Consider the following 72,089-nt stretch of genomic DNA (forward strand, 5'->3'; position numbering starts at 1 on the left):
GTGCTTTACCACTTGGCTACTTCTCGCCCCACAAACTTTAATACTGTATACAATGTAGGTGTTTTATTTCCACAGGGTCAACTGTTACCTGGCCGTGAATGCGCAGGCTCCGTTTGGTGGATTCAAGATGTCGGGACTCGGACGAGAGCTGTAAGCTGATCAATGTTATGTTTTATCTGTCTAACCACTTCTTCACGTGCTTACAAAACTATGATTACACATGTTTTGCTGTCATGTCACTTACTTGATTTTAACTGGCTGATATTACTCAAAACTGAATGTTATCCTTTGATAAATTGCAGAAAATTACATCTGTACGTAAAATGGGACATTGTTGGGTAAAAATTAAACAACATTGGAAACTGATTTATATGTATTTTGAACTAAATAAATTGTGTTGTTTGTAGCCTACTATGCTACACCTTTGGGACAAACTAGTTGAGAAATAATAATAAGCCTAGTAAACATGGAACAACCATCAGGTTTTATTATTTAAAACCAGTAGTACTTGACCAAAAAAGAAAAGAAAAATGTAATCATCGTTTTGTTCAACATTGTCCTACAGTATAACATTTGTATAACATTTACATTTTAATTATATTTGTATAACATTTATATTATAACATTTGTATAACATTTACATTGTTCTACACATTCTAGAACAGTGTACTAAAAACAAATCTTTAAAATAAATGGGTGGGAGATGAGACAATCTTTTAAAATTCAAAATGTGAACTGTTGTTAAAACCTGCTTAAAGGTAGGGTCAACTCAAACAAGAGCCTTATGTGTTGGAAAGCTGCATACCCGGACCACCAACACATACTGACACTTTAGCAAATGAAAAACGCGTAATTTTAAAGATAATAAAAAAAACATGATTATTCCTGCTAACTGGGGGCAGCCATTTTGTTTCGTTTTTGTGACGTCCGGTGGGATAGCTTGGGGTGAAGTGACGTCAGCTCCTGACCATCTCCTGTATGAATAGTGTAAACAAAAGCAGTAATTTTCGACAAGGCGCTTCTCTTTGATCAACCTAACTTGTAAAACAGCATAAATGACGGAATAATATAATAAACTATTTAACTAAATATATTTCAAGTTGCATTAACGAAACAAAATGGGGTTATAGTATTTTTCTCTGTTAAATAATCCAAAGGAAAAATGTACACTATTAGGCCTATTGATATGCTACGTTGGAGCAAAAACGACAACCCACGATACCCAAGTGATAATTTTCTTTTCTTTGGGACTACGTAATTGGGCAGTTCTGTGGTTTTAGATGGAAAAGTCTACTTAATAGTTTTACAGAACTATTTACAGTAATAAACCATGTCCATTACAATTTTAGGGGTGACAGGTAATATTCCACAATACCGGTATGTATTTTTGTGTCTAGACGACGTCAATTAATTGGCTCGTCTGGTTACCAATCAAATACACACCTGCCAATCAGGAATCACATGTAGAAGCAACTAACAGCATGGACCAATTAACTAAGAAAACATTCCGTGTATCATTTCAGTACGTAGGTTAATGCATTGGCAAAACATTGTTAATTGTTTCGACTTGTTGTGTAGCCACTTTGACAATGGTATTTTATTTTGTACTGAAAAATAATATATATAGTGCTGGATATACTTATTGCTGGCTTACTGGGATGTGTATTATTACAGAACTTTGCAATGTATGACTATTTATCATCCCGCAAAAACCAGGTAGATTGTGTTTCTCTAGTTCTAAGGCTCATTCCTGATGTTACGCGTTAAGTATTACGTAACCACCAGCTCGCCAGAGGGCGTACTCACTGAGATGGTACAAAATGGCTGCGCCCGTTATATATAATAGCCGTCACATTTAACCGTTTTATTAATTAACTGTACGATTATACGTGTTGATATTAAGCAATAATGTGCATTATATATTGTTGAATATGCATACAAGGCCAAATGCCTTAATTGTCCTCTCCTTTAATCATTCTAGAATGCTTTATATTAATTATTAATATAACCTTATTTATAATAAGTGTTATGAAATTGAGAATTTTTAAATGATGTCATCATATTGAACAGAATTTTTGCAAATAAATTTGTTAACTAACCTACATGAATATTTGTTTCAGTGGTGAATACGGACTCCAACAGTATCTGGAAGTCAAGAATGTGAGTTGATGGCAACAGCTGTACATGTAGTTACAACAAATAGCTTAATGGTAGTGTTCATTACCCAATGGTAAAGTGTACACTTGATGTGCAATTGATCTAGGATTGATCCCTGTCGGTGGGCCCATTGGGCTATTTATTGTTCTAGCCAGTGCACCACGGCTGGTATATCAAAGACTGTGGTATGTACTATCCTGTCTGTGGGATAGTGCATATGAAAGATCCCTTGCTACTAATGAAAAAAATGTAGCGCGTTTTCTCTCTAAGACTATATGTAAACAAATTACCAAATGTTTGACATCCCATAGCCAATGATTAATAAATCAGTGTGCTCTAGTGGTGTTGTTAAACAAAACAAACTTTACCTCATGTAACTCGTTGATAAAAGATTTTGGTTTGCAATATAGTAAATCGTACAATAGCTTTTCCAAATAGCCACTGATCATTAGACTCTTGATTAAACAATGTGCTGGGGTGTCATTATACGCTTTATTTTTCTCATAACAACTCTTGATTAAACAATGTGCTGGGGCGTCATTAAAATATGTTTTTCTTTTATTTCAGGTGGTGATCAAGGTGCCCCAGAAAAACTCGTAAAGTGTCGTTGTCTTGAGAGAAATATATTTCTTTTTAGTGGCTTACCCAAAAAATCAGCATTATATTCGTATTGATTTTATCCCCTCCTGTAAAATCATTATCTTGATGGATTGTTAAAAAAAAGCCATGTTTTTTTTTTCCATTGCTTATCAATGAAACAGACATTATATTTCACGATTTTTAGTCACTCTTGTATAATCAGGATCTTTTTATAATATATATATTTTTGACTGGTTTCAAACAAGGGGTGAAATTTACAAAACAAGGCATCTTTTCCTTTATGTGTATTTTGTATTAGTTTCACACAGGAAATTATGTAATTACAAATCAGGGTAAAGGTAAAAGAGAATTATTTATTTATGTATATTTTAAACTCATTGTAATTATATGGATTGTGTTTTAACCATGGATTAAGGAACATTGTTTTGCACATAAATGTAAATTTACGACTTATATGCACATAGTGAATGTCTCCAAGAAAACAATGACAAACACCAAGTATTAAAGGCATATTGTCACAGACCACTGACCTATTTAATGGTCTAACAAAGTATTACCTGAACAAAAATAATTTGATTTGTCCCTAAATGTACTTTATTCAACCATCTTCATAACCACCATACTGCCTTTATTAATGACATTTTGTAAAAATAATTGAATTATGGCAATGGTTCATAATTCAAAAACTAAAATTGCCCAGAGGGATGACATGCATTTCACTCCATCATGGTTCAGTTAAGGTGATGTGATAGCTAGATTTGGTTTCTAACAATTAATGTTAACAATTAATTTAGAGAAATAAGGTCCTTAAATCCGTGACAGTATGCCTTTAATATAAAAAATGTCAATCACAGAGGATTGATGTTTTCTAGGCAAATAAACATAATTCCCAAAACAAATTAGAACAGATATTTTACAGAAGAGCCCGAGGTCCTACTCACTTCAATACTGTAGTTAGAGTTATGCACTTCACTGAGTTAACATATAACTTAAATGTTTACACACGATTAATTATAACGACCAAAAAAAATAAAAAAAAAATTAGATGTGTTTTGGCAAGGAGTTTGAAACATGCATAAATCACTTTCCTTTGTTTCTGCACTGACATAATTTTTTGTGTGAAATAGTTACCAAATAGTTGGAAACACGACTGCTAACCATATAAGTGTAAAATTACAATGTTTAATGACTTTGGCTCCTAGGTCCTTGCTTATAAAACTTTAAAATGTTCTGACTGTGTAGTGGTTAAGCCATCAAACTCAAAGCTGGTAGATACTGGGTAAGCATCCCGGTATTATGCAGCAGACGCGGATCCAGGGGGGGGGGGGTCGAGGGGGTCTGGAAACCCCCCCCCCCCCCCCCCGCTCGTGACCAACAGGCAGGATTTTGATAATGGGAATATACTTCAAATCCATCTAAAGCTATCTTCAAATATGAAAATTTCCTATTGAGGGGGGGGGCCTCCAAAGGCTCAAGACTGGCCCCCCCCCTGCTACAATTCCTGGATCCGCCCCTGTGCAGGTGCCACCCAGACCAAGTTTAACAATTTCTCTCACACTAACTACTTAACCTACTTAAAGTGAGAGCGTTACAATCGTAGATTTACGTCCAGCTAATTTACTTTTACGTTTACGACCGTCTTTGAGAATAAGGTGCTTTAAATGTAAATCTATGGCATACGTAAGTGTAAGTGCTAGTCGTAGATGTAACTTTACACCTTTTCGTGAATATGGGTCCAGACTCAATCTCTAATGACGTCACATGCATACAATTTGTACATGGCGTTGTCAGGACATTATTAGTGTCTCAGATCCTATTAGAGTCTCAAGTCTAGACTCTTAAAAAGGTTTCATAAGCACCAGGCCAGGGGCTTAATTCACAAAGTTCTCTTTAACATCACACCGTCTTTGTAAGTATTTCTGCATTGCACTACAAGACTGCGAAACCCCAGGGCCTACTTTCACAAAACATCGTAAGCCTATATTTGCACGTAAACGTAAATCTGCGACAAAACCACAATTCTTATTACTATTATAGTTCAACAAATATAGTTAGAAGAACACATATTTCATTTTCTTTTGTCTTGAAATTACTCCAGCTTTCGTAATGATGTAATTTTCTGCGTGAAATAGATGCCAAACACGTGTAAACGCACGACCGGTATAACTGCTAGTAGCAGACGTAAACTTACGATGTTTATGAAATGGAGCCCCAGAGGTCTGTTCTAATATACTGTACGACAAAAGAAATGCAAATGTTTATTCAGTTTAAATCCCATTGTTTTTGGTGTCTTAATAAAACTAATCAATGTCTGGTCAACATTGTAGACCCATTTTGAAAGTCTATTTACAAAATTAATTTTATCAAGAGAAATAAAATTTTGCGATTTTTGTTTGTTGGTTTAGCATGTGTAGTTTAAACGGTTGTGGGTATTTGATGAACAATACACGTGTCATTCACCAGTCATCTTATATTGATTTGCTATTGCTGCTTTCACATTCTGTTTTTTTTTGGTTTATTTGGTGTTTGTTTGTTTTGTTTGTTTGTTGTTGCTTTTTTAAACTGTCCATTTTCATCTTGATTACACGATAGAAGATGTGAATCATTTTTGATTGGCTGATTAGAAATTTGGACAGACTGTGTGTGGGTGTGTGGGGGGAGAGATAACAGCATACTGCATGATGTCATGTTAAATATTACTTAAACCGCATTAATATACGGTGCATTATTGTCTGTTTGTTTAGGGTTGTTTTGTTTGTTTTTGTTTGTTTTTGTGCTTTTTAAAATTGTTCTAAGATTTTCTGCGATCATCAGTGCAATGTAATAATAATAATAATAATAGTAATAATAATAATAAAACTACTACTACTACTACTACTACTACTACTACTACTACTACTACTAGTTTTGATGGAAAATGTGGATCTTTTCCCGTGTTATTTTATATGAAATCGGAAGGACATTGTGCATGCCTGAATTTTTGATTTTGTAACTGAAGAAAGAAAAGGAGACACAACATACACTATTAGTTAGGTGACATTGATAAACAAGCGGACTTGTACAAATGCAAAATTATTTTTATTTTCCAAAAACAGGGGTTATAAGACCTCTGGCGGACCTGTTTAAATCTGCACCTCTTGTACTTTCAAGTGTGCTTTAGTGATACTGTATTTACTGCATTCCATATCGGAAGAGTGCTATGGGTTTTAAAAAAAAATTAACAAGAAGGTTGAATCTTTAATTGTGAAGTCATAACTAGTAACAGATTTATGTTTTAACTTTTTTATTAATTAACCTCCTTCCAAATGGAGGGCGAGACGTAGCCCAATGGTAAAGCGCTCGCTCGATGCGCAGTCGGTCTGAGATCGATTCCCCATCGGTGGGCCCATTGGGCTATTTCTCGTTCTAGCCAGTGTACCACGACTGGTATATCAAAGGCTGTGGTATGTTCTATTCTATCGTAAGCCTATATTTGCACGTAAACGTAAATCTGCGACAAAACCACAATTCTTATTACTATTATAGTTCAACAAATATAGTTAGAAGAACACATATTTCATTTTCTTTTGTCTTGAAATTACTCCAGCTTTCGTAATGATGTAATTTTCTGCGTGAAATCGATGCCAAACACGTGTAAACACACGACCGGTATAACTGCTAGTAGCAGACGTAAACTTACGATGTTTATGAAATGGAGCCCCAAAGGTCTGTTCTAATATACTGTACGACAAAAGAAATGCAAATGTTTATTCAGTTTAAATCCCATTGTTTTTGGTGTCTTAATAAAACTAATCAATGTCTGGTCAACATTGTAGACCCATTTTGAAAGTCTATTTACAAAATTAATTTTATCAAGAGAAATAAAATTTTGCGATTTTTGTTTGTTGGTTTAGCATGTGTAGTTTAAACGGTTGTGGGTATTTGATGAACAATACACGTGTCATTCACCAGTCATCTTATATTGATTTGCTATTGCTGCTTTCACATTCTGTTTTTTTTTGGTTTATTTGGTGTTTGTTTGTTTTGTTTGTTTGTTGTTGCTTTTTTAAACTGTCCATTTTCATCTTGATTACACGATAGAAGATGTGAATCATTTTTGATTGGCTGATTAGAAATTTGGACAGACTGTGTGTGGGTGTGTGGGGGGAGAGATAACAGCATACTGCATGATGTCATGTTAAATATTACTTAAACCGCATTAATATACGGTGCATTATTGTCTGTTTGTTTAGGGTTGTTTTGTTTTGTTTTTGTTTGTTTTTGTGCTTTTTAAAATTGTTCTAAGATTTTCTGCGATCATCAGTGCAATGTAATAATAATAATAATAATAATAATAATAAAACTACTACTACTACTACTACTACTACTACTACTACTACTAATAGTTTTGATGGAAAATGTGGATCTTTTCCTGTGTTATTTTATATGAAATTGGAAGGACATTGTGCATGCCTGAATTTTTGATTTTGTAACTGAAGAAAGAAAAGGAGACACAACATACACTATTAGTTAGGTGACATTGATAAACAAGCGGACTTGTACAAATGCAAAATTATTTTTATTTTCCAAAAACAGGGGTTATAAGACCTCTGGCGGACCTGTTTAAATCTGCACCTCTTGTACTTTCAAGTGTGCTTTAGTGATACTGTATTTACTGCATTCCATATCGGAAGAGTGCTATGGGTTTTAAAAAAAAATTAACAAGAAGGTTGAATCTTTAATTGTGAAGTCATAACTAGTAACAGATTTATGTTTTAACTTTTTTATTAATTAACCTCCTTCCAAATGGAGGGCGAGACGTAGCCCAATGGTAAAGCGCTCGCTCAATGCGCAGTCGGTCTGAGATCGATTCCCCATCGGTGGGCCCATTGGGCTATTTCTCGTTCTAGCCAGTGTACCACGATTGGTACATCAAAGGCTGTGGTATGTTCTATTCTGTCTGTGGAATGGTGCATATAAAATATTCCTTGCTGCTAATCGAAAAGAGTAGCCCATGAAGTGGCGACAGCTGGTTTCCTACCTTAATATCTGTGTGGTCCTTAACCATATGTCCGACGCCATATAACCGTAAATAAAATGTGCCGAGTGCGTCGTTAAATAAACCATTTCCTTCCTTCCAAATGCCACACATATATACAAAGTGCCAAAAACATTTAATTGTTGTTAATGTTAACATGTCAAAGTCTTTGAACATTGTGTTCTTAAAGAATGTAATATAAAAATGTAGAGCCGAATTTACGCCTGTTTGACATACATGCGTGTAACTACATACATTTAAAATGCTTTTAAAAACATCCGCATTTAAGAAAAACAGGTTTCGTAAATTCGACCCACGGTCTTTCAGATTATAACAGCTTTTATTATAAACTTTGTTAATTCAAACCTCTGTTGCCATCCAGTTGAATTCCTCTTCAAATTAGTATAAACATATTTTGGAATATTCAAGCTTCCAAAACTCAAAAGCCTGCATTTCCCATGTTTTTCTCTTTTTTTTTTTTTTTTTTTTTTTCAATGATGAAATAAATGATAAAATCATATAGATTGTTGGTGTTATCTAACTGGGGGCGGGACGTAGCCCAGTGGTAAAGCGCTCGCTTGATGCGCGGTCGATTTGGGATCGATCCCCGTCGGTGGGCCCCTCGGGCTATTTTTCGTTCCAGCCAGTGCACCACGAATAGTATATCAAAGGCTGTGGTATGTACTACCCTGTCTGTGGGATGGTGCATATAAAAGATCCCTTGCTGCTAATCGAAAAGAGTAGCCCATGAAGTGGCGACAGCGGGTTTCCTCTCTTAATATCTGTCTGACGCCATATAACCGTAAATAAAATGTGTTGCGTGCATCGCTAAATAAAATATGACCGGCGTCGTGGCAGGCCATCGGTCTACAGGCTGGTAGGTACTGGGTTCGGATCCCAGTCGAGGCATGGGATTTTTAATCCAGATACCGACTCCAAACCCTGAGTGAGTGCTCCGCAAGGCTCAATGGGTAGGTGTAAACCACTTCCAGCGACCAGTGTTCCATAACTGATTCAACAAAGACCATGGTTTGTGCTATCCTGCCTGTGGGAAGCGCAAATAAAAGATCCCTTGCTGCCTGTCGTAAAAAGAGTAGCCTATGTGGCGACAGCGGGTTTTCTCTAAAAAACAGTGTCAGAATGACCATATGTTTGACGTCCAATAGCCGATGATAAGATAAAAAAAAGCAATGTGCTCTAGCGGCGTCGTTAAATAAAACAAACTTTTTTTTTTAAAATAAAATATTTCCTTCCTTATCTAACTGAATATTGATAATTAAAGATGAATAAAAGTCTTCATCATTTGTTTTCACCTTTATGTTGCATGTTTGTCAGGAATACATAAAAATTACGTTTTATTTGGAAGGGGGGGGGGGGGGGGGGGCACTGGGGGTAAAGATGTAAGTGGACAGACACATTTTAATTTATTATTTTTTTCAGTTACCATACATTTCGTCCACCTACTAAATACATATAGCTACGTTCACTTTGTTCACGGACTAAATAAATGTACGTACATTGCGTCCACTGTCTAAAAAAATGTATGTACACTTCGTTGACCGATTAAATAAATGTACATACACTTCCTCTATCAATTAAATAAATGTACGTACACTTCCTCTATCAATTAAATAAATGTACATACACTTCCTCTATCAATTAAATAAATGTACGTACACTTCCTCTATCAATTAAATAAATGTACATACACTTCCTCTATCAATTAAATAAATGTACGTACACTTCCTCCATCGATTAAATAAATGCACATACACTTTCTCTATCAATTAAATAAATGTACGTACACTTCCTCCATCGATTAAATAAATGAACGTACACTTCGTTCACTGTCTAAATAAATATACGTACACTTCCTCCATCGATTACATAAATGTACATACACTTCCTCCATCGATTAAATAAATGAACGTACACTTCGTTCACTGTCTAAATAAATATACGTACACTTCCTCCATCGATTAAATAAATGTACATACACTTCCTCCATCGATTAAATAAATGTACGTACACTTCCTCTATCGATTAAATAAATATACGTACACTTCCTCCATCGATTAAATAAATATACGTACACTTTCTCCATCGATTAAATAAATGTACGTACACTTCCTCTATCGATTAAATAAATGTACATACACTTTCTCCATCGATTAAATAAATGAACGTACACTTCGTTCACTGTGTAAATAAATATACGTACACTTCCTCCATCGATTAAATAAATGTATGTACACTTCGTAATAAATCAATACGCTCTAGTGGTGTCGTTAAACAAAACAAAATTAATGTTGGTTGTTTAACCATTATATGGCGGTCTCTGCTTCACATATTTATTCCGAGAAAAGGGCCCCAATGGCATGAGGCGGAATGCCAAGAGAACTTTGGGGGAGGTTTGGAGGGGGGTGAAAATTAATATATAATAAAATTATAACTGTTGCAAAATTTACGGGGGGGGGGGGGGATTGGGGCACCCCTCTAGATCCGCCTCTGGTTCTCTTATTTATAGAGTGGTAGCTTTTTGAGTGATTCCTACCCGTTTTGTAACAAGCACTGTATTTGTCATCTTCATAAATCAAGGCTAATATTCGTTCCTCGTATTCAGGAATACGAGGAACGAATATTAGCCTTGATTTATGAAGATGTGTATTTGTTCGACTTAAAAAAACCTAAAGTTTGTTTTATTTAACGACGCCTCTAGAGCACATTGATTTTAATCTTATCATCGGCTATTGGACGTCAAACATATGGTAATTCTGACATATTTCTTTAGACAAAACCCGCTGCCGCCACATAGGCTACTCTTTCCGATAGGCAGCAAAGGTCTTTTATGTGCACTTTTTTTCAAACAGGACAGCACATACCACGGCCTTTGATGAACCAATTGTGGACCACTGGTTGGAACGGGAAATAGCCCAAACTGCAAATGGGTCTACTGAGAAGGATCGATCCGATGACCGACCGCTTCACAGGCGGACACGCTACCGCTTGAGCTACATCCCGCTCTCTTGTTCGACTACGTTTCATCCATAACCAAAAGTCATTCTTCGACTGTTCGTCCACTAGAAGCCCCCCCCCCCCCCCCCGCCCAAAATGAATTACCGTATATTTCGCTTTGTACATACAAGTTGTTTATATATGAAGGGAGGGGGGGGGGGGGGGGGTGGAGAGAGTGAGTGAGATGCCAGTGTATTGTGTACTTGTATGCATCACATCATAATTGTACGAGACAGGGTGGTAGTGGGGCGGGCAGCTGCCCCTCTAGTCCTGGAACGAAACGTCAAATTCGGGCAAAAGTGATATAATCGGGCAAAATGTGCCAAACTGGGACCTTTTTACCATGTATTTCCATCATTCTACCCTCAAAATCAGTTGCAGTCTATGGAAAAATGTGTAGTGATTCGTTTGCAACACTATATAGTAGTAATGTTAATGTTAATATGAATAAATGTTGTTATACAGATTCGGGCATTTTCGTTTAATTCAGGCAAAAGGCAGATTGCCCCCTACAAAATATGCCTCACATATTCACTTCCAGATAATAATAAATGACCGTCCAAGACGATTGGTCGTATTTTTTTTGTACCACAGTTTTTCATTGGTGGGGTCATGTTATTTATATAGTGGTAAAATTATGTCTATTTAGTAAAGTTAAAAGTTTTGTCTATTTGTAAGACAATCTGTATTTATTCGCCTAATGATGAACTCCAGACAAGCAAAAATCATTCTTGGACGATCCATATGTATATTTCGTTCAGTAATTTAACGTACAGTTCGTCCATGGACGAAATAAATGTATTTGGTAGAAGGGGGTGGGGGTAGAGTTGGAGTGGGGCCATGTAATTGTGAATATATTATTATACACATTTGGTTAACCACTATATATGTGCGTACTTGTAAGCTGGTTCAGTTGTTTGCACAATGATGTTTAATTGAATTCTATATCAGCTTTTTTATTTCTAAGTTACATAGTAGAAATGTTAGTAAATTAAAATCCGTATGTATCTCGGACTACGTCAGTGTAGAACATATTTTGGACTACGTCACGGTAGAATCTAACTGTATCGCTGACTACCTCACAGTAAGATCAGTCTGTATTGTTGACTACGTCACAGTAGAATCAAATTGTATCGCTGACTACGTCACAGTAGAACCAGACTATCGCCGACTACGTCACCGTAGAATCAGACTGTATAACTGACTACATTGTAATAGGATCGGACTATCAATGACGTCACAGTCGAATCAGACTGAATCACCGATTACATCACATGAGTTCACAGATGTATGGCCGCTGGACGTCACAGTTTTCATCTGCTAGTTTGAATGACTCGGTCGGCAACAATACCGTGCAGTTTCCGCTTCCGTCCGGTTTTCCGGAAGCCCAGGCGGAATGGTCCACCGGTGTATCGTTACCGTCCAGCCAAGAAAAATCGGAACCGGAAATAGCGTAAGCTCCGACGTAAAATCCATTATCGTCACGAATCCTCAGATCTGAAAATGACAAGATACACGCTGGTTATTTTGTCATCCCTATCACAACTCAAATTATTATTTTTTCTTTTAAAAATTATGTTTATTGACATCAAAAACAAATGTGGTAATGTGAGGGTCAACAAACTACCAGCACCACTTAAAGGTGCTACGTCAAAGTTACAATAATGGCGGTTCCCGCCAAAAATATTTATTCATTTTTTGCTTTGAAACAACGTTTATACCTTTAGCTATATACTTATAAAAAATTACAACCAAATAATTCCATTTAATAGTAGATTGTTTTTTGGAGGGGGTGGAGGGATGGGTTAATAGTGTAGTGTGCCATACGCATTAACTCGTGACGTCAGTGTTTTATGCGTACACATTAAATTTACCTAATATATAAACTACTGAAGTTTTAACTTTGAGACAGCACCTTTAAAGGAAGTATTAAAAATTAGAATATCTGCTCAGAAACCGGCCGATATAGAGTTATCGACAGATAATAAATAAAATATTTCAATAAACTTGAGACAACAGGCGCATGTGCAGGGGGGGGAGGGTTTTGGGTATTAACCGCCTCCCCCACCTCATCCCTACCGCTCAAGCAAATTTTCTTCTATTTTTTCAATACATTTTTCATTTTTCAGGAGAGCATGACTCGACCCGCCCATTAACTTTGTTCTCAGTCTAGAACCCCCCTTCCCCCTACAAAAACTCCTTCACAATATTAGTTCACCTCGACTGTGTGCTATTTTGCGGGCGAGGAGTTCGCGTTTCTCCTCGGTGTTGGCCATAACCAATCGTCCACCTTCCTGCTGACACACGAGACTTGCACTGGACCAGTTCAGTTCCCAGTAGTAGTGAAAGCGGATCACGAAATCGGGAATGCTCGTCTTCCTGTACCCTGCTGGGTAAGTGGACTTTTCTGAAACTATTACAGTATGTATTTTATTTCATTTTAACTTATTTTTGTGCTTATATCCAATTAAGGTTCAAGCACGTTGTCCTGGACACACACCTCAGCTATCTGGGAAATGTACGTTACCTTGATACACATTAAAATGTACGGTTACCTTGATACACATTAAAATGTACGGTTACCTTGATACACATTAAAATGTGCGTTACTTTCATATATATTAAAATGTACATTACCTTGGAACACATTAAAATGTACGTTACCTAGGGGTACACATTAAAATGTACGTTACCTAGGGGTACACATTAAAATGTACGTTACCCTGATACACATTAAAATGTACGTTACCCTGATACACATTAAAATGTACGTTACCTTGAAACACATTAAAGTGTACGTTACCTTGGGTACACATTAAAATGTACGTTACCCTGATACATATTAAAATGTACGTTACCTTGAAACACATTAAAATGTATGTTACCTTGGAATACATTAAAGGTCAAAAAGTCTGCCTGATGCAAGGTTATACTGACGTCGTAAGGGCGGAGCAACTCTGGGTACAGCATGCACATTCTGACGATCTCACCGTAAGAAAAAGTGGTACAGGTCGGATCTTCCGTACACCAAACACCACAATCTGCTGTGCAAGAAGCTGTTATTGATTGCGCCGGAAGCATCCGCTTGTCCATTTCCGTCATACGCACCATCCACCATTCTCTTCCGGCGCTGGCCCGAGCGGGTGTTCTTAAGCTGACGATCAGACACATAAAGACGTGAATGGGTTGAAAACCGCGCATAGTGTTGTTCTGGAGACTTAGAAACCTGAAAGGAAAAATAGCTTATTAAAGGACGTTTTCCATGTGCGCGGTGTTTGGTGAGGCGCGGAACGTGCAAGCCGTGATTTCATTTGCGCGGCGCGGATTTGGGTGCCCGCGCTAGGTCAAAAACAGACATTATGCGTATTTGCTAAATAGAGAATAATACATGAGTTGCTGTTAGATACCATTTATCTCATAGCGAGTTGTTTTAAAATGTATCTAACGAGCGAAAGCAAGTTTGATACGTTTTTAAACAACGAGTTTTGAGATAAATGGTATCTAACGGACACGAATGAATTATTCTATTTCTTACATATCCTCAAAAACCAGATTTTAAAGGTCCACAATCATGGCACATTATTAATAAATAGCATATAAAAATATATATAAAGATTAAATTATTAAACATAAAAAACAAAAATACCACCCCAATTATTAATAAAGCGACTTTTTGTAAAACGTTCGGGAAAAAACACTGATCCAGTCGATTTGACCCGCATCTGACCTGCATCCGGTGAATTCCACTCATTCATTAGTAGGTTAGCATGGCGACAGCATGTAATGATTCTTCGGAAAATAGCTCATTCTTATCGGACGTTAGTTTGGACATTTCGGACTTCGCATTTGTCTATTTATTCTAATGCTCTCTCGATTGGTGAGGAAGAAGGAACAAAATCCGTTAGGGGTACATCCCTATCAGTTTGAACCGACGATGATCTGGCGAGCCAAATGCGGTCAGCCTGTTTGCAGTCCGGAGCCCGAACGTCGCCCGGAGACAAAAACAAAGCCCGAACATATATATACTCTTCAAAAGAAGAAACGCAAAACCACATTGTCGTAACATTTGGAGAATTGATTTAATTATTGAATGGTGAGTCCGATAATTACCAAATGTTGCAGGATTGTTCACAATTCACTCTAGTCCATTGTGAGTAAGTGATAGGACACACCACCAAGGTCAAGATCATCTGGAGTCAATACCGGGTGTGGCCTCCGCGTGTGTTGACAACTGCCTGGCACCGCCTGCCCATTGAAGCAACCAGAGTACGGATGACGTCCCGGGGGATGGTGGCCCACTCGGCCTGCAAGGCTGCTGCCAGCTCGGGCAGGGTCTGGGGCTGTGGTTGTCGCTGTCAGAGGCGTCGGTCCAACTCGTCCCATAGATGCTCAATTGGGATCAAATCCGGTGATATCGATGGCCAAAGAAGGACATTAATGTTGTTGTTCTGTAGGAAAGCCGTTGTGAGACGTGCTGTGTGAGGCCTGGCGTTGTCATGTTGGAACACTGCGTTGGCGTTGGCCATAACTGGAACGATGTGTGGCCGGAGGATCTGGTCAATGTAGCCCTGTGCATTCAGGTTGCCCTGCACGTGGACCAGGTCAGTTCTGCCAGTGTGTGAGATGGCTGCCCACACCATGACACTACCCCCGCCGAATCTGTCCACTTCCTGCACGCAGTTTGCCGCATAACGTTCACCACGACGCCTATACACGCGACATCTTCCATCATGACGTCGGAACAGAAATCGGGACTCGTCACTGAACCACACCTGTCTCCATCGCAGTTGAGGCCATTGTCGATGAATCTGGCACCACTGCAGTCGGAGTCGACGGTGTTGTGGTGTTAAGATGACACCTCGAACTGGACGTCTGGCACGAATTCCTACCTCACGTAGGCGGTTCCGTACGGTCTGGTCGGATATCCTGCGCAAACCTGGTATTGCTGCGGCTGTGGATTTGGCAGTAGTCAATCGTTCCCGAAGGTGGCGTACCCGGATGTAGCGGTCCTGCCCGGGGGTAGTGACCCGTGGTCGACCGGATCTAGGGAGGTCACGTGTTGATATCCATGTTGCTGGTAACGGTCCCACAGTCTGGAGATGGTGCTTGGGGACACATGGAATGCCCTGGCAACGGCCGTTCTGGATTCGCCTGCGTCTAGTCGGCCGATGGCATTGTTTCTCTGCGATTCACTGAGACGTGGCATGTCCTGGATTGTCAACTGTCGGCCAGATACAGAGGCCAGGCAAGCGAACACCCTGCACTTTTATACTGTCGGTGTTCATGTTGCACGTGCAGACAACGCACGTGCAGTGGTGACATGGTTTGCACGTGGCTGCGTTTTTGCGAATATTCACATTTTGGAACTTTATTGTACAGTAGCTGCGTTTTATCGAATGTAACCGTGGGAATGTGTTTGGGACATGCAATGACCTTATATTCACAAAGCATGAACCGGTAGGAAACATAAAATCGGAGTTATAAACCCATTTGTACCCTTTTGCGTTTCTTTTTTTGAAGAGTATATGTTAAAAAAGATAAATGTAGGAAAAATATTGCATTAACATTCGGTAGACCTATTTGTTTTTGTCTTCGGGCGATGTTCGGGATTTCATTATGTACAGCCCGAACTTGAAAAATGCGATTTTTTTTCTAAAACATATTTTTTTCTACATTTATGTTTTTTAACATATATAAATGCATCGTATTGAGGTGTATCTTTGTGCCAAATGTGAACAATGTACACCTCGGCATTAACATTCGGGCTTTGTTTTTGTCTCTGGGCGACGTTCGGGCTCCGGGCTGCAAATAGGCTGAACAGAGGGGATACCATCTTCATAAATCAAGGCTAATATTCGTTCCTCGTATTCAGCCTTGATACATGTAGTCAAGATTACTGATATCCACTACTAGCGCCCTCTATTGGAAGAAAATTTGTAACACCGATTATGTCCCTTACACGATGACATCGCTGACCAATCACAGCATCGGTAACATGTGACAATCTTGAAAGCAATATCAAAAATTAACCGCCGAAACCTTATTTTTAACATATCGTGACAAACACGACACGTTTCCACGGACACTGACGCTGCCATCTTTGTTTACAATAACAAGGGAATCTATAAGGAGCGTTGCGATTCGTTGCAATTAGATCTCATCGCATCCAATGAAATTTAAGCATTTTGTGGCACGATTTCTTGACAACATGTATCAAGGCTGAATACGAGGAACGAATATTAGCCTTGATTTATGAAGATGAGGGGATACAGGCTCGGAACAGACAAGTTCTTTAACAAACGTTTTGGTGCCATTCCCATCGACCATCTTAGATAATTGTCGTAATCCCCAGGTGTGAAGTGATCACTGCAAATCGTATCCCATCTTGACGGTCCTTTCCAATACGCACGTGTTCGGAAAAATATGCAAACTTCTTTTTCCATTAATTGCAGCTTTTGTACATCTATACACCGAATAATGGTTCACCATGTTTCACATTTGAAAGATATCTTTAAAATAATATTCCACACATACAATTCATTTCAATAGAATAACATTTTCGTGTTTTAAAAATACACGTGTTCCACTTCCATGTGAAATGTCTGAAAGGCTGCGAATCACGCTTTCATGTTATGCCGGTTAGCGCGTCACGGGGTCATGTGAATTAACTCTTGGAGTTCAGAGGCTTTTTGGCAAGCGATGGGAAATACGCGACTTTTTATTGCGAATATATTAAAAACGGGTAGATTTTTAAAATATTGTAAAAGGTATACGTAGATACCAAACAATAGTGAATTACGTTTTTGATAAATGTAGACCTATTTAAAGAAAATTTTAACATATTTTTAGACTAAAAGTTATTTACAACCGTTGGACTTGTACCTGACTTACGCGTCACAGACACATGCTTGTCAAGTTAACTTTATGTCACAATCTAATTGATTTCCATCGCGCTGTTTTTTTTATTGGAGTATGGTATGACATTGGTGACCTGGTCATCACCTAGGAGCAGCCAATCGTATGTCTTGAAATTGTTAACACACGTACATGTGTTAACAAGTATGTGTAATCATAAACAACACATGGTGTTCTTACCAACGGGTATGTAAGAAACAGAATGAGCACATCGGGAACCAGTCAAATAGTTTGCAAACGTTAGCGTCGCTTGCTGTCACTGAACGCAGGGCAGGATTTGTAATCTGTAACTTATCATGGTAACCGCAGACGCATGTAGAGGGTGCGTGGGTTCGGTGTCACACCCCACTGCTCAAGCAAATTTTCTTATTGTTTTCAAATATATTTTCCTGTGGATAATGATTTGACCTCCCCCTTTAAACTTCGCTCACCAGTCTAGACCCTCCCTGCACACGCACGCACCTGAACCGTGACACTTAAGTGTGGTGTAGGGAAAAAAAGTTAAAAGTTTGTTTTCTCCACAAACAGGATAGCACATACCACGGCCTTTGATATACCAGTCGTGGTGCATTGGCTAGAACAGAAAATAGCCCAATGAGCCCACCGACGGGGATTGATCCTAGAACAACCACGCATTAGGTGAGCGCTTTGCCACTAGTCTACGTCCCGCCCTCGGACGAAACAAGAAACCCTCTAACAGAGTATACCCCGGTAAACAGCAAGAGGTATTTTATGCTCATGAAAAAGGGCATACTGTAAAGGATATACCAAATTGAAACATTGGTTAAAAACAGGAAATATTCAAGTAGGTCTTGGTAAAAACAGGAGCTATTCACTTTAGCCTCGGTGTTGTAGGCCTAATGAATTATCACTGGATTAAAGGGAATGTTTTATTTAACGACACACTCAATTTTATCTACGGTTATATGGCGTCGGACATATGGTTAATGACCACACACAGATATTGATAGAGAAAACCCGCTGTCGCTACTTCATTGGCTACTCTTTCCGATTAGCAGCAAGGGGTCTTTTATATGCACCGTCCCACAGACAGGATAGCACATACCACGGCCTTCGATATACCAGTCGTGATGCACTGGCTGGAACGAGAAATAGCCCAATGGGCCCACCGACGGGGATCGATCCCAGACCGACCGCGCATCAAGCGAACGCTTTACCACTGGACTGCGTCCCGCTCCCTCATTGGATTAAAGTCTGGTAGGTAATGGGTTCGTGCATCGCCTTAAACAATGTTTTTTTTAGTCCAGAACTGGCTTCATCAAAGAGGGAATGCAAAGCTAGGCTAAACATGAAGGTATAACGTAAAAGGCCACTTACACCGAGTTTCTTCTACTTCACAGGTGCCATTCTTCACGTTTATGACCCCCATTGGGAAATGATTACCTGGCACGTTCAGCATTTACCCCGTGTACCGGGTGATACATAGTACGAGCATCGGGGGCGAAGGTCTTCCGAGGATTAACACATTTTGTTTATAATGCAACATTAAAGTAAAAACTTTGTTTTGTTTAACGATACCACTAGAGCACACTGATTAATTAATCATTGGCTATTGGATGTCAAAACATTTGGTAATTCTGACACGTACTCATAAGAGGAAACCCGCTACATTTTCTTATTGCAGCATGGGAAAGCACATACCACGGTCTTCAACCAGAAAAAAAAAACCAAAATGAGTTCAATGGATCCACCGAGGTGGTTCGATTCTGCGACGCAAGCGTCTTAAGCGAGCACTCAACCGACTGAGGTAAATCCCGCCCTATACAACATTAAGCTATTCATATTGGTGTTCAGAGAAATGTTAGAGAAATCTCCGAAAGGTTCATATTCTACCTCCACTCCGCACCCCAGGTCCAGGCCACGCCCTTGAACATCAAGTTAAAAGCAATGCATCTGGCAAACCCACCCCACCCATGTTCGTTACACCATATTTCTGGCGAAGAGTATGCATACGTTCTTAAATAATAATATGAGGGAAAGAATTTAGCTCAGTCGGTTGAACGCTCGACTGAGGTGCTTGCGTCGCAGGATCAAACCACCTCGGTGGATCTACACTGCTTGTTTTTTTTTTCGTTCCAACCAGTGCACCACAATTAGTGAAAGTCCGTAGTATGTGCTTTCCTATCTGCGGGAAAGTGCATATAAAAAATATCTTGCCGCTAATGGAAAAATGTAGCGGGTTTCCTCTGATGACTTTCTAATGAACATATCATGAATTAGTAGATAGTCTTTCTTTAGAAATAGAGGCAGAGCGTAGCGCAGTGGTAAATGTGTGGGATAGATCCCCGTCGGTGGACCCATTGCGCTATTTCTCGTTCCAGCCAGTGCACCACGACTGGTGTACCAGAGGCCCTAGTATGTACTATCCTGTCTGTGGGATGGTGCATATAACAGATTCCTTGCCACCAATGGAAAAAAAAGGTAGCGGGTTTAAGACTGGATGTAAAAATTACCAAATGTTTGACACCCAATAGCCGATGATTAATTAATCAATGTGCTTTAGTGGTGTGGTTAAACAAAACAAACTTTAACTTTAAATAATAATAATAATAATAATAATAATATAATGCAGGTACAAGTAGTAATAAACAGTACTTACTTTCTCAGTTTGCATTCATTTAAATCCTCAACTTGTAGGCCTACCTGGTGTGCACAAGACGCAGCTAAAAGCTCTCTACGAACGTCCAACAGACTATATCGTAAACCAAGACAAACAATATTGGTCGAAATGTCCACTGAGCTAAAACTAGGTAAACAACATTTAACGGCTTAATAGTATTATCTGTATTTATCTTGACGTTCAATAACGCGATCATAATTTGTCAAAATCAAGAACTATTGTAAGTGATCACTTTAGCTAATGGGAGCACCCTGCAACTGTTTGTGTTCTAATTTCGAACCGGCGAGGTAGTAAATTATAATCTATAGACTCTAGAGCGGCCATGTCATCATTCGTGACTTTATAATACTTACATTAAAAAACAAAAAACAAGCCAAAACAATGCGAGGTAAAAACAAGACCTAAGCGACAATCGTCGTTAGATTGCTGTGTAAACTATACGGTATAACCAATATTCTAATTCAACACATTTGTAAGAAGAAATCTGATTGGATCTCTACTAAAAATTTCTGGTGGTAAAATCACCGTTATACCGGTCGCAAATTCTGACAGAAATACGTCTTAGTTTAAGCAAAGAACAGGGTTGTTTTGTAATGACGTCATGAAAACAATTTCTGTAGCGTTCATATTACGTTTTTATGTCAGAAATTAACATATTATTCTTTATTAGTCGTTATCTACTCACGAGAGCTGATTAAATATGTCAAATTACACATCTATGTTAGAACCGCTAACTTTTCCACCACCCACCGTCTGTTAATGGCCTGCCTAATGACGTCACCAGCTGGTGACGTTTATATCTTATTCTTACTAAAAATGTGACAATTTCCTATTTAAAATCAACCAACAAACAGTTTAATTAGCATAGGGATAACCCTACTGTGTTTTCCGATTTGCGGACGTATATCGGTGGTTTTACTGTCGCAAATTTATTTTTATTGGCGACGCGTTAGCGGACCCAATAAAACGGTAAATTTGTGACTAAATTTGCGACAGTATAAACTTAATAATCTGATGTCAAAATTAACCTGACAAATATACACCTGGACACTGATTAAGCACCACTTAGTTTTGACTCAGCCCGAATAGTTCTGTCTCTGTAAAGCTATTTCATATTTTATATTTATTGTTTAATGATTTGTCTATTTTATATTTATATCTATATTTTATGGCTTTTACAGAAAATCGTGCGCATATTTTCCGCGCAGCCTCCATTTTTAGTCTAGTTTTGACCTAGCCCGAGTACTCTGACAGTAAGAGAGCTAGACGGACATTTGGACAGTTATTACGCTGTCCAAATGTCCTTCTAGAGTCCGCCGACTGATTTGTAAATTGCACACAAAAATAGTATTTCCAAAACACTTTTACTTTTCTTCTTACGTCACGATGCGCGGTCGGTGTGAGATCGATCCCCTTCGGTGGGCCCATTGGGCTATTTCTCGTTCCAGCCAGTGCACCACGACTGGTATATCAAATGCCGTGGTATGTACTACCCTGTCTGTGGGACGGTGCATATAAAAGATCCCTTGCTGCTAATCGAAAAGAGTAGTCCATAAAGTGGCGACAGCGGGTTTCCTCTCTCAATATCTGTGTGGTCCTTAGCCATATGTCTGACGCCATATAACCGTAAATAAAATGTGTTGAGTGCGTCGTTAAATAAAATATTTCTTTCATTTTTTTTCTTACGTCAAACGAATGATGGGACGGACTATAGCTCTCTTACTGTCAAAGTAGCCTAATCGGGTTAGTTTTGACCGTGTGGCTTAGACTTCGTTCATTTCATTTCTACTTAAGTTCGTGCTTATATCCAATTAAGGTTCAAACATACTGTCCTGGGCACACAGCTCAGCTATCTGGGCTGTCTATCCAGGACAGTGGGTTAGTTGTTAGTTGGTTAGTGAGAAAGAAGAGGGTGTAGTGGCCTTACACCTACCCACTGAGCCCTCAAGAACTCGCTCTGGGTTGGAGCCGTACCTGTACCTACCAGCCTTTAGTCCGATGACTTAACCACGACGCCACCGAGGCCGGCTTAGACTTCGAAAGTAATAATTATTGTGAACAATTCGTTGATACAAAGCAATGGAATTAATCACCTGGGCCCCGTTCCACGAAGCGATCTTAGCAGTAAGATCACCTTAGTGCATAAGGTAGCTATACACTTAAGGTGATCTTAGGGCTAAGATCGCTTTATGGAACGACGCCCTGTTCACACATAACATACTGAAAAACGATTGACAGCAATTAAGACTATCGTTGCATAAATATTTAATGTATTCTAGAGAAAACGACAGAAACCGTAAATGTGCCTGAAAATGTATGATGATTTAACTATTGAAATGGAATCACACTGGTGTGCTTCTCAAAAGTAGGGGCGGGACGTAACTCAGTGGTACAACGGTCGTCTGATGCGCAATCAATGGGCCCATTGGGCTATTTCTCATTCCAGCCAGTGCTCTACAACGGGTGTAACAAAGGTTGTGGTATTTACTATTCTGTCTGTGGGATTGTGCATATAAAAGATCCCTTGCTGCAAATCGAAAAGAGTAGCACATGAAGTGGCGACAGCGGGTTTCCTCTCTCAATATCTATGTGGTCCTTAACCATATGTCCGACGCCATGATTAGTGCATACATATAATAATAATAGTAATACATGAATAAACATTAATAAACAGTAATAAACATTTATTACATGTATACATAAGGTACGATGTCCACTGGTCTTACTGTCAGTACGTTGGGGAATTTTATGTCACGAGCCCGTAGTGACCCGTTGGGTATCATGCCCCGCCACCTCCTTCCGGTTGGAGTGCCTAATCGACGGTCGAGTGCTGAGTGTCGATACTCCGTCGGTTGAGTTTGTATGCTGTTAAGGTGGGCCATCCATATGGGGGGGGGGGGGGGGGGGGGGGGGGGGGGGGGGGGGGGGGGGGGGGGGGGGTGTACGAGTGCGATTGAGGGCTAGAAGGTCACCATGTTCTAGTCGTGAGTTCATAATCGGTAAGCGAGTTCAAAGTAGGGCTACTCACGAGCTGAGAACCGGCCACCGGACCCACCGCCCGACTCCAGAACCCCCACACGTCTGCCCACCACCGATTAGCTACAGTTTTGGTTTAGTGGACTGCACAAATTGGTAAATTGCTTGAAATAAGTTGTGTTTAAGTTTTTTCTCTGGGTTAAGTAATAGTTTAGGAGTAATGGAAGTGGCAAGGTTGTCTTTCAGGAGTACGTTTAGCATTATTTTTCTCTGGTTATTGTGCAGCGTGCAATCGATGAGGTAGTGTTTCATATCCTCTGGGGTACCGCACTTACAGTTAATTGAATTATTCTTCTTATGGAGTAGCCAGTTATCGAGTAGATATGATTATCCTATTCTTAGTTTGATAATTGTTTTGTCTATCACTGAGTGGTTTGATATTATAGTGCCACGTGTTTGAAGTTTGGTCCCAGCTCTCCTGCCATTTGTTGATGTTGTGCTTCTTGGCTTTAGACATAATCTCTGTTATGCCTAGTGGTACATCCTTTATCATCTTGTCTTTGGTGATGGAGAGGGCCGTCTTGGCTCCATAGTCGGCGATTTCATTGCCAATGATTCCCACATGTGCTGGGAACCATTCAGATGTCACCCTAAGGTTGAGTTGTTGGACAGCCTCAAGTTCAATATGGATGGCAGCTATAATATCTGGTCTAGTTGACCACGACAAAGGCCGTGGTATGTGCTATTCTGTCTGGGATAGCGCATATAAAAAATCCATTGCTACCAATGACAAAATGTAGCAGGTTTCCTCTGTATAACTGTCAAAATAACAATATGTTTGACATCCAATAGCCGATGATTAATAAATCAATGTGCTATAGTGGTGTCGTTAAAAAAACAAAACAAACTATGACCCCTTTGGATCCCTAGTCAATGCAGTTTCATTTTGACTAGAATATGTTGTATATTTATTATTTTTAACGCATCTATAGATTCTACACCATGTAAGTAAGCTGTGCATTGTTTATATTACACAGCGTAAGTTTGTTTTGTCTAACACAACCACCAGAGCACATTGATTTGTTAATCACTGACTTCTGGATACCTTTTATCTCACAACTCGTTGTTTAAAAACGTATCAAACTCGTGAGATAAATGGTATCTAATGGCCACTCGTGTATTATTCTCTATCAGTACCAGTTATTATCAAATTTATGTCTCTCATGAAATAATTTTCAGTTGTCACTCGCTAAAGCTTGTGACAACTGAAAATTATTTCACTCGAGACATAAATTTGATAATAATTGGTAACTCGCTTATTATGTAAGCATGTATACATAAAATAAAAAGACAACAATATAAATAAAAACGTAACAAATGAAGGTCATAAATATATTCTAGATGTAGAAAACGCAAAATGCAAATAATGTAAAAACAAAGATTAATATTTAAAAATAACTCTAAATACACGTAGTCTAAAATATAAGTAAGAATTAAAAAATCACAAAATCAAAAAAAGGTTATAAAATTCAATAATGAATACTTACAAATACTAAACAAAACTAACGAACAGTACAATTGTAAAAGATATTACATAAAACGTGTAGATCAATAATAATAATAGTAAAAAAAATATCCATTCTAGTTTTGTATAAGCTACTATATAATGTAAACACACACATAAAACGTCACACGCGATTATCTCCCTTGAAGTCGCTAACCCTAGTCAAGCCTGTGGCGTAATTTGACTGGTACCAAACAGCCTCGGTAGTGTCGTAGTTAAGCCATCGGACAAAATGCTGGTAGGTACAAGGTTCGCAGCCCGGTACCGGCTCCCACCCAGGGAGTTTTAACGACTCAGTGGGTAGGTGTAAAACCACCACACCCTCTTCTCTCTCACTAACCACTAACCCACTGTCCTGTACAGACAGCCCAGATAGCTGAGGTGTGGCCAGGACAGCGTGCTTGAACCTTAATTGGATATAAGCACGAAAATAAGTTAAAATGACTGGTACCATCGTCTTCTGTGGTATCACATTCATCTAATGTTAAGCGAAAAAAAAAGAAGAGAGAACAGCCAGTCTAGCGAATGAACGCGATTGCTCGTCCTCCTGAATGGTACACACATTTTCATAAACGCAGTAGCAGGTCACTGACTGACGTCCTGGCCTGGACGGATGAGCCGACGTAAGTCAACACCTGCGCCCATGGCAGACGTGCACTACAATAGTTTGCTCAGAATGTGCACGTTAAGCGCTATGACCTGACCTGACCTGTCAACTGACGCAGACGAAACATTTTATGGGCCCACAATCGCAGTCTGTGTCAGACCAACTTCAACTTTTATGGAAACCCAGTTTTAATAGTAGTGTAAAATAATTTCGCTTATTGCAGCTTGAAGCTGTATTCAAGATGTAATGGATTTCCAGTTCACTGCGCCGTTGGTGGGAATGAAAAGGCAAACAGGCTCGCCAAAGAGGAAGACCAAAGAGCGAATAAGACAAAGACGGCCTCAAACCAGTCCTGTCTTACCGAGAAATCAAAGACTCTCATTAAACATCGCTGGACCACAGCTTTGGAAAACAACACCTGAGACTACAAACCACAGCTTTCAGAAACAAGACTAGAGACTACAAACCACACCAAGCCCCACCCTATTCACCACCTCTGGGCCCATTCCACAAAACGATCTTAGCGCCAAGTTCATCTCAGATGGATAACTACGTACCTTATGCACTTAAGCTGATCTTAGCGCTAATATGGCTTCGTGAAACGGGGCCCAGACTGCCATTTATCCAGTTGTGTACAGGGCACTGCGGTCTGAAAACGATTGGTGTTATAGAATCCTCACTGTGCGACTGTCCAACATGCGGTGACTATGGGTTTTGTCTCCGTCTGGAAGTCAGTCTCTTTCACATACAGTTTTCCGGACTTACCTTAAGCTATTGAGTTGAACATTTTGTGTACAGCTTGATCATGTAGAGATACTTAATTACCAACTTCGACTTGCGTGGGGCTTTGCCAATTTTTACATAGTTATGGCTAGCTAAGTAAGCGGTGAGTGTGTGTGTGTGTGTGCCCCTCCAACTTTTGTAATCCAGTAGCACTGCCTTACTTTTTGGCACCTTCCTACGCCACTGGTTGTGGTCCGTGAACTTTGTTTGGCCTGGTAGAATACATGTAATGCTTTGGCAGTTCTCTCAGAATGCTTTTTTTTTTTTTTTTTTTACACCCAAAACCCCACCCACCCCCACCGCCCAAGTGGTACGTTGCTCGGAAACTAGGGTCAGCGGGTTTTAATTGTTTTGAACCATTAGATAAATCGAATTTTAGGATTTCTAAAAAGCTGTGGCAGGCATGTGTACAAAGGGAGGGTCTCGGAAGTCGAAATCCCTACATACTCAAGTAATTTTTATGTTTCAATATATTTTCTGGGGGAGCGTGACTATAAATTTCGCTCGTCAGTCTAAGACACCACCCCACGGTAAAACTCCTGCCAACGCGCCTGACTGAAATATTTGTTCCTAAAATGTCACTACTGGGATGTGTAGAACATCGTTAAGAGCATGTCATTTAAGAAAAAATACATAAATATTCCTTAAAGGTGTCGGAGCACATTTTTAAAGACCCGTATGCAATTACTTGAATGCAGTCAGCGAGCGTGCCCAATGGAATGTAAAACGATAGAACATTCTTCTGCATTCATCAAACCTGGCGATATTACTGTCGTCTGCTAGTTCGCAGCGATACTGACATGGACCAATGACGTTATACACAACAACGAAGCCACGCTCTTCCAAGTTCTGGTGCAGAGTGCGAATGTAATCGTCCTCAAACGTGTCAACATCCCACGGCCCTATCGTCACGTCTGCTGTCGATTTTGTGCCGGAAAACCGGTCAAAACTGCAGATATGATTCACGTCAAAGTCGGCAGCGGCCGGTGGCATCCATCGCGCAAGAACGGAAACGATAACGTTGGAAGTTGGCGTCTTTATTGCCAGGTTACAACTGTCTGACGCTGCGCAGATGATTTCATTGAAGGCTTCGTGGTAACCCGTAAACCTCGATCTGAATTTCTCCTTCATGATTCGTGACATTATCGGCGGATAGCGTTCCAGTTCTTCGGCCAGTTCCGTCAAACCAAAGAAGACGGCGTCCTTGTAGACTTTCTCCATGGAGTCTGGGGGAGGCAGGTCGGCAAACCGCAGATAGCGAAGAATATGTTCGAAATTATCGCCATCAGCGTCAACAAAATAGCGGCCATCTTTGTCTCTCTGGACCTGGTAGTTTCCGCTGAACATGGCGCCCAGCATGGTTTCTCGGTTTTTCGTTAATGTCAGCAATGACGTACTAAAGTGACGTCCTCCCACATTTAGCTCTATTATTCTCGGAAACTGAAAATAATAATAATTAATAATAAATCATAAGAAGAAGAAAAAGCAGCAGAAGCGGAAGAAAAAGAAAAAAACGAAGAGGAGGAAGAAGAAGAAGAAGAAGGAGGAGGAGGAGAAGAAGAAAAAAAAAGAAGAAGAGGAAGAAGAAGGAGAAGAATAAGAAGAAAATCAGAAGAAAAAGCAGCAGAAGCAGAAGAAGAAAAAGAAGCAGGCGCGTCTCCACTGGTAGAAACCCCTCCCTGACGAAGAAAATTTTCTTTTTTCTCAATATATTTTCTGGGAGAGCATGACTTGATCCCCTATAAACTTCGGTAGACACACTTTAACCACCTCCCCATCCCCGCTAAAGTTCACGAGAAGACCTATTTCCTAAAAACAATTAGCCTACATTAACGGAAATTATATTTTAAAAAAATCCTCTTGAAATCCTTAGAACCGTTGGGTCTGTGAAATAGAAATCTATTAATCTAAAATATCTCAGTTTACCAGTGACATACAAAACTATGTTTAATCAAAACTGAAAATAATAAAAATGAGCTAGAAAACAAGGAGACGTAGTCATCAATTTCCCGGCAGTCTCCCGCTGATGAAACGGAACCAACACTAAAATTAAAACGATTTTATGAATGAATTTGGATATTTGTTTCCATGGTAACAGATAAATTATCGAAAATGAAAACTCCCTCATAGCGAAAGACACTAGTAAACCACTTCGTGTACTACATTTCGTGAAGTTATTTTGAAAGGTTTGGGAATTGTGACAGCGATACGGTGAATTTATTCATTACATTGATTCCATGGTAACAGAAAAATATCGAAAATGAAAACTCCCTCATAGCAAAAAAAAGAAAAGAAAACCCACAACAAAAACCCCCACCAACAACACCACTACTAGACCATTAGATCTGTATACAAAGGTTCGGGGAGTTAGTTTAAACGGTTTTTGAGTTGTGCTACGGATATTCTGGATATTTGTTTCTATTGTAACAGACAAAATATCGACAATGAAAACTCACACAAAAATGCATTACTAGACCAATAGAATATATGTACAAAGTTTCATGAAGTTATCTTAAACGGTTTTAGAGTTGTGCTCCAACAAAAAAAGTGAATATGGCCATTCTGGCTATTTGTTTTCATGAAAGAATATCGAAAATAAAAAGTTAAAGTTTGTTTTGTTTAACGAGCACATTGATTTATTAATCATAGACTGGGGGGGGAGAAAGAACTTTTTTTTAACGACGCACTCAACACATTTCATTTACGATTATATCGGCGTCGGACATATGGTTAAGGACCACACAGATATTGAGAAAGGAAACCCGCTGTCTCCACTTCATGGGCTACTCTTTTCGATTAGCAGCAAGGGATCTTTTATATGCACCATCCCACAGACAGGATAACACATACCACGGCCATTGATATACCAGTCGCGGTGCACTGGCTGGAGCGAGAAATAGCCCAATGGGCCCACCGACGGGGATCGATCCCAGACCGACCGCGCGCTGTACCACTGGGCTACGTCCCGCCCACTTGGCTATTGGATGTCAAACATTTGGTCATTCTGACATATAGTCTTAGAGAGAAAACTCGCTACATTTTTCGATTAGTAGCAAGGGATCATTTATATACATCATGGCATCCCAGACAGGATAGCACATACCACAGCCTTTGATATACCAGTCGTGGTTGGAATGTGAATTAGCCCAATGGAACCACCGACATTGATTGATGATTTAATCCACCACCACTACCGCACAAAAAACACTGCTCCCACCCACCCCACAATCTCTGAAGCTGCCGGGGCCATAGCCCGAGTACTCTGACGGTAAGAGAGCTGACGAACATGGTGACAGTTATGATGCTCTATAACCGTCAGAGACCAATATAATATCAATATTGCGTAATCTCTGTGGGAATGTTTGACTATTGTTTGATATATTGATATAGATTGGTTTTTGACGGTTATAGAGCATGATAACGGTTACCATTTCCGTCTTGGTCTCTTACTGTCAGAGTACTCGGGCTAGCGGGGCCAGAGACGCCTATGCTTTGCCACCCCCACCCCTGCCCCTTCAGTTGAAATGGATCGCTACCGTAGTATCGTTCTATTATATATATATATATATATATATATACATACATACATGCGCAGATAGATATATAGATAGAAAGACGGAGAGATAGATAAATAGGTTGATTAGGGGCGTAGGCTGGGGGATTCGGACGACCCCCCCCCCCCCCCCCCACCCCGCTGAAGCAAAATAGTCCGCTTTCAGAACTAAAACATACAGGTTTATACATATGGAGTTTCTGGTGGTGCAAACACAATAGAAAACACTTGGTTCATATTCGACACCCCCCCCCCCTCCCCAGGTCCAGATAACGCTACGCCCCTGTTGATGTTCACACAAGGCATGGGCTTGTACGTGTTTGTACGGTTCTAGCCAGTACACAATAACTGGTATATCAAAGGCCGTGGTATGTGCTATCCTGTCTGTGGGATGGTGCATATAAAAAATCCCTTGCTGCTGATCGAAAACTGCCCATGAAGTGGCGACAGCGGATTTCCCCTCTCTCTCTCTATATATATATCTATGTGCTCCTTAACCATATGTCTGACGCCATATAACCGTAAATAAAATGTGTTGAGTGCGTCGTTAAATAAAACATCTCCTCCTTCCTGTTCGTACAGTTTAGTTGAAACGCGGTCGAAGACGTCACAACAAACGCTGACCTTTGGACGAGAGGTCATATCCTGGTAGGTCTACAAGACATAACGGAAAATCAATCAGTAGATACTCGGACTACAGTGATTAAAAGAAAAAGTACATCTACCTAAAGGTCAATGGGTAAACGACCAAAAATAATCATCGACATTATAAATAACAGTACCTCCGAGTCCTGTTCACTTTCACCCATTCTCGTTCATTTTCGTGACATTGTTGATAAACAGACACGATCCAAGGGAAACAACTCATCTTGAGCACCCGAAGTCGAACTCCGCGGCCAAATTTTCCGAATCAAACCTCAGACGCACAACATTTGAAAAGAGCTTCGAGGTGTTTGAACCAAGAGGCAAGAATTAGTTCAGCAGTAAAGGGCTCGCCTGATGCGCGATCGGTCTAGGGTCGATCCCCTTCTGTGTGCCCCATTAGACTCCATAACTGGTATCAGAAACACCATGGTATGTATTATTCTGTCTGTGGATAAAAATGATAGCTCATGGCCCCGTCCGTAACCATATATAACCGTAATTAAAATGAGTTGAATGCATCGTTAAATAAAACGTTTCTTCTTCTTCACTCTTAATAGCCAATTGAGGTCCGATAATCGATCCTCGAAGTGGAGAAATTCATTCCCGTTTTAACGTTTTTGTTGGGTTGTTACGGTTTTATTTTAGGGAAACGTATACATAACAGGCCACAGACTACAATTAATTACGCTATATGTTTCTATATAGCGTTTGTGGCTATAACATTTTTATTAATATCAGCAGACCCATGGATTTTTGTATGTACCTTTGCCTGCCTGGGGGAAACATACCCTGAAAAGGACAACCCCTGTTGTCCAGCTCTTTCTCCCAGCATATTGGTTTAAACAAACACGCCCTCTAAACCTGGCCGGGGTACACCCATTTTACACAAAAAGCACAACTTTTGCATGGGCCAGAATTACCAGAGTCGTCAATGTCAACAAGTTACACATGTTTACAAACTACATGCTCTCCCCTTTCAACTTCAGTCAAATAGTTGCCACTTCAAAGCTGTCTGCAATGAAATAAACACAAACAGCAGACTACTTGCGCGGACAAATTTCTGGATTTCAACCGTGTTCAGAGGCCAAAAAATACTGCTGCTATTGTGGAGTTTTTACGGTTTTATTTTAGGTAACGTATACATAAAATATTGCTGCAAAACATTGTTACAGAGACACAGACACAGACAGACAGACAGACACAGACACAGAGACAGAGAGACAGAGACAGAGACAGAGAGAGAGAGAGAGAGAGAGAGAGAGAGAGAGAGAGAGAGAGAGAGAGAGACCCCAAGTGCTAGAACAAAACCTCAAATTCGGGCAAAATGTGCTAACCCGAGACCTTTTTGCCATGCATTTCCATCATTCTACCGTCATCCCTGCAATCCATGTCAACATGCATAGTGATTCGTTTCCAACCATATATAGCTTTTTTGTTTTAATGCCAACTATATAAATAAATGTTGTTATCCAGATTCGGGCATTTTTGTTTTATTCGGGCAAAAGCCAGCCTACAAAAATGGGAGCTCATATGCCATAGTCGTCTATCACGAATCAACCAATGAAACGGGCGTTTTACCCTCAAGAGATGTGTGCTAAACGTTTTTTTTCCAGCACCTTTCTAACAGCTGACCGCACTAGAAAACAACTTTTCTGCAACTAAATAGTGAATGCTACATGTAAATAATTTTAGTTGTTAAAAGGGCTCTGTTAGTGGTAAAGGCCTTAAAGGGACTGTCCTGAGTTTGCAGACATTCACATTGTAAGATGTTTGCAATAACAGAGCCTTGTTGGTGACTACTATTTCATACTAAATACATTTTCTTGTTTAGAAAAGGAAAGGTTTTATTTAACGATGCACTCAACACATTTTATTTACGGTTATATGGTGTGAGACATATGGTTAAGGACCACACAGATATTGAGAGAGGAAACCCGCTGTCGCCACTTCATGGGCTACTCTTTCTGATGAACAGCAGTTACACCATAAGGCTGGTACGTACTGGGTTTGCAGCCCAGTACCGGCTTTCATCATGAGCAAGTTTTAACGACTCAGTGGGTAGGTGTAAGGCCACTACACCCTCTTCTCTCTCACTAACCACTAACAACTAACCTAGTCCTGGACAAACAGCTCAAATAGCTGAGGTGTGTGCCCAGGACAGCGTGCTTGAACCGTAATTGGATATAAGCATTGAAATAAGTTAAAACAAAACAAAAAGTGTGTTCTAATATGGCAGTCATATTTTACGTCAGTAACACTATACAAATGGCTGGTGTTTTTTTTTTTTACATATTGTAGTCACATTTTGTGTATAACATGTTGCAACTATGGAAAGTGTGTGCATATCACATAAACAACTTATGGGTTATGCAAACAAAATAAAACAACCGCCCCAAACAAACAACAACCCAAAAACAAAAAACAAATGTTCATTTTTATTAATCAGCTATTGGATGTCAAACATTTGGTAATTTTGACACGTAGTCTTAAAGAGGAAACTCACTACACTTGTTCATTAGTAGCAAGGGATCTTTTATATGCACCATCCCACAGACAGGGTTGCACATACCACGGCCTTTGCTATACCAGTCATTGTGCAGTGGCTGCCAAATCTGCATAACCAATTTACAGGTTATGCAAACATAAATTCAGGCAACCAGTTTCCTTTGTGTGCGACCCATGCAAATGCTGTCCTAAATTTTGTACAAAGTAGGTTATACGATATTACCAGCTGGGTTTTACAAAACCTGCTAAATGAACAAAAGGTTTTTTTTACACAAAAGCAATAAATTTGCGTAAACACCAGGTTAACAATACTATCGTTCTCCCAATTTTCCGAAGCCCATACAAAATTCAGAAGTTGTACAGACAAGCAGACTCTTCATGACAGTGTTTTGATGTCAGTGTATAATTCAGAACTACGATATCATATATGCATCACGTTGATAAGTGTATAATTCAGAACTACGATATCATATATGCATCACGTTGATAAGAGTGTATAATTCAGAACTACGATATCATATATGCATCACGTTGATAAGTCTTGTCAGTTCCTCGTCTAGTGCAGCCTGTAAGATAAAACACAAATTAATTAATTTATGTAAAGAATAATATATATTAAAAAAAACCCCAAAACATGACATAACTTGTTTACAAAAGGAATATTATTACCCATAGGGATCAGGTCCTATTCTAGCCGGCAACGTGAACATTTTCTTTGCCGAAAGTCGGCTGCAGTTGCCAAGTTATTAGCAGTAATGAGAAATCAAAGTCGCTGTAATATTTTCAACCTAATTCGATTTCAAAAACAAAAGACACAAGACTTACTTAGTGTCATATCTAACTTGGAACCTTGTTGGACCGTGTTTATTCTTTGGTGCCAGAGTGTACATCAACGCATGTCGCGCCGTTTGCAATGACCAGTCAAGCATTGTTAATTCTTGGCCATATTCATTTCAGTAATGCAAGAAAATACTACTTATTACTTTTGTTTTAACACAGTGACACATTATCAACTACTCAATAATATCACGTTTTTTATTGAAACATACAATAGTTTTGTTTAAATCTTATGACCGGAAGTAGTAGTATTTTATATCAAAATATTACAACTAGAGAAAGAGTGTATAATTCAGAACTATTATTTATCAAACTTCTCCCCTTTCTTCCGAGAAAGGAGAAGTCACTTCTCCTACTGTTTAAATTCTAGATTAAGGCCTGGGGATAAAAATATCTTGGTATGTATCAAAGTGTTACATCCCAGTGGAATGTGAAGCAGGACGTCATACAACCTTACAACTACAAGTTATATAAGATACAGCCTAAAATAATGATTTCTCAATGATAAAACAGTGGATAAAGATCCAAAAACTTACCACTTGCCGTTTAACTTCCTCTATCTTCACACTTGCTTCAGAAATATTCTGAAAGATTTATTAATTTTTTAAAATATTCATTTCATTTCAACTTATTTTCGTGCTTATATCTAATGAAGATTCAAGCATGCTGTCATAGACACACACCTCAGCTATCTGGGCTGTCTGTCCAGGACAGTGAGTTAGTGATTAGTGGTTAGTGAGAGAGAAGAGGGTGTAGTGGCCTTACACCTACCCACTGAGTTGTTAAAACTCGCTCTGGGTTGGAACCAGTACCAGGCTGTGAACCCTGTACCTACCAGCCTTATGTCCGATGGCTTAACCACGCCGCCAGTTTTTAAATATAAAACTAGTCTTGTTTGGCTGTGAAATAACAAAAGAACTAAATCATATCCAATCAATATTTTCAATATAAATGTTACAATTTACATTTTATACCATACAGTGAAACGTGTCTAAACCTGATCACACAGGGGACCTAATATTTATCCGGTTTAGACAGGATCCAGTTTTTAGAGGGTTGTGTTTTAGAATACAGAGTTATTTCCTTTGACCTATAATCGGCATCGAACTCATAACTGCAAAGAGCACATTGATTTATTAATCATCAGCTATTGGATGTAAAATATTTGATAATTCTGACAGCCTTCAGAGGAAAGAAATATATTCCATTTTTCCATCGGCAACAAGGGATTTTTTCATGTGCACTTTCCCACAGCCTGATAGCACATACCACGGCCAGTCGTGGTGCACTGGCTGGAATGAGAAATAGTCCAATAGGCCCAATGACGGGGATCGATCCTAGACTGATTGTGTATCAAAGTGAGCGCTTTACAACTGGGCTACGTCCCGCCCCTCCAGAAACGTGTGCTAGATGGTTTTTCCAGCACTTTTCTATCATTTGATTGAACTAGAATATTTTTTTGTTGTTTTTTTCACGAGAGCATTTTTAGTTATGAGACCAATTAACAAATAAAAAGGATGCATTACTGTCTAAAAATGTGTGCTGCATGTTTTTTCCAGCACGGTTTTCTGGCACCTTTCTACCAGTTGATTGAACTAGAAAGTGTTTTTCAGCAGAGCTGTTTTTTACTTACTGGTGGTAGGTCCTGGTACGAATCAAGTTTGGCTTTCAGAGGAACAATTTTTTCTTTCAAGGCTTGCAGACTCTACCAACAACAAAGAACAATGCAAGATTTAATTTTATTATCATTCCTCCATAACCAAATCTGAACCAAACTAGAAACATCTGGTATATAAAAAAATATGAAAATATGAATTATATGTGATGTAAAGTCATCTGTATTTATGATTACTGTAATGTGATGACAATATCTAAATTAAACCATACACACCTCTTACCAATTAGAATGTACCAGTCTGTCACACACTGTTTTTCCATTAATAGCAATTGATCCTTTATATGCACCATCCCACAGACAGGATAGCACCTACCATGGCCTTTGACGTACCAGCCATGGTGCACTGGCGAAAACGTCTGGTCAACTTTACACTGTTGCAACGAATACCAGTTTAGTATTAAACAGAATGAAATGGTGCAATATCAACTGTGGAAACAAGATACAGCCTTTCGCGTAAACAACTAGATCGGGTAATTGAATAATAGTCTATTTGCACGGAGCCTATACAATTACGCGGAATGAAGGATATGTTTTATTTAACGACGCACTCAACACATTGTATTTATGGTTATATGGCGTCAGACATATGGTTAAGGACCACACAGATATTGAGAAAGGAAACCTGCTATCGCCACTACATGGACCATCCCACGGACAGGGTAGTACATACCCCAGCTTTTGATGTATCAGTCGTGGTACACTGGCTGGAGCGAGAAATAGCCCAATGGGCCCACTGACATGGATCGATCCCAAACCGACTGCGCATCAAGCGATCGCTTTGCCACTGGGCTACGTCTCGCCCCCAATTACGAGGAAGCCACTGTACTTTCCTTCTAACATACGTGTTAGAATTTGTCTTCATGTTTGTCCTTTTTGTTCTGACATGGTTTTAAATTGTAAAAAAACAACATTGTTTAACAACCCCACTAGAGCACATTGAGTAATTCATCATCGGTTATTGGATGTCAAACATTTGGTAACTCTAACACGTAGTCATCGGAAGAAACCTGCTACATTTTTCCTAATGCAGCAAGGGATATTTTATATGCACTATCCCACAGACAGGAAAGCACATACCATGGCCGTTGACCAGTTGTGGTGCACTGGTTGGAACAAGAAAAAACTCAATCAGTTGAATGTATCCACCGAGGTGGTTCAATCCTGCGATACAAGCACCTCAGGCGCGTGCTCAACTGATGGAGCTGAATCCCACCCCTATATTGTAGAAGTATAATATATCAACTCAAGTATTTAGTGTCGATACATCGGTCACATTTTGCATATTAATTTCTTGCTAGCATTAATATTATGATGTGCAGTATCTTACCTGTGACTGTGAAACCAGAGTCTGATGATACAAAGATGGATCTGCCCCTGAAGCTTTCAACTGTGCCTTGAATTAATAAATAAATAAAGATAAACTCTCCATTTCTCCATTTTAACCGCACAGAGATAGTTAAAAATTAAGATTTTCTTCAAACCCACATCTACTGATACCAGAATCGAACCAAATTACATTGGCTGTTTTTCTATCCAAAGTTAGTTTGTTTTGTTTAATGACACCACTAGAGCACATTGATTTATTAATCATCCGCTACTAAAACCCACTACATGTTTCTATTACATTAGCAGCAAGATATCTTTTATATGCACTTTCCCACAAACAGATCAGCACATACCATGGCCCTTGATATACCAGTCGTTGTATACGGGTCGAGATGGAAAAAATAAACAATCAGAGAAAGGGTCCACCTATAGTCTGTCCCATCTTCCAACAAAAATGTTTTTTGTAAATAGTTTCAGTTTGGCTTGATGTAAGAAGAGAAATAAAAATGTTTTGGAAATAATAAAAAAGTACTATTTTTATGTACAATTTAGGAATCAATCAACTCAGAAATAAATAACTTGTAGTAAATTCCATAGTATGAAAAAAGGTTTTCCCTGTGGGACGGACGGACTATAGGAGATCCAATCCTACGACCAAAGCATCTCAGGAGAGCACTCTACCGACTGGTCCTCCAGTCTGTTGCATCATTTGAGAATTTAATTTTTTTTAGACAAAAATTATTCAATAATTGAAGTGTATTGTCAAAGATTCAGTCGACCTATAAAAATGCCTCTCCATCAGATGATGAGGAAGGAAATGTTTTATTTAACGACACACTCAATACATTTTATTTACAGTTATATGGCGTCAGACATATGGTTAAGGACCACACAGATATTAAGGGAGGAAACCCGCTGTCGCCACTTCATGAGCTGCTCTTTTTGATTAGCAGCAAGGGATCTTTTATATGCACCATCCCACAGACAGGATAGTACATACCACTGCCTTTGACAGATGTTCAGATTACATTACATGTATACTGTGTAAAATTAACTCTTATCCATCCAGCTTTACAACTAGAAAAATGTCATCACTGACCCAAGTTTCCAACGTGAAATACGGAGTCCAACAAATCCACTGGGCTAGTACTTTTTAACACAGAACTAGTGACAAGGAAGGAAGGAAGGAAATGGTCTATTTAGCGACGCACTCAACACATTTTTTTATAATTTACAGTTATATGATGTCGGATATATGGTTAAGGACCACACAGATACTGAGGGAGGAAACCTGCTGTCGCCACTTCATGGACTACTGTTTTCGATTAGCAGCAAGGAATCTTTTATACGCACCATCCCATAGACAAGATAGCACATACCACAGCCTCTGATGTACCAGTCGGGGTGCACTGGATGACTAGTGACAAATGCAAACCCATTTGCCTGATGGGCTAGTGGGTTTTAAAAAGAAAACACCCTAAAAATCGCTAACTCACAAATGTTTTGTTCCTCCACTGATATTTATTTGATAAATGTTATCCTGACATTGGTCATCGCACAATATCAACAAATCAATAAGTATATACATGTATTAATATTCAACTTTGTTAGCATTCTACAAAATGCAGTAGACCTATAGTTAAAAAGTTAAAAAAACAAAAAACATGAAATGTCTCAAGTTCACCTGTCTTTTTTTTATGTGACCTTTATAATCTCTAGCTTTGGCATGCACAAAACTAATGTCTTTAGCTTGTTTCTGCATTTCCTTTTGCTGTATGGTCTTCTGCTCTTCAAGTGACTGCAACACCCTGAAAACAAAAACACAATAGTTCAAAGCTTTTAGAATATGGTAGCCCGACGCCCATGGTGAGTATTTTTCATGGTCGGACTAGTAAAATGTTTATTCCATTATACCCTATGGTATGTAAAAAAAATAAAAAAAATAAAAAAAAAAGAAAGAAAGAAAAAAACCTAATCCCCATCAAAAATGTTGTCACTATTTTTGTTACCCAATCTCAAATTATCATCAAAATATACCATCTAAGAATTAATTTACTAACCAGTTTAATTTTATTTATATCTATGCTGAACAGACCAAAACAATTTCAAAAAAATACTGTAGGTATGTTGTTTACACTGGTACTCAATGATTTGCTATTCTAAGTAACACACTGTAGGCGTAATGCAAATGGTCACCAGTGAAGTACAACAAATCAGTTTCTATTGCTGATAATGCAGGGATAGCTCTGCCACTCACCAACAACAACTGACGAAATTTATTTTAATTTGGCAAAAAAACATTGTGGGATAATTGAAATTTTGTTGGGAAATAGCTTTGGGTTTTGCATTTTTGAGATAATTTGGCGAAATTTCCTGATCACCCAGAGCTAGCCCTATTTAAATGTTCTTGGGCAATACATATAAAGTGTATTGTCCGAACTAAATTGTTAACAACCATGAAAAATTACTCTCCTACCTTTAATTGATGTTAGATTTCCTCCAAAGTTTGTCCAGACACAAATCTTGAAAAAACCATTACAATGACACAGATCCCACATACCAGATGATAACCATGTCACCTATATCGACTTCGCTGAGAGCGCATAGGGAAAAAAGCATGTAATTTTGTATCAGCTGCCATTTTGAATTTTATGGAATATTCTTCAAGAGGGGTGAAAGGATGGGACTTAATCTAACAAGGTCATAACATGTTATGATATAAAAGCAAACGTGATGATGTCATATTATTTTTTATTATTATTATTTTAATGATACCACTAGAGATCATCGATTTCATATTAATTGTGTCACATACTTTGGAGGCTTTCGCCCCTCTTGAAGAGTATTCCATAAACAAGCAACATGGCAGACGGCAGAAAACTGCATGTATTTTTCCCTATGCAATCTCAGCAAAGACAATATTGGCGACATCGTTGCAGTCTCGTGTGTGGAATCTGTATATTTGTAGTGGTTTTTTTGCGATTTGTGTCTGGACAAACTTTGGAGGAAATCTAACGGCAATTAAAGGTAGGAGAGTAATTTTTGGTAGTTGTTAACAATTTGGTTCGGACAATAGTTCCTTATATTTTATATACCTGCAAAAAAAAAGACAAAGGATAGCACTTGGCATTTCAGAGAATTAAATAACGTGTTTATTAGCATCCCCCAATTTTGCAGACTGTAACAGTTTGCATTTTTCAATGGTACACTAAATAAAATACATAAATATTTTTGGAATAGTTAATGGTAATTACACTTGTAAATAAACATATTACAAATTACATGTTAATTATTATTAATGATTATAAAGTGCTTTGTTTTGGGTTTTTTACTCTTTAGTATATTTGGTACACATTTACAGTACATACAGAAGGACTATACAGAAGCCGTGTAGTTTAAATGCATCATTCCCATTCTTTATTGATCAATCAAAAATGCAATTGAGTTGAGAAACAATTCTACCCGACCCTCTACACAATTTGTCGTAATCACAGAATAATCTCTTCTGTTTTAATACTAGAATTCAATATACATTTACTGCTCTCACTGATTTACCTTGGTATCGATACGGTATTTGGTACTGATACAATACCGATATTGAGCAGTATTTAATATTTTATATCCAATAACTGATGATTAATCAAGCACTTTTAAAGTTTGTTTTGTTTAACGACACCACTAGAGCATATGGATTTATTAATCATTGGCTATTGGATGTTAAACATTTGGTAATTTTGACATATACAACATGTAGTCTTAGAGAGGAGACCCGCTACATTTTTTTCATTAGTAGCAAGGGATCTTTTATATGCACCATCCCACAGACAAGAAAGCACATGTCACGGCCTTTGATATACCAGTTGTGGTGGACTAGCTGGAATGAAAAATAGCCCAATGGTCACACCAACGGGGATCAATCCTAGACCGACCACACACCAAGTGAACGCTACATTCCACCCACTTTGACTTTTACTAAAGGTGAAAAATAACACTTGCCTGTGTAAAGTACCATTCTGATGAAGTGCGTTTCTCGTCTTGATGACCAGTCGAGCTAACGACTGTTGTTCCATCTGGCGATTTTCAATGACCCGGTCAAGTTCATCCTCTAACCGTTCCACAGCCAAGAGAAAACTGAGAAATATATTTATCATATCCAATGTAATCAAAGTATGTAATACTTTTCAAATCACATACTTTCAGAATTTGATAACTCTGCAAATTAGATGTAAATTAATCGAGGTCTATGCACTACGTTTATTGACATTTAAGCATATGTTTTACACTGACAGTCCATAATTAATGTATGCATTCATAGTCATTAAACAAAAACATTTAAATAGCAACTTTACACTGAAAGCTGTTCAACATTCAAAAAACTAAAAACGTTAAAGGAGAGGACAATTAAGGCATTTGGCCTGGTATGCATATTCAACGATATATAATGCACATTATTGCTTAATATCAACACGTATAATCATATAGTTAATTAATAAAACGGTTAAATGTGACGGCTATTATATATAACGGGCGCAGCCATTTTGTACCATCTCAGTGAGTATGTCCTCTGGCAAGCTGGTTGTTACGTAATACTTAACGCGCCACGTCAGGAATGAGCCTTAGAACTAGAGAAACACAATCTACCTGGTTTTTTCGGGATGATAAATAGTCATACATTGCAATGTTCTGTAATAATACACATCCCAGTAAGCCAGCAATAAGTATATCCAGCACTATATATATTATTTTTCAATACAAAATAAAATACCATTGTCAAAGTGGCTACACAAGTCGATACAATTAACAATGTTTTGCCCATGCATTAACCTACGTACTGAAATGATACACAGAGTGTTTTCTTAGTTAATTGGTCTATGCTGTTAGTTGCTTCTACCTGTAATTCCTGATTGGCAGGTGTGTATTTGATTGGTAACCAGACGAGCCAATTAATTGACGCTGTCTAGACACAAAAATACATACCGGTATTGTGGAATATTACCTGTCGCCCCTAAAATTGTAATGGACATGGTTTATTACTGTAAATAGTTCTGTAACTATTGATTAAGTAGACTTTTCCATCTAAAACCACAGAACTTACCAATTACGTAGTCCCAAAGAAAAACAAATATTATCACTTGAGTATCGTGGGTTGTCATTTTTGCTCCAACGTAGCATATCAATAGGCCTAATAGTGTACATTTTTCCTTTGGATTATTACACAGAGAAAAATACTATAACCCCATTTTGTTCCGTTAATGCAACTTGAAATATATTTAGTTAAATAGTTTATTATATTATTACGTCATTTATGCTGTTTTACAAAGTCAGGTTGATCAAAGAAAAGCGCCTTGTCGAAAATTACTGCTTTTGTTTACACTGTACATACAGGAGATGGTCAGGAGCTGACGTCACTTCGCCCCAAGCTATCCCACCAGACGTCACAAAAATGAAACTAAATGGCTGCCCCCATTTAGCAGGAATAATCATGGTTTTTTTTAGCAGACTCTAAAATTACGCGTTTTTCATTTGCTAAAGCGTCAGTATGTGTTGGTGGTCCGGGTATGCATCTTTCCAACACATAAGGCTCTTGTTTGAGTTGACCCTACCTTTAAGCACTAGTTTATATCCAAAATGATGTCATTTCCATTCAAAAAGACACTGCGTCACGTATTCTTACGTCATTTGAATACTGAGTTATGACTGACTGGAATTAAAGTTGCGCATAAAGTTTACAAAAACATGTTGTATTAAGCTTAAGATTATATGATAAAGAAATTATTACCCGTGTGTGTTTCGGTATCGTCAATATCATATATTAGGAATAAAAATAATGTATTATACTCGCACAATACAATTTTTATTCCTAATATATGATATTGACGGTCAGTGTGCTCCAAAGTTTCTACAATAGGCCTCAAAAAATTATGAGAACGATCATTTCATTTGCGCATCACTCAGGCAAATTGCATAGTAACCTATTTTTTCATTCATGCATTCAGTTAGAGACATCACTTACGAGGACATAACAGGCTATGTGAAAAGGAAATAGGCTACTTGAAAATATTTTTGCATAACTGATACATGGCTTACCATTTTTGGAAGACTTCACATATGAGTCGATATTTAGTTAACAATATTTTTATGTTGTCCCCACAATATCAACACAATGGTGCTCAACTGTATATAGGATAATAAATGAATTACCAGTTATTCTTAAATTTATATTAATATTACAGCTGAAAATTATATTCAGGTTTGTTTTGGTGTTAAATGTGTTATTAAACAAACATTCCTTTCTTTTTACATCATGTTCATGGCAAAAGGAGAGGGGTGACTTCGTCATCATCTTTTCATTTATTGCTCCGATGAAAACTAAATTGTTCCTAATGTCACAGCAGTTTTTCCCAAATTTTATTTTAATATGGCGAAATAATTCAATATAATGTTTGATACATTGTTACAAAATAATTGGGTTTCTGCTAAAAAAAATTAAAGTTTAATAGATAATTTGAAAGATTTTTCTCCTTGCCCAGAGCTAACCCTACAGAGGTTTACAAATTATTTTTTTTAAACAAAATTAAAACCAACACACACTACCTTGTATCTGAAGCGTCTTTAGTTTGTAAGACAAGAGCTGTGTTGGCGACAGTTCGCAAGCTCATCACCCCAGACTGAGAGAGTGACGATGGTGTCAGGTTGACATCGGTCAACACACAATTCAGTCTCTGACCTAAAAATGAATAAAAATTAAATCAATATACATTTATCATACATATTTCAGGGCTAGAAATAGCGGCCTGCGAAAAGCAGTCCATTTTTTAGAGCTAGCAGGTGAAATACAAATTCATCTGCTACAACCACCCCAAAATCAGGGGTGGGAATTAGTGAACTGTAAAAAAGTGCGGAAATCTAGAGGGGTCCCCCGGATATTTGTGAATCCTAGGTTAAAACCTGTGCCATCTGACACATTTTGGAGGAAAGGACGATTAAAATGCAAGGAAACGCAATATTCCATGACAGGAAAACAGCTGATCCGAGGAGAAATCCCACCCCTGCAAAATACATGAAACAGGTAATTTTTAGAGACAGCTGGGCTCCAAATAGTGGCATGAGAAAAACAGACAAATTTTTTTTCTTCAGAACTTCACCTGCTAAAAACCATCAAAACATTGCAGGTCATTGTTTAAAGAAAGAGATGTATGTACAATTATCTCATCTATTATTTAGCTTGTGATTCTGTTAAATTTTAATTCCATATTGCTCTGAAATATATCTTACAGATCCTAATTTTTCATACACCCCCCTCCCCCCCCCCCCCCCCCCCCCCCCAAGCACCCTGTGATGTCTTATTTTTAAAAGGAAATATTTATTCTTTGCAGGACATGTTTCTTTTTTTCTTCTTCTTTTTTAAAAAACAGCAGCCAATATTTTACTTCCTATTTTTAGTCCTGATATTTATCCTTCAACATTATTTCTATTGGCCAATTTTGATAACCAATAATTAAAGAAACATCATATATATATATATACACACTAGTAGAATTCTCCATTCTTATTGTCACAGTATAAAGCCAATATTGTACGTCATTAACTTAGTTATTTTCTAAATTCACGTATACAAATGAAATATTATTCACAATAAAAATTAACAATTATTTTAGCATTAATTAACAATAATTAAATTTCTGTTACACTCATTACAACATAACGTCATCCCATTGGTCCAGACATGGCAACAGGAGTTTGTTCATTTCTCGATGAGCACATTGATTTATTAATCATCGGCTATTGAATATCAAACATTTGGTAATTCTGATATATAGTTTTAGAGAGGAGACATGCTAAATTTGTCCATTAGTAGCAAAGAAACTTTTATATGCCCAATCCCAGACAGGATAGCACATACCACAGTCTTTGATATACCAGTCATGGTGCACCGACTGGAACGAGATATAGCCCAATTGGCCCATCGACAGGGATCGACCCCTGATCGACCGTGCATCTTTAGAGTAGTTAAAAACCTTCTAATGACCGCCGTTAGTAGTAGTGGTGCATAGTAGGTGGTTACAAGTGCCTCTTAACAATGCCAGAAGTAACTACTGAACACTCCCCGAAGTGGTCAGACTAAGCCCACAGCTAAAAGCTGATGGTGAATGGCAGGTGTGTGGCACAGATAGCCACAAGAGACAAGCACCTGTCGTGGTTGGAGATACAAGGACTGGGATGTGGAGATGGACTGCAAAAGAAGTTGAAAGATAAGAGGAGCTGCCAGATCGGGAAGAAATGAGATGGAAATAAAAGGAGAAGGAAAGGGGGCAGTGGGATAAAAAAACCCAAAAAAACCCCAAAACCCCCCCAAACAAGAAAAACACCTTCTGCCCTGTATTCATCGGTCTTCTGTCGCAGATCATCAATAACAAGCTGAGTGTTTCGGTTCTGAGACTGGTTCCTCAACATCAAACCGTAAAGCACTTTGACGGTTCGGTCATTAACCTCGAAGGCGGGAATTTCTTCTCCACCATACACCTGTTCTAACCACGCCTCAACCTGCCAATTAATTAATTGATACATTATCAAAATTTATCACAAATTCACAGATGTATGTCTAGGACAGTGGGTTAGTTGTTAGTTGTTAGTGAGAGGAAGGAAGGAAATGTTTTATTTAACGATGCACTCAACACATTTTATTTACGGTTATATGGCGTCGGACATATGGTTAAGGACCACACAGATATTGAGAGGAAACCCACTATCGCCATTTCAGGGGCTACTCTTTTCGATTAGCAGCAAGGGATCTTTTATATGCACCATCCCACAGACAGGATAGTACATACCACAGCCTTTGTTACACCAGTGGGCCTACCGACGAATGATGTACCACTGAGCCATGTCCCGCCCCCTTATTAGTAAGAGAGAAATATAATACTTTTGTTATTTCCAAAGGATTTTTCTGTTAGCCTACTTTTTCCATGCTATGGAATTTACTATAACTTGTATCCTGGACCTATCGAATTCCATCCCATTAACAGGAAAACGCTACTGCGCATGATCAATCCAACAACTGGATAAATTTAACGACATGAGTGTTTACCTTTTCCAATATAAAGTCAAATAATAATAAAAATGTTGTAATTACTTAACTTTATTGTCAACAAATGTAAAATTCCCAGCAGGAAGTGAATATTTGTAATTTTTTTAACACCATTGAAATCCGTCCCATGTGAATGCCACAAAGGCGGAATGTATGAAAGACCTCACCTGTCATAAAATTGAGGGAACAACAACACAACAGATTGTCAATGAAGCAAATGTAAATGAATTATGAACATACATACATGTTTTTGGTGAACATTGGTTGTCGACCAGCCCCACGGACTGTTTGAGATTAGAACGTTTCCCTTGCTTTTTTTTGTTCTTTAATTTGTTTTAGAATTTGAATTGTTTTAAATGCTTTGTAAACTGTCATGCCACTCTTAACAGCTTTTCAAGTAGTCAATAAATTTTGAAGAATATAGGAAAATGGTTTTCTTGTGCGAACAACTTTTGTAGGTGGCTGAAAAAAGATGAAAAAGCTTTCTTCTACAAACAGTAAAAAATCTACCAATGTTGTTTCTCAATAACAAATGTGGATCTGAGATAAATGGCCTTCCATACATTACATGTACATCCCCCCACTTTAAGAGTGTCAGTTATGCGACTTGTTACCAAATATAGACAAAACTTATGCAAACGACAGTCATTACTGATCTGTCTCTTCATTTATATAGGTTTTAATATATTATAACCTTTGGATATGGTTCCTGTATGCAATAATAGAATCACCGGGACTGTACAAGGAAGAAAAAAAACATCTTGCCTTTTTTGAGTTTTTCCACCCTCATTTCAATGTAGATCGATCGAGGCTTGGTTAATTGATACATATATGCAGTGGTATTAATTTTTTGTGCTTGCGCAGTGTGATTAGAAAGAGTGCGGAAGTGATATGGGACGGAATTTGATAGTTTAGGATAAAACTTTTTAAAAAAGTAATTTATTTCCGACTCTGAGGCAGTGAGCCGATGGATTGTTTTCTTAATTGAACACAAAAACTTAATTTTTTTTTTTTTTTTTTTTAAACACTTGCAATTTCTTCTTACGTCAAAAAAACCCCTGTAATTATTTTTTTTTAAAACCCCACATTTTTGTAGGAGGATCATGATGGGACTATTGACTCGATTCGGAAATAACTTTTTATTATACTTATACTAGGTTATTCCAGAAACACAATAAACACCAATAGAAATATTAATTCAATAAGTGCTACTATTTTAACACCTGCTTCAGTCTGTCATTAAGACTTAGTGTTTGAAGTTCGTCACTAAGAAGCTCTGCCATAATAACATCGTCTTATTACAAATTTTGGAAAGTGCGCTTTCGCGAAAACTTCAAGGGGAAATAATTCTAGTTGTCTTGTTACGACTCGAATCGCGCCAATGGCAATGCGCACCAATGTATCAGTGACACAGTGGCGTGATATAAGGATCGATGCCCCTCGATGGACATGAAGGGATAATCACATCTTAGCTAGGACCCGACGATTCATGTATCAAACGGCGCGGTATGTGCTATCCCGTTTAAGGTAGTATATAATATATTGTTATAAAATTTGTGGTATCAAGGGACGATATCCGACATATGGAAGACCAATTTATAGACGTCTGATTGGCTGCTCTAGGATGATGACCTAGACGGCAAAGTCATACGGTCCAATGAAATTAACACTATCCAAACTCATTGCTTGAACACGTAAAGGGGTTTTGGTTAGTAATGGCCTTTAAATTTATTTTAAAACTGGTTTACAATAATGTAAGTGATAAAATTCAACTCTCGTGTCACTTAGAAAACATTTATCTTACAACTTGTTCTCTCGCTCATCATAGTAAATACGAGAAACAATTAATAAAACAAATAGTATCTAACAACAACTCATAAAGTTTTCTCCATAAGCGTACGAAACATGGGTGCAGGGGAGATATGCTGCCCTCCCAGTGCTGGAACAAATCCTCACTTTCGATAGAGATATTCGGGCAAAATGAACTGCCTAAAATCTGTTCACCAGGTATTTCCATCATTCATTAGTTGTAAGCCATGTAGCTATGTGTAATGATTCGTTTGCAACACTATATAACTGTTTAGTAGTAATGCTAATATGAATAAATCTTGTTATCCAGATTCGAGCATTTTCGTTTAATTCGGGCAAAAATCAGCTTGCCCTCCTACAAAATTGGAAGCCCGTAGGCCTACTGCTATAGTGTTCTCTATTTCTTGAGCTAGAAATGGATAGCACACTTAAAGCACTTTCAAGGAATACAGGGGAGGCATGGGTTTCATTCCCCTAGCCCTACCCTCATCCCAAAAGACGAACAATTTCCATTCAAGTGTAAAAGTGAATTTGTTTTTGTCTTTGTATCAATGGAGCACCAAAAGAGATAACTTGTGCGTTTATTTTGTGTTCGTAGTCTGCTTTATAGTTCACAGTGTATTCGTAATTTAAGCGGACGGGACGATAAAGTTTGTTTTGTTTAACGACACCACTAGAGCACATTGATTTATTAATCATCGGCTAGACCGACAGCATATCAGCCCGCCCGTCCGTCTACCGTGAACAGAAGCAGGGCGTAGCCCATTGGTAAAGCGCTCGCCTCATGTGCGGTTGATGTGGGATCGATCCCCGTCGGTGGGCCCATTGGGCTATTTCTCGTTCCAGCCTGTGCACCACGACTTGAATATCAAAGGCCATGGTATGTACTATCCTTTGTGTAGGATGATGCATATAAAATATTCCTTGCTACTAATGGAAAAATGTAGCAGGTTTCCATTCTAAAACTATATGTCAGAATTATTCAGTGTCTGACATCCAATAGCGAATAGTAATAAATCAATGCGCTCTAGTGGTGTCATTAAACAAAGCAAACCTCTTCGTAATATAACAGGAGAAAAAAAAGGATATTGTTTCATGGGCGATAACTCAACTTGGACTACATTCATTGAATTGAAACAGTTATTCCCTTTTACGAGTATTTTTTAAATTATTATTCCCGCTTACAATATACAGACCTAAGTGAGGTGTGTGTGTCTATGTTGTTTGAACGAAATACTTTTTGCTTTTAATTTTGTGTTTATTTGTTGCAAACCTTAAGGATTTATTCCGGCATAATGAGCTTTCCCACAATATGTAAAAATACAGTGGTATAGCGCTCGCCTGATGCCCGATCGATCTAGGATCGATCGCCGTCGATGGGCCCATTGTGCTATTTCTCGTTCCAGTCAGTGCTCCACAACTGGTGTAATAAAGGTCGTGGTATGTACTATCATGTCTGTGGGACGGTGTATATAAAAGATCCTTTGCTGCTAATCGAAAAGAGTAGCCCATGACTTGGCAACAGCGGGATCCTCTCTCAATATCTGTGTGGTCCTTAACCATATGTCCTACGTCATATAACCGTAAATAAATTGTGTTGAGTGTGTCGTTAAATAAAACATTTACTTCCTTCCTTCCGTGTAAAAATATGTAGTGAATCTTTTGTAACACAAAATAGCTTTTTGGCAGTAATTGTAATATGAATAAATGATGTTATCCAGATTCGGGCATGTTTATTTAATTTGGGCAAAAATCAGCATCTCCCCCTTATAAAAATGTTTCACCGTAGGCCTACGAGAGAAGTGGGAGTACAAAAAGGGTGCAGTTTTCTGATAATTCTGAATGACTCTTTTAGTTAAAAAGTTAAGTTTGTTTTGTTTAACACCACCACTAGAGTAAATTGATTTATTAATCATCGGTTTTGGGATGTTAAACACTTGATGCTTTTTACATATACTGATGGAGAGAAATAAGGGAACTAGCGTAGTAATGTGTGTATTTCATACCAAGTTGTAATGTGGGATTGAATGTCTGTAGTGTTGAATGTGCTGCCTATATGTTCCCAGTCAATTTCTGACACTATCAATTGATTTTTGATCCAGTCATTATTTCTTGTTGCTATCTGTGTGCTCATTTATTTATTTCCATCAGTATATTATCGTCTTAAAGGAAACCCGCTATATTTCCCCTGTAGCAGCAAAGCATCTTTTATATGTATTTTCGCACAGACAGGACATGTCATACAGTGGCCTGTGACATACTAGTCGTGTGGCACTGGTTGAGACGTGAGGTAAACAATCAGAAAATGGGTCCGCCTTAGACGGTTCGATCCCATAACTCATGCACCACAGACGAGCGCTCTACCAACTGAGCTACATCCCGCCCCAATTTATTTTAGTGTCTTCTAACAATATCGTATTTATTTATTCATTTTAATTTATTTTCATATTTATATCCAGGATCCAGTTATAGTTTAAGTACTCCGATATCGAAAGGTGTTTGTATGTGTGTGCGTGCGTGCGTGCGTGTGTGTATGTATGCGTGTGTATTTTAATTTGACTGTTAACGGTGTCAATCGGCTATTGGATGTCAAACATTTGGTAATTCGGACATATAGTCTTAGAGAGGAAACTCGCTAAATTTTCCCATTAGTACCAAGGGAGCATTTGTATGCACCATCTCATAGACAGGATAGCACATGCCACGACCTTTGATATAGCAGTCGTGGTGCAATGGCTGGAACGAGAAATAGTCCGATGGGCCCACCGGCGGGGATCGATCCTAGACCGACCACGCACCAGGTGAGCGCTTGACCACTTGTTTTCTTTGTCTCTCTTTCTTTCTCTCTGTCTGCCTGTCTGTCTGTCTCTTTCTTTCTTTCTTTCTCTCTCTCTGTCTGTCTGTCTGTCTGTCTGTCTGTCTCATAAATGTCCACTTGGCTGTCCATCTTAGTGTCAAACAATTGTAATCACACTAATTATACTAGTCACTGGTCAAACGATTTATGCTTTATACACAACTCTGGCCACTATTGGGGATGGACAGGGTGGGTGAATGTGAGTCTATGGGGGGGGGGGGGGGGTATCTGTATCAGTAGGGGGCGGGATTTAGCTCAGTCGGTTGAGGTGCTTGCGTCGTAGGATCGAACTACCTCGGTAACTCTATTCAACTGAATGTTTTTTTCCCATTCCAACCAATGCACCACAACTGGTCAAACGCCGTGGTATGTGTTTTCCTGTCTGTCGGAAAGTGCATATAAAAGATCCCATTCTGCTTTAGGATTTCTTTTGACGACTACGAATCATAAATATCAAATGTTTGACATCCAATAGCCGATGATTTATTGATCACTGTGTTCTAGTGGTGTCGTTAAACAATCTTTAACTGTATCAGTTGACGTGTACAATTTCGATTCCAATTAATCTCATATTGGTTTATAAAACAATTTGGGTATAGTAGCTGTTATTATGTACAAAACCATTTAAGATAAAACTGTGAATAAATACACGTTCAATGAATACGTTCTATTTCTGCCTGTCCCCTAAATTCAGTAGTTGTAGGACAGTTTGGTTACTGGTGTCGAATCAACCTTGGCCAGAACTTTCTGGTGATATATGGAGGCGATTGTGTCCACGATAGGCGTGCTTGAACAGTTATCTGATGGAAGGAAGAAAATGTTTTATTTAACAACGCACTCAGCACATTTTATTTACGGTTATATGGCGTCAGACATATGGTTAGGACCACACAGATATTGAGTGAAGAAACCCGCTGTCGCCACTTCATGGGCTGCTCTTTTCGCTTAGCAGCAAGGGATCTTTTATATGCACCTTCCCACAGACAGGATAGTACATACCACGGCCTTTGTTACACCAGTTGTAGAGCACTGGCTTGAACGAGAAATAGCCCAATGGGTCCACCGAAGAGGATCGATCCAGTTATCTGATGTCTCTTCCGTAACTGCCAAAAAATAGCCTGCGTGTATAAAGACAATAAATTATATATTTTTCACATTAAAGGGACACAAAAGTAAAGTACTTTGTTAGGTAAATAAAGCATCCGTAGACATTTTAATTTTTATACTGTCAAGTTTTGTGAATGTCCACTCCGTGACAACCGAATACTGTGGAATTATCCAGGTGTATACAGAAAATATATTTGAAGATTTACAGTACATGTGATAACTTTTTACTTATGCCATTTGCAATATTACTAACTTACAGATTGTATTCTTGAAAGTTAATTAAACCCACCCCGGTGCTATTTTAATAATTACAAACATTTATTTTAATTAAAATTAGCCACTATCATTTGCGTATAATTAAATTGTATGTATTTTTGGAAAACATACATAGAGGATATTCCCCGAGTGTCTTGTGATATCATAATTTATCAGCACGGGTTGATAAAAGTATGAAAGAAAGAAATGTTTTATTTAACGACGCACTCAACACATTTTATTTTACGGTTATATGGTCAGACATATGGTTAAGGACCACACAGAGGATTTTTATACTTTTATCAACGAGTGCTGATAAATATACATACCGGGTACATAACATTATCAACGAGTGCAGATAAATATACATACCCCCCCCCCCCCCCCCCCCCCCCCCTGCGTGTGCTGTAACCTCACCGTGGTGCAGGGGTGTAACATTCTCTTTGAGAATGGCCAATACAGCACAAAATTGAAGTTTTGAGTAATATTCAGTATCCGTAAAATTCTGTGATATGTGTTTTTGCACAGTTCTTTACACTGTTTTTGAATTTTTATATTGATGTTGATCAGCACTTTATTTATTTGTATTACCATAGTTTGACACCCAATAGCCGATTTTTCGTGCTGGGGTGTCGTTAAACATTCATTCATTCATTCATTGGATTTAGCCCAGTCGGTTAAGTGCTCGCATGAGATGCTCTGCGTCGCAGGATCGAACCACCTCGGTGGATCCATTCAACTGATCGAGGTTTTCTCTCTCATTCCAACCAGTGTACCACAACTGGTCAAAGGCCGTGGTATGTGCTTTCCTGTCTGTGGGAAAGTGCATATAACAGATATCTTGCTGTATCAAGTTTCCTCTGATGATTACGTGTTAAAATTACGAAATGTTTGACATCCAACATTAATTAATCAATGTGCTCTAATGGTGTCGTTAAACAAAACAAACTTTAATTTTCTTCTTCTTCTCATCCTTCTTTCGTTGTCTTCTTCTTCCTTTTCTATTTCTTCTTTTTCCTCTTCTATTTCTTCTTCTTCTGACCATTGTGTGTTACCCACCAGCCGATATGTGTTTGAGCTGGGGTGTCGTTAAACATTCATTCATTTATTAATTCATTCTTCTTCGTCTTCCTCTTCTATTCCCTCTCCTTCTTCCTCTTCTATTCCCTCTCCTTCTTCTATTCCCTCTCCTTCTTCTATTCCCTCTCCTTCTTCCTCTTCTATTCCCTCTCCTTCTTCCTCTTCTATTCCTTCTCCTTCTTCCTCTTCTATTCCCTCTCCTTCTTCTATTCCCTCTCCTTCTTCCTCTTCTATTCCCTCTCCTTCTTCCTCTTCTATTCCTTCTCCTTCTTCCTCTTCTATTCCCTCTCCTTCTTCTATTCCCTCTCCTTCTTCCTCTTCTATTCCCTCTCCTTCTTCCTCTTCTATACCCTCTCCTTCTTCCTCTTCTATTCCCTCTCCTTCTTCTATTCCCTCTCCTTCCTCTTCTATTCCCTCTCCTTCTTCTATTCCCTCTCCTTCTTCCTCTTCTATAACCTCTCCTTCTTCCTCTTCTATTCCCTCTCCTTCTTCCTCTTCTATTCCCTCTCCTTCTTCTTCTTCTATTCCCTCTCCTTCCTCTATTCCCTCTCCTTCTTCCTCTTCTATTCCTTCTCCTTCTTCCTCTTCTATTCCCTCTCCTTCTTCCTCTTCTATTCCCTCTCCTTCTTCCTCTTCTATTCCTTCTCCTTCTTCCTCTTCTATTCCCTCTCCTTCTTCTATTCCCTCTCCTTCTTCCTCTTCTATTCCTTCTCCTTCTTCCTCTTCTATTCCCTCTCCTTCTTCCTCTTCTATTCCCTCTCCTTCCTCTATTCCCTCTCCTTCTTCCTCTTCTATTCCTTCTCCTTCTTCCTCTTCTATTCCCTCTCCTTCTTCCTCTTCTATTCCTTCTCCTTCTTCCTCTTCTATTCCCTCTCCTTCTTCCTCTATTCCCTCTCCTTCTTCCTCTTCCTTCCTCTTCTATTCCCTCTCCTTCTTCCTCTTCTATTCCCTCTCCTTCTTCCTCTATTCCCTCTCCTTCTTCCTCTTCTATACCCTCTCCTTCTTCCTCTTCTATTCCCTCTCCTTCTTCCTCTTCTATTCCTTCTCCTTCTTCCTCTTCTATTCCCTCTCCTTCTTCTATTCCCTCTCCTTCTTCCTCTTCTATTCCCTCTCCTTCTTCCTCTTCTATACCCTCTCCTTCTTCCTCTTCTATTCCCTCTCCTTCTTCTATTCCCTCTCCTTCTTCCTCTTCTATAACCTCTCCTTCTTCCTCTTCTATTCCCTCTCCTTCTTCCTCTATTCCCTCTCCTTCTTCCTCTTCTATTCCCTCTCCTTCTTCCTCTATTCCCTCTCCTTCTTCCTCTTCTATTCCCTCTCCTTCTTCCTCTTCTATTCCCTCTCCTTCTTCCTCTATACCCTCTCCTTCTTCCTCTTCTATTCCCTCTCCTTCTTCCTCTTCTATTCCTTCTCCTTCTTCCTCTTCTATTCCCTCTCCTTCTTCCTCTTCTATTCCCTCTCCTTCTTCCTCTATTCCCTCTCCTTCTTCCTCTTCTATTCCTTCTCCTTCTTCCTCTTCTATTCCCTCTCCTTCTTCCTCTTCTATTCCCTCTACTTCGTCCTCTATTCCCTCTCCTTCTTCCTCTTCTATTCCCTATCCTTCTTCCTCTATACCCTCTCCTTCTTCCTCTTATATACCCTCTCCTTCTTCCTCTATTCCCTCTCCTTCTTCCTCTTCTATTCCCTCTCCTTCTTCCTCTATTCCCTCTCCTTCTTCCTCTTCTATTCCCTCTCCTTCTTCCTCTTCTATTCCCGCTCCTTCTTCCTCTATTCCCTCTCCTTCTTCCTCTTCTATTCTCTCTCCTTCTTCCTCTATTCCCTCTCCTTCTTCCTCTTCTATTCCTTCTCCTTCTTCCTCTTCTATTCCTTCTCCTTCTTCCTCTATTCCCTCTCCTTCTTCCTCTTCTATTCCCTCTCCTTCTTCCTCTTCTATTCCCTCTCCTTTTTCCTCTATTCCCTCTCCTTCTCCCTCTATTCCCTCTCCTTCTTCCTCTCTATTCCCTCTCCTTCTTCCTCTATTCCCTCTCCTTCTTCCTCTTCTATTCCCTCTCCTTCTTCCTCTTCTATTCCCTCTCCTTCTTCCCTCTATTCCCTCTCCTTCTCCCTCTATTCACTCTCCTTCTTCCTCTATTCCCTCTCCTTCCTCTTCTATTCCCCCTCCTTCTTCCTCTTCTATTCCCTCACCTTCTTCCTCTATTCCCTCTCCTTCTACCTCTATTCCCTCTCCTTCTTCCTCCTCTATTCCCTCTCCTTCTTCCTCTATTCCCTCTCCTTCTTCCTCCTCTATTCCCTCTCCTTCTTCCTCTATTCCCTCTCCTTCTTCCTCCTCTATTCCCTCTCCTTCTTCCTCTATTCCCTCTCCTTCTTCCTCTTCTATTTCTTCCTCTTCCATTTCTTCTTCTCTTTTCTTCCTCCTGTATTTCTTCTTCTCCATCATTATCTTCTTTATCTTCTTCTTCATAATCTTTCTTTCTATATTGTTTACTTTTGGTGATCAATTGTGTATCACCTAAATTAAATTTCTCCAGCTAGTGGAATATTTGGTAACATCAGCGAAGGTTTAAAGTGAATTGTATTGCGCGGCTAAAATCACTAAATTCTCCAAGTGGAATCCCAAGACCGAGAGATTGCATTTACAAGATGGCCAATCTATACGCGTCAATGTCGCGGCGCTGACGGTCGTTCTCTAACGATATTTGCTTTCATTGCTCCTATGACAATACTCAAAATGTCAAACTTTACTTTGGAATCAAATTTGGAGGTCAAATTAAAAGTGATCACCCTCAAATGGGGTCTGTATTGGATTGAGTGTTTTCATGGCTGTGCCTAATTGAATCGGCCACATTCAAATATCATTTACTTTTCCCGTCACCTCTCTCTCTTTTCCTTTGATTCGCTTGCAGCCCTCTACCTTTCCTCGTTCCTTTCATTGGTCTGTAACTCGATTTCGTGTCTCCAATCTTCATTCATGTAGCCTTCTTCACACCCGGCTCTTAATCTGGTGTTTTCACTCGATCGTTGAGTGCTTGCCGGGATGAGGAGTAAAAGCAATTAATAAAAACTCCCCTCCACAAATTGCATTTTCCTTATCAAATCAACTAAAGTGATAAGTGACTTTTGTAGGTTTGTGATGGGGCCTGATTAAAATTGTCCCCGTCCGCTTGGAGCGCCTTTAAGCCAGTGTAAGCTTTATTGCCGCCTCGTGACTGATCTGATTTTCAATTTGGGGGATAACTTGATTCCTTCTGTCCCTGGAGACTCCGAGATCGCGGCAAGATTTTCTTTCCGCCTTTCTTCCATTTATCAAGATGTCAGGGAATTAATGCTTCTTGCGAATTGTCGCGAATATTTAGATTTGTTGCCAGCTCCTCGATAATGGCTGCGAGGCCAGGTCGGAAAGTACGCGACTAGAAATCAGTTACCTGTAAAATGCATTTCCTAAGCCGATGTAATTAATTGCGGCGTAACGCTTCACACAAACGCGGTCCTGTCTGATAAGTCTTTAGCTTATAACGGGGCCGAGAATGAAGAAAGAAAAATGTCAGGTTATTGATTTTACTAATCAAAAGAACAAGGCTTTGATCCAGATTAAAGGAAACTTAATTTCTATTACCACAAATTACCACGAGAAATCGTATTCAATGCTATAGTTCACTGCACATAGAACGGGATGTTTTATCGCATCTCATACATCGATATGACGTGTCATGCGTGTGTATAGAAATTTGAATTTCTTTATTCTCTGAGAATATATTATTAAATGACATTTTAAAAAGAGGGTTATGAAATATTATGGCAGAAAGGTACAATCTCTGTTTCCTTTATATGCGTTCTTTACAAAAAGAAAATGTTCCATAAACAAATTAAACTGTAGTATGTAGTTGTTTTTTAGAATATAAAACTGAGGGTCCAAATGTATAAAATATTTCTTTTTTTTAGAAGCTGGCTGCTACAAAATAAACCAGCAAGGTTCTAAATGTATTGTTCCTTGCCAATTAGTTGCCATAGACGTATGGACTCCAATTTCTGTTGGGGTGTGGGTGTGAACTGGCTGATTTCTGTCCGAATTGAACGAAAATGTCAGAATCTCAATAACAACGTTTATTCATATTTGTATTACTACCAAACATGGGACGGAACGTAGCTCTGTGGTAAAGCGCTGGCTTGATGCACGGTCGGTCTAGGATCTAGCCAGTGCACCACGACTGCTTTATAAAAGGCCGTGGTATGTGCTATCCTGTCTGTGGAATGGTGCATATGGAAGATCCCTTGCTACTAATGGAAACGTGTAGCGGGTTTCATTTCTAAGACAATTTGTAAAAATTACCAAATGGTTGACATCCAATAGCCGATGATTAATAAATCAATGTGCTCTAGTAGTGTCGTTAAACAAAACAAACGTTAATACCAAACAGATATATAACAGCTATATAGGGTTACAACTACGCATTTTTACATGGATTATGGACTATTATTGTGAGGTGAACGATGGAAATATTTGGTGAACAGATTTCAGTCCCGAACTTCTCCGTCGTTTTCGTCTAAATGCAAAGATTTGATCTAATACTGGGGTGGTGGGGTGGGGGTGTTGGTGGGCGTGGCGGTGGGGTAGTGGGTGGATTACCCCCCATGACCCCCCAGTCTCGTACACTTATGTCAGTTATGAAAGGTCTTGACATAAAGATAAAACGATGATTTTATTTTGTGAAATTTGCACCGAGGACAAGATTAAGTTAGAAACAACATTTTGAAATTAGATTACAGTGTTTTCTGAATGTACTAACATTTATCAAAACGATATGTCACGTGAACTGATAATTTTAGCAGGAGCGGGTGAAGACTGTTGTGACCGGAGTTTATAAATGTGTGTGTGTGTGTGTGGTGTGTGGTGTGTGGTGTGTGGGGGAGGGGGGTCGAGTCATGCCTCCCCCGGAAAATATACTCTTCAAAAAAAGTAGGAGAACTCTGATAAGAATTTACAATTGCCAAAATTGTAAGGTATATTAGCTGTGGGGAATGGTTATATGATAAAAGTGAATTAATTGGGCAAACATTACAATCGGTAGTTCAGTATTATAGTAGGTTTTATGACCACCAAAGATCTTGAAGGACGATTGGGGTAAGAAGTGAAATTTGAAAGTTGACGGGTTTTTTAATCAGTAAATCGCAAATTCAAACAATAAAAATGACTAAAAACAAAACAATAACAACTGTATGATGAACAGAATGAAAAAGATTGACAGAAATAATGTTCCACAGTGATTAATCGACCTTCGTGGAAATTGTCAAAATCGAAAATGACACCACGCACGTGTACGGGGCAACTGCGTGATGCACGTGCTAACTATGGGATGTGTTTCGGTGTGCTGATAAACAGACCTGAACGTTCTTTACTAGGATGTCTTTGGTCGAAACGAATGTTCGGTCTAATAGTTGATATTAACATTAATATTGCAGATTCCCCTACTTTTTTTGAAGAGTAATTTATATTAATAAAAATAAAATTTACTTGAGCAAATCATCAAATTCGAGCAAAACTAGCTAGCCTGAAACCATATCACCATGTATTTCCATCATTCTACCTACAATATTATTTATAACCCATGTAAAAATGCACAGTAATTCGTTAGTAACCCTATGTAGCTGTTTGGCTGTATTGCTAATACGAATAAATGTTGTCATCCAAATTCGGGCATTTTGTGTGTGTGTGTGTGTGTGTGTGTGTGTGTGTGTGTGTGTGTGTGTGTGTGCTTTTTATAAAACAATGTTGTGATTTACTATTTCACTGTAATAATTAATATACATCTAAAAGAACGTATGCATGACAAAAATAGGTAAAAAAAACAATTTTCAAGCATGATGTGTATTAGACATTCTTCGCTATCATCGCCACCTCCGCAGTGTTATTACAGAATTCTATTCTATTCTATTCAATTATATTATTTATTTATTTTTATTAAAAAAAGTTTTTTTTTTTTAAGTTTAATTTTTTACCTTCGGTAATAATCAGCATTTGGATTACCAATTTTGTAAAGTACAAAGACAAAAGTATTCCTGGAAGTTGCAACCACCCAGAAAACCCCAAACACCCCCCCCCCCCCCCAAAAAAAAAAAAACCCAAAAAAAACCCCCACACAACAAACCGATACTGTAATCAATTTTATGTAGAAAATAAAAGACGTTTTCACACATTATTTTTATAGTATAAATTACACTGCCATCCGGCTTCGAAAGCAACGCTATTAATACATATCATAAAAGTGAAAATGGAGAATGGTCAATCGTCAAATTTAATAGTGATGCACAGCACTGACGCAGACGTCTTTCTCGACACATTTGCTGTTCATTTTGGAGACGATTTAAGTTTCTTTTAACCTTTACTGCCTATTCCGACTGTCATGCATTGTGGCGAAGAAAATTGTGAGATTAAATGCAATCTGGTTCTGACATAACGCGCTGTCTATTTCCTGGTGGCGATGGAAGGTCGGGGAAAACGTTGACCTGAAATGGCGCGCTTGCGGAGAGTGAAATTGATGCGCACGACGGATTAAAACGATTAAAAGGATTCAATATGTCAGGCCTCGCCAACAGTTCAAAATTCAATTACAATATATCACTTTGATGCGCCTGCTACTGACATATAATGCCGGTCGAGTCGCTATGCGTGCGGTGCCACAAATGACTGAACTGTCGATGGAAGTACCTAATTAGTAATCGGTACTTTCCGGAGGTGCTCTGACGGCGCAAGCAGCACGCGCCTGATTGTCTGGCGATCGCTTTGGCGGTTGACAACAAGCGGTCGGTGTGGCGGCGTGCTTGAACCTTGATTGGATATAAGCACAAAAATAACTTGAAATGAAATAAAACTAATAAGATTTAAATGTGTTTTTATTATACTTGTTTACAATACACGTATGTGGAGTGAAAGGCTGAACATTTAAATGTGTTTTTATTATACTTGTTTACAATACACGTATGTGGAGTGAAAGGCTGAACATTTAAATGTGTTTTTATTATACTTGTTTACAATACACGTATGTGGAGTGAAAGGCTGAACATTTAAATTTGTTTTTATTATACTTGTTTACAATACACGTATGTGGAGTGAAAGGCTGAACATTTAAATGTGTTTTTATTACACTTGTTTACAATACACGTATGTGGAGTGAAAGGCTGAACATTTAAATGTGTTTTTATTATACTTGTTTACAATACACGTAGTGGAGTGAAAGGCTGTAAATGTTTTATTATCTTGTTTCACCACGTATGTGGAGTGAAAGGCTTCATTTAAATGTGTTTTTATTATACGAGGTTTACAATACACGTATGTGGATTGAAAGGCTGTAAACATTTAAATTGTGATTGCCAGGTATTATGTATTTGATTTTCTTTTTTAGGATGTACTAACAACTAACCCACTGTCCTGGACAGACAAAATTAAGAAATCGAGGTGTGTGCCCAGGACAGCGTGCTTAAACCTGGATTTGAAATCCAGGTATGTAAATGTGTTTCTCCTGAAGTTGGAGTTGTCCAGGTATATGTCTGTGTCTTCTCCTACACTAAGGTGGAGTTGAAATCTAGGTATGTGTCTGTGTCTTCATCTACACTATTCTGGAGTTGAAATCCAGGTATGTGTCTGTGTCTTCTCCTACACTAAGGTGGAGTTGAAATCCAGGTATGTGTCTGTGTCTTCTCCTACACTAAGCTGGAGTTGAAATCCAGGTATGTGTCTGTGTCTTCTCCTACACTAAGCTGGAGTTGAAATCCAGGTATGTGTCTGTGTCTTCTCCTACACTAAGCTGGAGTTGAAATCCAGGTATGTGTCTGTGTCTTCTCCTACACTAAGCTGGAGTTGAAATCCAGGTATGTGTCTGTGTCTTCTACACTAAGCTGGAGTTGAAATCCAGGTATGTGTCTGTGTTTTTTGCTATACTAAGCTGGAGTTGAAATCCAGGTATGTGTCTGTGTTTTCTCCTACACTAAGCTGGAGTTGAAATCCAGGTATGTGTCTGTGTTTTCTCCTACACTAAGCTGGAGTTGAAATCCAGGTATGTGTCTGTGTTTTCTCCTACACTAAGCTGGAGTTGAAATCCAGGTATGTGTCTGTGTTTTCTCCTACACTAAGCTGGAGTTGAAATCCAGGTATGTGTCTGTGTTTTCTCCTACACTAAGCTGGAGTTGAAATCCAGGTATGTGTCTGTGTTTTATTCTACACTAAGCTGGAGTTGAAAAAACAGGTATTTGTTAAATTATACTGCTAACATTAATTAGTTAAGAATTGACAGCAAGTATTTTCCCCGATTTAAAAATATGAATCGAAAGAAACCATGCGTCTGTGTTTTTTTACCATGACACTAAGCTGCAGTGAAATACTGTGTGACATAGTCAATTTTCCTGATCAGAGGTCATGACCTCTCAAAAAGCATATCCCACAATATGACGAGACGTAAGATAGCACATGGTTATCTCTTCCACCGTGGTGTAATAAATAAAACAAAGTTACAAAAGAGTACACTAATTCAAACTGGAGTACCGGCCTCGGCGGTGTCATGGTAAAGCCATCGGACATAAGGCTGGTAGGTACAGGGTTCGCAGCCCGGTACTGGCTCCCACCAATAGCGAGTTTTAACGACTCAGTGAGTAAGACCACTACATCCTCTTCTCTCTCACTAAACACTAACAACTAACCCACTGTCTTGGATAGACTGCCAGATAATCTCTTGTGTGTTTCCCAGGACAGCGTGCTTGAACCTTAATTGCCATCCGACAATGGTAGGTAACACAAAGGTTCGCATTTTGTACTGGCTCCCACCAATAGCGAACAAATTGACTCAGTGTAAGGCCACTACCCCCTCTAAAATAATCACTAACACTTGTCAATAACCTTCCGTTTGTGAAGACAGCTGGATATTATTAAGACGTTTTAACCAGGATATGGTTAAAATTGGATTACAAATAATTGATGTTCGCTTGGAATGAAAATCGTTAAAAATTTCTTTGACAAACTTCTAGATTGCTACAGTTTAGACTTTGAAAATTTAGTACTTTTATTTACATTGTTTTTTTTTTTTTAAAATCACAATGCCAGTTTGGGAAGTATATCTACATATATTTTATCTTTATCGTATATCTTTATTTACCGGTAGTCTATATTAAATTTTCACTTTGTTGTTGCTCTATTTCATTCTGATATTATTTTCAGATTAAGATTATGTAACGACTTTTTGCTATATATAACATGTAAGGTAATGGACTCGGGGTCGCATCCCTGACATTACCATAACACAATTCTGGGACCCATTGGGCTATTTCTATCCTAGCTGGTATTTCATATACTGGTATAACATATATATGGTATATATATATCCTATCTGTATATATATATATATAAAATATATCTGGCTGTTACAGGAAAAGTGTATACTCAGAAATTATGTCCGATTAACACTGGAAATATACATACGTTCTGAAAATTCAAGTAATTATACATAATTACTAGATTTTAAAAGTGACATTATATCCCACATATTTCCTGAGAGTGAAATCATTATGATGGGCGGCTTATAAATTAATGGTTAGGATAAAATATGTGCTTTTTAATATCATTTTGCATAAGAATTTTGAGGAACTCCGTGGGGTTATGAAAAGAGTGACCGCAGCCAAAAATAACAATGATGTTCGTGTATTTCATTGCATTATCAACCGTGGTAATTAAGTAAACATTGTCACGGGGGAAAAAATGTCGTTGGAAAAATAATCTCCCAGACATTTTCACGGCAGTTTTGTGGTTAATGTGTTTGACAGAAGTTTAATTTGTCATATTACAAAAATAAATAATTAACTTTAAAAAGTGACATAAAAAATTGAAAAGTTCCACGACAACATAAAAGTCGTGGAAATTTGAAAACATTGCGGCAATCTTCACGGCAATGCTGATTGCCGTAGTTAATTGCCATGGTTCTCCGTGATTCCTGAGATTACAAAATAATAAATTTTCATGGTTAGGATACGAGCCTATTTTATTTTTATTTTTTTCCCCCTTCTTCTTCATCTTCTTGTTTCTGTTTTTTTTTAATTTGCCAGTAACTTTCAATTTGACATAGTGAGAAATAGCCCAATGGTCCCACCGAGGGGAATCGATCCTAAACCGACCGCGCATTAGGCGGGCGCTTTATCTCTGGGCTACGTTCCGCCCTTCTGAGGCTCTTGAATACCAGCAATACCTGTACATTTTATCGTTTGGTTTGGTTATTTCGTTATTTACTATTAATCTCTCAACAAGTGTTCGAGGCCTATTTTATTATCCTTTGTTTTAGTACACTTCACTCAATGGTCCACAACCGACCTCGGTGGCGCAGTGGTTAAGCCATCGGACTACAGGCTGGTAGGTACAGGGTTCGTAGCCCGGTACCGGCTCCAACCCAGAGCAAGTTCTTAAGGGCTCAATGGGTAGGTGTAAGGCCACTACACCCTCTTCTCTCTCACTAACTACTAACTAACTAACAACTAACCCACTGTCCTGGACAGACAGCCCAGATAGCTGAGGTGTGTGCCCAGGACAGCGTGCTTGAACCTTAATTGGATATAAGCACGAAATAAGTTAAAATGAAATGAATAATGGTCCACAATAACAAAATATTTAGCCCACAATTAGCAATAAAAAATAAGGTTCTATTTTATAATTTAATATTTTAATTATTGTATATTCCATACCGAATACTACATTATTTTTTTTCAAATAATTTTCACTTGTAAGTCAGTCCATTTTTAAAAGTACAAAATATATTTATTGAAAACTGAAGTATACCATGTAGCAAAACAATAATTTATATATTTATTAATAAAATGGCTCTACGGTTATACTGAGAAACATACATAACTCAGTGGGTATTTCCCTGAATATTTTGTTATAGAAATGTTATATGATATATAGTGAGCATGTGGACAAATGACATATTGGTCAGAACTGTAACTGAAAGAGCATATTGTTCAAATCGGAAGAACAATGGAATAAAATGCGTTTGAAGAAAAAATAAAACAAAATAAAAACGAAACAAAAAAGAAAACGTAACTTAATATTTATTTTAATAACACATCATTGCATAATATGAAATTGTGTACACGTGCATTACCTGCACCATATCATGGCAACAGTTGTTTTGCCACAGAAAGTAATGCTGAAAAGAAATGCTGTTTAATTTTTTTTAATTTTTTTTTTATGCTTTGTTTATTTGTTTCGAACGAATTTTATTCCATTTTTCTGATTTGAACAATTGCGGTTACAGTTGGTACCAGTATGCCATATGTCCTCATGCTTAATGTATACGAATCACGATATGACATTTCTATAAGAAAACATTCAGAGAAATACCCTTTGCGTTATTTATGACTCTCAGTATATTAGAGTCAGACTGACCTAAAATAATCAAATATTCAGGTATAACAAAACGATAAAATATAATTTTATTTCCGCAGAAGCAGACGCTGTAATGCCCCGTCTAGTCATAAAATTTGTGCTGTTAAAGAAATGTTCTATTAAATTTAAAGAAAAAAAAGATACAATTTCATGTTAATTTATGTGACTTCTTGATGAGAGATAACATTAATTATGTTTCTATTAACTATTTTTAATTAACGTGTTTTATATTAAAATACACAAAGAAAAGGTATGATAACGAAGAGAGGTGCAGACACCCGCGTGTACACTGATATGCGCAAACTGCACATGTTCCTTTTGGTCACGCACCTGCATTTGAAAACCTGCGGAAGGGTTATTATGTTCTCCTTTCTGTTTCTATCGATGTAAATCGCGAGTGCAGTGAAGCGCAATTTATCGACTAGTTCGGCAATATGGCTGCACCGCGTATACATGCATACGTGGTGTCTTACCGTTGTATTCAGACTCGCTCCTAGAATGCTGGGCTATATACTTTATTTGACACAGATGCTAAATGACCTTTCTGCCGCATCAAAATTTGATAAATAAAAAACGTGACACGCCCTTTATCACGCCCCGTGTCTGAAGGTGCCGGTTATTATGAATGTTAACTGTCATCTTGGTTTTCTGCCGAAATTGACTGAAAGAGTTTTTTTCCCATAATATATGAAATTTTGCGCAGTAAAATAAGAGACTGTAAAGCAGTCCTTTGAAGTTCACCGATGATCTTTGTGTTCCTGTTATGCGGGTTTGTGAACAGACAACCGTTTTGTTAGGCCACGCGTGTTAGTGGCGCGATCCACCAGCGTAGTCGCGGGTGGGGGCATGGCCCCTCCCTAATCACACCTTTACCCCCACCATCTTTAATATTTTCCTGTTGCTACAGTCCACGACTCATATATGGTGTTGTTGACCCCTCTCTCTTCCTCCGCCTATTGTGGATGGCCCCCAGGCGCGGATCCAGAGATTTGTGAAGGGTCTGTGGGTGGGGTTGGGGGCGCCGAACTTGGTGAATTGTGTTTGAACAGGCTTTTATTATATATTTTATTGACGTGTAAAAAAGGGGGTGTCTCTTGGCACCCCCCCCCCCCCCCCCCCCCCATGGATTAACGCCTGGTCCCAGTATGAAATACAATTGGCTCGAGGTCACAGCTCCTAGAGTTACTAAACCATTTTGACGCACATTGGAGTTGTCCTAAGCCCTTAGTCTTGGCTTGAACCTATTTTATTCCTACTTTGAAAACGTCTAAATTTAAAATTCCCACCTGATGTTGCTTTAAGGCTTAGATGATCAATTACTGCTGATTTTCTTTCAAACTAGGCGCATCTCAAGCCTCCATTTCGGTTTCGGCTTAACACATTTTGCCGTCATTACCATATCAAAGACAAAATTTGTGACGAGTTTTTATTTGCGCGTTATCATCTGATCAACGTAGGTCTACAATAGCCATCATGCATACACATTACAGTATCAAACACCTGTGATATTAGAAGATCGTCGAAAATTCATGCACGGGCGATCTCATTGTTTTGTCATATCAAATCAGATGTGATGATGCTGTGAGATTTGTGGAAAACTCACCTGCCCTACATTAACATTACCTACCCACGGGCATAACCGGCGTCGTGGTTAGACCATCCACTCTTAAAAAATACTGATAGGTACAGGGTTCGCATCCCGGTGCCGGCCCCCAAGCAGGGCGAGTTTTAGACCCAAGACACACCGAAGTTGGATCTTGGCCTGCGTTTGGGTCTGAATCTGGTGAGTGTGACAATGTCAAAATACAACGCATGTTCTAACTTCTGTGTCGTCTACTGCCAGACCGAGCAAACCTTCCCCCACCTCACTTCCACACCCCCCCCCCACAAAAAAACAACAAAACACCCCCTCCCCCAAAAAACCCCACAACAAAAAACAACAACAACTAACAAAAACAAACAACACAAAAAAAAAAAAAAAAAAAAAAAAAAAAGGCACAACAAAAAAAACACGACAAAACAAAATAACACACAAGCACCAAAAAAAAAGAAAAAAATACCCCAACAAAAAAAAAAAAAAACCCACCAAAACAAACAAGAAAGGTTTATGCTCTTCACGGTAAAGGCTAAAACAAAGTTAAAATTTGTTTTGTTTAAGGGCACTACAAGAGCACATTGATGTATAAAATCATCGGCTGTTGGAATGAATGAATGAATGGATACCCCAACACAAAAATAACGATCGGCTGTTGGAATGAATGAATGGATACCCCAACACAAAAATAACGATCGGCTATTGGAATGAATGAATGGATACCCCAACACAAAAATAACGATCGGCTATTGGAATGAATGAATGGATACCCCAACACAAAAATAACGATCGGCTATTGGAATGAATGAATGGATACCCCAACACAAAAATAACGATCGGCTGTTGGAATGAATGAATGGATACCCCAACACAAAAATAACGATCGGCTATTGGAATGAATGAATGGATACCCCAACACAAAAATAACGATCGGCTATTGGAATGAATGAATGGATACCCCAACACAAAAATAACGATCGGCTATTAAAATGAATGAATGGATACCCCAACACAAAAATAACGATCGGCTATTGGGTGTCAAACAAGATATATCGGCTACTGGATGTCAAATGTCAAACATAATTTTGGTAATTTGACATAAGTCTTAGAAAGGAAACCCGCTTCATTTTTCTATTAGTAGCAAGGCGTCTGTATGCACCATCCCACATACAAGATAACACATACCACGGCTTTTGATATATTAGTCTTGGTGCACTGGTTAGGATGAGAATTAGCCCAATGGTCCCACCGCCGGGGATCGATCCCAGACCGACCGCGAACCAGTCGCGCGCTGTTAAGGGGTCAAAGGCCACTACACCGATTTTTCATTAACACCTCTCCATGACAGACAGCGCAAATAAGCGATATTGTGCGTGCGTGCGTGTGCGTGTGTGTTTGTATGTCAAAGATACAAGTTAAAATCCGTTTTCTTTGAATACATCACTGGGACACATTGAATAATGAATTTATAAAATGGTAATTCGGAAACTCACTACAATAGGGCACTTTTTCACAGACAGGCTTTTAATATATTGGTCGCGTGGCACGGACTGTGATCAGGAAAATGCCAGTCAGAGAATGGGTCCGCCAAAGGGGTTCGATCCTCCGAGCCAGTTGTCTCAGGCTAGTCCAAACCTAAACTTAACAAAGGAACAGGAAAGAAAAAGTAATTTAAAAAAAAAAAAAAAAAAAAAAAAATTCTTATCCCAACCAGTGCCTCGCGACTGGTATATCATCATTAAAATTCATCATCCACATACCCTAGATTTTAAAAACGCACGTTCATCTAAGAAGTAATGGTTAATGAAACAAGCTCAAGTTATTTTTGACGGTATTTCCCTGTTTAAACATCACAGACTTTAGAAAGAAAAAGAAATGTTTTATTTAACGACGCACTCAACACATTTTATTTACGGTTATATGGCGTCAGGCATATGGTTAAGAACAACACAGATTTTGAGAGGAAACCCGCTGTCGCCACCACATGGGCTACTCTTCCGATTAGCAGCAAGGGATCTTTTATTTGCCCTTCCCACAGGCAGGATAGCACAAACCATGGCCTTTGTTGAACCAGTTATGGATCACTGGTCGGTGCAAGTGGTTTACACCTACCCATTGAGCCTTGCAGAGCACTCACTCAGGGTTTGGAGTCGGTATCTGCATTAAAAATCCCATGAATCGACTGGGATCCGAACCCAGTACCTGCCAGCCTGCTGACCAAAGGCCTAACCACGACGCCACCGAGGCCGGTCATAGACTTCAGATTTTCTCTGTTATAACCATATCCAAATGTGTGTTGCAGGTTTGTAGATTAACTACACTTGGTGTCCATTTTACATCCTTCCTCCTACAGATTGGGGCGAGACACAGCCCAATGGTACAGCGCTCGCTCGATGCGCGGTCGGTGTGGGATCGATCACCGTCGGTGGGCCCATTAGGCTATTTCTCTCCCCCTCCCCCCCCCCCCCCCCATGCTGGAGCAAAACCTCAAATTCGGGGGAAAAAGAAACAGATATTCGAGCAAAATGTGCTAACCTGAGACCTTCTTACCATATATTTCCATCATTCTACCCTCAAAATTAGTTGTAATCCAAGTAAAAATGCATAGTGACTCATTTGCAACCCCCATATAGCTGTTTGATAGTAATGCTAATATGAATAAATGTTGTTATGTTGATCCGGGCATTTTCCTTTAATTCGAGCTAAAGCCAGCCTGCCTCCTACAAAAAAAAATGGAAGCCCGTACGCAATATGCTGAGAAATTGGAACTTTTTATTCGCTCAGATCGGGAATTCGAACCAACGACTTACACAACCTATTCATTGTAAACAAGTACAATGTCCACGAGGCTAAACATCTGAATCATCAAATAAATACATAGTGTAAATCTTGAAAGCCTGATATTAGTGATAGTAATATATTCTGGCGGAATACAGCGAAGATTGTCGAAAACTAAATCGGAAATCGGAGATTAGACGTTTAACACGTGCATCAAGGTTAAAGGGACATTCCCGAGTTTGCTGCATTGTAAGAATGAATGAATGAATGAATGTTTAACGACACCCCAGCACGAAAAATACATCGGCTATTGGGTGTCAGTCTATGGTAATGCAAATAAATAAAGTGATGATTAACATCAATATAAAAATTCAAGACTTAAACAAAAACAGTGTAAAGAACTGTGCAAAAACACAAATATCACAGAATTTTATGGATACTGAATTTTACTCAAAACTTCAATTTTGTGCTGTATTGGTCATTTTCAAAGAAAATGTTACACCCCTGCACCACGGTGAGGTTACAGCACACGCAGGGGCATTGTAAGATGTTTCCGACTAATAAAATATTTCTAAGATTAAACTTACATATTAAATATATTTTTTTGTTTAGAATATCAGTGTCTGTATATTCAATGTGTTTCTGGTCGTCTTAATATTTGTAAGAAACCCAAACTGGATTTCGTCTTTTTTTTAGGAAATAAAATAAAATTTAACCTAGTACAAATATTAGAACGATCAGAAACACGTTTAATATACAGCCACTAATATTTTACACAGAAAAATATATTTGATATGTAATTACAGTCGTCAAAAAGTCTCTGTTAGTTGATAAAATCTTTAAAATTGCAGCAAACTCAGGAATGTCCCTTTAATGCCATCCATCCACTACTGAGAATTTTCCGACTGAATCGTTTAGGTTAGGTCCAAAATGATCCGATTGTTTTGGGTTATTAGTTTTGTAAATGTTCTTTGCCATTTTAACCAATACTTTCATTAAAAAAGATAAAATAGAAGTTCATTTAGCTGGATAATGCACTCAGAAGTGTAGATTCAAGAAAGAAAGAAATTAACTCGCCCCTATGGGGCTCGTGAATTATTTTTCACCTCTTCGTACTTTCTCCATTAAGTAAAATACAATAAAGCTCATATTCTCTGAAAAGAATACGCATTTATAATTAAGAAGCCAGTGCACCACAGCTGGTATATCAAATGCCGTGGTATGTGCTATCCTGTCTGTGGGATGGTGCATATAAAAGATCTCTTGCTGCTAATCGAAACGAGTAGCCCATGAAGTGGCGACAGCGGGTTTCCTCTCAATATATGTGTGGTCCTTAACAATATGTCAGACGCCATATAACCGTAAATAAAATGTGTTGAATGCGTCGTTAACTAAATAAAATAAAATAAAAGTATAATTAATAATAATAAAATAATATTAAACTCATATATATATTGTATTCTAGAATATATGGCATGTCATCATCGTGTCAGTTATTATCAAATTCAATATTTGAACACTTGAAATCACTTTGATAAACGGAAAACACCCCTGGATACACTAATGGCCATCAAAGTTAAAACGAAAGCCAAACACCCGTGCTTGAAATAATAGATTTCGCACGAGTCTTTCGAAACGGGACGTTATGTGAGAATAGGCAAATAAATTCTATTGAACCACAGGTGAGAATGTGACACCTTGCTGGAAACCCCATACCCAGTCAAGAAGTCGTCTGCTGAACCGTGGGTTAACCACCCAGTTCGATCGTATCAAATGTCAGAACCGTCAAGAGATATTGCTGAATATTCTGGCATATTAAATGTCATGTATTGACCGAGTACCTCGTTTGACAGCTTGATTATTCTCTCGCCTCTGAAATAATGATCGGGTGCGCGGAAACCCAAGGAGGAGACACCTACAGGAACAGGTCATAAGTGCTAGATCACTTTTGTTAGGCCACGTTTTTCCAACAAATAGTTAAAAGATACCTACAATAAGAGGTCATAAGTGCTAGAAATCACTTTTGTCTGGCCACGTGGTTCCCACAGCTAATTAGAGAAATGTAGTGAAAGGAAAAGAAAGAAAATAATGTTTTATTTAACACCGTACTCAACACATTTTAATTACGGTTATATATGACGTCGAACATTATGATTTAAGGACCACACAGATGATGAGAGGAAACCCGCTGCCGCCACGCAAGGGTATATTCAGCAAGGGATGTTTTGCATGAAGCATCCCAGAGACAGGGTAGTACATACCGGCCGCTGTTACAGTAATTGTGGTGCACTTGCTGGAACCGACCGCTCACGAAGCAAATGGTTTACCACTGGGCTAGGAGACGGGATTTAGCTCAGTGGGTTGAGTGCTCGCTTGAGGTGCTTGCGTCGCAGAATCGAACCACCTCGATGGATCCATTCAACTGATTGGGTTTTTCTCGTTCCAAACAGTGCACCACAACTGGGCAAATGTCGTGGTATGTATTTTCCTGTCTATGGGAAGGTGCATATAAAAGATCCCTTGCTGCATTAGAAAAAATGATTAATTAATCAATGTGCTCTAGTGGTGGTGTTACACAAAAACTTTTTTAATACTGGGCTATGTCTCGCTCCCCCTCCCTCACCCCCACCGTTAGAGGAAGAGGTCATCAGTGCTAAGTCACTTTGTTTGGGAACGTGGTGCCAACAGCAGAGAAGTGTAGGGAGTATCGTTCCCCATCCGCCCTGGGATCAATCGCTGCCAATGCCAGAATCTAGACCCAGGGTGGACATGCATGAATCTTGAATGCACATGCCCATGACAAACGTGTTTGAACTTTGACTAGTAGCGTCTGATATTATTGTATTATAAGAGGTCTAAGCCGACCTTGATGGCGTAGTGGTTCAGCCGTCGGCCTTTTGATTGGTATGTCCCAGGTTCGCACCCCGGTACTGGCTCTCTCTCTTTTACATTTTAATTTTCTTTGTATATTGTATATTGTAAAATATAATTAATATTATAAGTTTACTGTTACTCAAAAGACGGTCTGTATACGCGTACTCTACATGAACGATATTTGGAGTGGGAGGGGTACAACCTCTGGTGAGGGATCACTGCCTCCATAGTTTGTGTGTGTGTGCGTATTATGTACGTATGTTCGTGTGTGAACAAGCCATATGTTTACCTTTCTTTATATAGAGTTGGATAAAAATATGTACATTTTCGTCCTCGAGTTGTGTGTGTGTGTGTGTGTGTGTGTGTGTGTGTGTGTGTGTGTGTGTGTGTGTCCGTTTGTGTTTGTGTGTGTCCG

General features: G+C 38.8%; 4 protein-coding genes across 6 annotated transcripts in view; 1 reads left to right on the forward strand and 3 right to left on the reverse strand.

Annotated features, from left to right (window-relative positions):
• The window catches only part of LOC121380841 (retinal dehydrogenase 1-like), a 26,238-nt gene extending 22,859 nt beyond the window's left edge, over nucleotides 1–3,379 (forward strand). The window contains exons 12-14 of the mRNA XM_041509832.1: nucleotides 76–150; nucleotides 2,121–2,160; nucleotides 2,725–3,379. Of these exons, the coding sequence (XP_041365766.1) occupies nucleotides 76–150; nucleotides 2,121–2,160; nucleotides 2,725–2,757 (148 nt within the window). The 3' untranslated portion in view covers nucleotides 2,758–3,379. The remainder of the gene's footprint in view (nucleotides 1–75; nucleotides 151–2,120; nucleotides 2,161–2,724) is intronic.
• An 8,178-nt stretch (nucleotides 3,380–11,557) lies between these two features.
• Nucleotides 11,558–14,768, reverse strand: LOC121376632 (hemolymph lipopolysaccharide-binding protein-like). 2 transcript variants are annotated; one of them, XM_041504490.1, is made up of 4 exons: nucleotides 14,517–14,768; nucleotides 13,675–14,015; nucleotides 13,008–13,202; nucleotides 11,558–12,286 (listed from the first exon to the last, which is right to left on the reverse strand). In XM_041504490.1, exons 2-4 carry the CDS (start codon nucleotides 13,988–13,990, stop codon nucleotides 12,060–12,062), a joined length of 738 nt encoding a protein of 245 aa, XP_041360424.1. In that variant the 5' UTR covers nucleotides 13,991–14,015; nucleotides 14,517–14,768; the 3' UTR covers nucleotides 11,558–12,059. The 2 variants fall into 2 exon arrangements, with proteins under 2 accessions (XP_041360424.1, XP_041360425.1); XM_041504491.1 differs by having other exon boundaries at nucleotides 11,560–12,286; nucleotides 13,780–14,015; nucleotides 14,517–14,767.
• A 10,501-nt stretch (nucleotides 14,769–25,269) lies between these two features.
• On the reverse strand, nucleotides 25,270–30,894 carry LOC121380858 (BTB/POZ domain-containing protein KCTD7-like). Of its 2 annotated transcripts, none has more exons than XM_041509858.1 (2): nucleotides 30,611–30,894; nucleotides 25,270–27,715 (listed from the first exon to the last, which is right to left on the reverse strand). In XM_041509858.1, the coding sequence occupies exons 1-2, from the start codon at nucleotides 30,635–30,637 to the stop codon at nucleotides 26,960–26,962; spliced, it is 783 nt and encodes a 260-aa protein (XP_041365792.1). In that variant the 5' UTR covers nucleotides 30,638–30,894; the 3' UTR covers nucleotides 25,270–26,959. The 2 variants fall into 2 exon arrangements, with proteins under 2 accessions (XP_041365792.1, XP_041365801.1); XM_041509867.1 differs by lacking the exon at nucleotides 30,611–30,894 and adding an exon at nucleotides 30,409–30,427.
• A 1,801-nt stretch (nucleotides 30,895–32,695) lies between these two features.
• On the reverse strand, nucleotides 32,696–47,256 carry LOC121376658 (HAUS augmin-like complex subunit 1). The gene is made up of 9 exons (XM_041504492.1): nucleotides 47,131–47,256; nucleotides 45,189–45,363; nucleotides 43,414–43,546; nucleotides 40,816–40,950; nucleotides 38,504–38,627; nucleotides 36,821–36,886; nucleotides 35,449–35,520; nucleotides 34,352–34,399; nucleotides 32,696–33,544 (listed from the first exon to the last, which is right to left on the reverse strand). The coding sequence occupies exons 1-9, from the start codon at nucleotides 47,188–47,190 to the stop codon at nucleotides 33,494–33,496; spliced, it is 864 nt and encodes a 287-aa protein (XP_041360426.1). The 5' UTR covers nucleotides 47,191–47,256; the 3' UTR covers nucleotides 32,696–33,493.
• Between the last annotated feature and the right edge of the window lie 24,833 nt (nucleotides 47,257–72,089).

This window comes from Gigantopelta aegis, chromosome 2 (genome assembly GCF_016097555.1).
Source record: "Gigantopelta aegis isolate Gae_Host chromosome 2, Gae_host_genome, whole genome shotgun sequence".
In the NCBI taxonomy this organism is placed as follows: Eukaryota; Metazoa; Mollusca; class Gastropoda; order Neomphalida; family Peltospiridae; genus Gigantopelta; species Gigantopelta aegis.

What these genes read in the sequence shown, in the direction of transcription:
- LOC121376632 (XM_041504490.1), bottom strand. Translation starts at nt 13,990, where the DNA reads ATGCGCGGTTTTCAACCCATTCACGTCTTTATGTGTCTGATCGTCAGC. An exon ending in GACCTTTAATGTATTCCAAG is followed by an intron (nt 13,203 to 13,674) that starts GTAACATACATT and finishes ATACTGTAATAG; the next exon opens with TTTCAGAAAAGTCCACTTAC. An exon ending in CAAAATAGCACACAGTCGAG is followed by an intron (nt 12,287 to 13,007) that starts GTGAACTAATAT and finishes TGTCATTTTCAG; the next exon opens with ATCTGAGGATTCGTGACGAT.
- LOC121380858 (XM_041509858.1), bottom strand. Translation starts at nt 30,637, where the DNA reads ATGGGTGAAAGTGAACAGGACTCGGAG. An exon ending in AAAGTGAACAGGACTCGGAG is followed by an intron (nt 27,716 to 30,610) that starts GTACTGTTATTT and finishes TATTATTTTCAG; the next exon opens with TTTCCGAGAATAATAGAGCT.
- LOC121376658 (XM_041504492.1), bottom strand. Translation starts at nt 47,190, where the DNA reads ATGGCAGAGCTTCTTAGTGACGAACTTCAAACACTAAGTCTTAATGAC. An exon ending in CGATGAATACAGGGCAGAAG is followed by an intron (nt 43,547 to 45,188) that starts GTGTTTTTCTTG and finishes ATTCATTTTTAG; the next exon opens with GTCAGAGACTGAATTGTGTG. An exon ending in CAGAATGGTACTTTACACAG is followed by an intron (nt 38,628 to 40,815) that starts GCAAGTGTTATT and finishes TTTTGTTTTCAG; the next exon opens with GGTGTTGCAGTCACTTGAAG.